The sequence below is a fragment of the Callithrix jacchus genome, chromosome 14, assembly GCF_049354715.1.
Source record: "Callithrix jacchus isolate 240 chromosome 14, calJac240_pri, whole genome shotgun sequence".
Classification (NCBI taxonomy): Eukaryota; Metazoa; Chordata; class Mammalia; order Primates; family Cebidae; genus Callithrix; species Callithrix jacchus.
The window spans coordinates 33,949,608-34,021,696 of record NC_133515.1 but is presented as its reverse complement, the minus strand read 5'-3'; the positions used below and the strand labels follow the sequence as shown (position 1 = coordinate 34,021,696).

General features: G+C 41.4%; 3 protein-coding genes and 1 pseudogene across 5 annotated transcripts in view; 3 read left to right on the top strand and 1 right to left on the bottom strand.

Moving 5' to 3' along the window:
• Positions 1 to 2,223, top strand: part of LOC100392124 (lithostathine-1-alpha) — a 3,517-nt gene extending 1,294 nt beyond the window's left edge. For all 3 annotated transcript variants that reach the window (XM_008980430.5, XM_002757574.5, XM_035272136.3), the window contains exons 3-6: positions 390 to 508; positions 814 to 951; positions 1,665 to 1,776; positions 1,971 to 2,223. In XM_008980430.5, the coding sequence (XP_008978678.1) occupies positions 390 to 508; positions 814 to 951; positions 1,665 to 1,776; positions 1,971 to 2,038 (437 nt within the window). In that variant the 3' untranslated portion in view covers positions 2,039 to 2,223. The remainder of the gene's footprint in view (positions 1 to 389; positions 509 to 813; positions 952 to 1,664; positions 1,777 to 1,970) is intronic.
• Positions 2,224 to 13,864: 11,641 nt separating this feature from the next.
• Positions 13,865 to 16,364, bottom strand: LOC144579380 (lithostathine-1-beta-like; annotated as a pseudogene).
• An 8,114-nt stretch (positions 16,365 to 24,478) lies between these two features.
• Positions 24,479 to 25,230, top strand: LOC100391398 (protein phosphatase 1 regulatory subunit 1A). Its single transcript, XM_003734710.5, has one exon. The coding sequence runs from the start codon at positions 24,591 to 24,593 to the stop codon at positions 25,089 to 25,091; it is 501 nt and encodes a 166-aa protein (XP_003734758.3). The 5' UTR covers positions 24,479 to 24,590; the 3' UTR covers positions 25,092 to 25,230.
• Positions 25,231 to 37,913: 12,683 nt separating this feature from the next.
• LOC128929597 (uncharacterized) lies at positions 37,914 to 50,890 on the top strand. Its single transcript, XM_054244772.2, has 2 exons — positions 37,914 to 38,373; positions 38,604 to 50,890. Exon 2 carries the CDS (start codon positions 38,647 to 38,649, stop codon positions 42,523 to 42,525), a length of 3,879 nt encoding a protein of 1,292 aa, XP_054100747.2. The 5' UTR covers positions 37,914 to 38,373; positions 38,604 to 38,646; the 3' UTR covers positions 42,526 to 50,890.
• Positions 50,891 to 72,089: the final 21,199 nt, after the last annotated feature.

The following is a 72,089-nucleotide window of genomic DNA, read 5'->3' as shown; positions in this document are numbered from 1 at the left end:
TTTTACCCTGATCAAAGAAACCAAAGAGAGAAGATATAGGATACAGGAACAAAAGTGAGCAGTCATCCCATAATAGACTATATTCTGTTCCTGTATATAGGAGCATCACACACTGGGGTCTATAGGGGGGAAATAGTGGAGGGACAGCAGGGAGTGGGGAGTTGGGGAGAGATAGCATGGGGAGAAATACCAATTATAGGTGATGGGAAGGAAGACAGCACATAACACTGCCATGTGTGTACATATGCAACAATCTTGCATGTTCTTCACATGTACCCTGAAGCCTAAAATGCAATTTAAATAAAAAGAGAAACCTCAGAATCTTCCACCTCACCTTCCAGCCTTTACCTTACCCTGAGACCCTCTTTTAATCATCTCTTCTTTTTCAGGCCAAGAGGCCCAGACAGGGTTGCCCCAGGCCCGGATCAGCTGCCCAGAAGGCACCAATGCCTATCGCTCCTACTGCTACTACTTTAATGAAGACCGTGAGACCTGGATTGATGCAGATGTGAGTCAGGAGGGCAGCGTGGGAAGGGAGGCTCATGAAGGGAGGGGAAGCTGCCACTCTTTCGTGTGTTCAGTGGCTGCAATGAGATAAAACTGAACCCCTCGCTACCCGATCATCAGCCCCAAACTTTCTAATCTACTTTATCCCATTATTCAGCACATTCCCAGCACAAAGATGCTGGTGGTTGATGACAGCATCATCAGGGACATTACTGTGTGTCCTTTTTCTGACATATCATCTTAAAGGACTCAGTATATCCTCACATATTCCTCCTCCACTGAGTGCTCCATTTTCTTCCCCAACAGCTCTACTGCCAGAACATGAATTCGGGCAACTTGGTGTCTGTGCTCACCCAGTCTGAGGGCACCTTTGTAGCCTCACTGATTAAGGAGAGTGGCACTGATGACTTCAATGTCTGGATTGGCCTCCATGACCCCAAAAAGGTAGGCTGCAGCCTTCTTTATCCCAGAATGATCAGGTTTGAGAAGTAAGAATGAGGTTCAAGCTCTGGTCTCTTAAGTACCAGTTTTTATCATTTTCCAGAAATCAGTCTGCTTACAGATCCTATAATGTTCTGTGTAGCAAGGTGCACTGCAGATGTTTGGAGATACAAGTGGAAGGCTGAATTTTCTAGGTGTCCTGGGCATCCATGAATAAACTCATTCTGTCTACAGTCAACAGAACATCCTTATGCACCAACTTCTTACCTATTTTGTTATTGTCAGCACAATAAGAGAGACTAGATTGCTGACTATATAGTGTTCACTCATGGTAAAGAATCTACTGCTGGCATTTGGGAACCTGGTATTATACTAAATAGCATAACAACAACTAATGGCCAGACAATGCTATGCTGGATATGAGGGTCGTGGGCCTCAAAGACAAAAATTCAAGAACCACTTTTTAAGTGAGCTACTGTGGATCTCTATGTCAAATTAGAAACATTTATTTCTCGGTGAAACAGGGGTAGTGATTTGGACAGTTCAGGAAAGAAGAAGTTGAGAGCAAAAGTAGAGGAAAGGAAACAATATTCAGCAAGACAACAAGGTTTATTCTTCTCATGTGTTTGGGCACGTTTCTGAGTGTACACACAGGCCCAGTGATTCTACTGATTTTTGAGTGACCACTGCCTCTGTTCTGGATCTTGCCCAACTAGAACCGCCGCTGGCACTGGAGCAGTGGGTCCCTGGTCTCCTACAAATCCTGGGACATTGGTGCCCCAAGCAACACTAATCCTGGCTACTGTGTGAGCCTGACCTCAAGCTCAGGTAAGAGGCAGAGAATCCATCCACCTGTTTCTGTTCTCTCCTGCTTAGCTCTAAGGATGGGACTGGTACTGGGATAGAGGAAAGGTAGCTCTTCATCCAGGAAATGGATGTTTGTTTTTTGTCCTGAGTCCTAAAGCCAGGAGGGTCACAATCTTTCTGGTCTCTGATCTCAAACTCTTCTCATTGACTTATAGGATTCAAGAGATGGAAGGATGTGCCTTGTGAAGACAAGTTCTCCTTTGTCTGCAAGTTCAAAAACTAGAGGCAGCTGGAAAATGTCTAGAACTGATCCAGCCATTACGACAGAGTCAAAAATTAAACCAGACCATCTCTCCAACTCAACCTGGACACACTCTTCTCTGCTGAGTTTGCCTTGTTAATGTTAGTACTTTTACTCACCCAAGTCTTTGGAACCCTACTAATGAAAATAAACACGTTTTCATCATAGTGCTATCTTATTGTGTCTGCTGTTCCCACAGCTGATGCCTGGGTGGTTGAGATGGGAGTGATTACAACAAAGCTTGCTCTGGCCTATCCACTTTTAAAAACTCTATCCACGTATCATGCATATTAGAAGTCAGTATTTAAGAACATACTTGGCCTTGCTTATGACAAAGTTGACAAGAGGGAGAGTTACCAAATCCCACATGCTGGCATATCTCAAAGATATTTTGCATTCAGTTCCAGTCCTCTTAAATAAGTCTAATATCACAGAAAAGCAAGTTACACAGGTTTTTTTCTTATATTTTGCTTCCCAATGTATATAAATGTTTTGTTTATACTATACTGTAGCCTATTATATGAGCAATAACATTATGTCTACAAATGAAATATACTTATTTAATAAAATAGTACTTTATTGCTAAAAAAAAATGCTAACAATCATCTGAGCCTTCAGCAAGCAATATTCTTTTGCTGGTGAATGGTCTTGCCTCAGTGTTGATGGCTGCTGCCTGATCAGGGCAGTGGTTGCTGAAGGTTAGGGTAGAAGTGGCAGTTTCTTAAAATAAGACTACAATGAAGTTGGCCACATTGATTTGATTCTTCCTTTCATGAGTGATTTCTCTATACTATGTAATATTGTTTGACAGCATTACTCCCACAGTAGAACTTCTTTTAAAATTGTAGTCACCCTTTCCAAACCCTGCTGCTTATTTATCAACTAAGTTTATGTGTTGTTCTAAACCCTATGTTGTCATTTTAACAAGGTTCACAGCACCTTTGTCAAGAGTAGATTCCATATCAGGACACCACTTTCTTTGCTGATCTATAAGAAACAACTCCTCATCCTTTCAACTTTTATCATTAGATTGCAGCAATTCAGTAACCTCTTCACGCTGCATTTCTAATTTGAGTTCTCTTGCTATTTGTACTGCATTTGCAGTTACTTTCTCCACCAAAGTCTTGATCCTTTCAAAGTTATCCTTGAAAGTTGGAATCAACTTCTTCCAAACTCCTGTGAATAATAATATATTGACCTCCTCCCTTAAATCAAAAACACATTCTTAATGGCATCTAAAATGGTGTACCCTTCTTTCCAGATGGGTTTCAATTTACTTTGCCCTGATCCATCAGAGGAATCACTATTATGGCAGCTATAGTTTTGTGATATTTATTTGTTAAATAACAAGAATTAAAAAGTGAAATTACTTTTTTATCCCTAGGCTACAAAACAGATTTTGTGTTAGAAGCAGGCATGAAAAAAATCATAAATCTTGCATATATCTGTATGCCTAGGTGACAAGGTGCATCATCAATGAGCAGTAATATTTTTGAAAAATCTTTTTTATGATATGTAGGTCTCAACAAATAGGATTAAAATATTCAACAAACAATGCTATAAACAGATGCTGTCATCCAGGTTTTAGTGTCATTACCTTTATTATCTGAGCTAGATCTTCCAGATAACTTTATAGCTTCATCAACACTTGCTGCCTTATCTTGAACTTTTATGTTATGCAGATGGCTTCTTTCCTGAAACCTCATAAATCAACCTCTGCTAGCTTCAGACTTTTCTTAGGCAGTTTCCTCAACTCTCTCAGCCTTCATAGAATGTTGCCGACTTTCTCAAAGTCAGCAATAAGAATGTGCTGAATCTGGAAAACATCATCCTCAGCAAACTGACACAAGAACAGAAAATGAAACACCGCATATTCTCACTCATAGGTGGGTGATGAAAAATGAGAACACATGGACACAGAAAGGGGAGTACTAAACACTGGGGTCTATTGGGGGGAAAAGGGGAGGGCCAGTGGGAGGGGGAGGTGGGGAGGGATAGCCTGGGGAGAAATGCCAAATGTGGGTGAAGGGGAGAAGAAAAGCAAAGCACACTGCCATGTGTGTACCTACACAACTGTCTTGCATGCTCTGCTCATGTACCCCAAAACCTATAATCCAATAAAAAATTAAAAAAAAAAAAAAAAAAAAAAGAATGTGCTTTTTAAATAATTTGTGTTGTGTTCACTGGAGTAACACTTTTAACATTCCTCAAGAACTTTTTCTTTTCACAATTTGTCTTTTTGGCACAAGGGGCCTCAATTTTAGCCCATCTTAGCTTTGGACATGCCTTTCTCACTAAGCTTAATCATTTCTATTTCTTAATTTAACTCAAAAGGCATGCAATTCTTCCTTTCATGAAAAGGTTATTAATTGGCCTAATTTCAATATTATTGTGCCTCTGGGAATAGGGAGGCCTGAGAAAAGGGAGATAGCTGGGGAAGTGGCCAATGAGTAGTCAGAACAAACTCATTTATTAATTATAATTTTATATGTTTCATTGAATCCCAAAATAATGATAAAAGTAACATCAAAGATCACTGATCACATATCACCACAACAGATATAATAATAACAAAGTTGTAAATATTGCAAAATTACCAAAATGTAACCCAAAGACTTGAAGTGAGCACACGATATTGGAAAACAGCACTGATAGACTTGTTCAATGTAGAGTTGCCACAAACTGTCTATTAAAAAAAAAAAAAAACGCAGTATCTATCAGGCACAATAGAATGAAGTATGCTTATATTCATGTAAACCCAGTTCAAGTTACATGTGATTGTTGTTGGTCTACAGATGGCTCCAGTATTTGATATTCATGAGATTTTTACATAGCTATGGTCTGAGGATGTCGCATCTTTGCTCTATATGCAAACGGAAGCCATGATGGAAATGGCAATTTAAGAAAAATTTTCAGATCTAGAGTGCTGAATGCATAGTGGAATGACCTAGAGACTTGGAATCCAGCAACAGTTATTACGTGGCCCTCCTTGAATACATGATCAACCAATAAATAGTTAAAATATCCAGGTCTACTTAGTTACCTCCTTGAAGACTACATCAACAGATATAGTCAAATTCTGAAGTTCTGAGTCTAAGGAGTTTAACAAATTAATTTTGTGAAGGCCCAGTTCAGACCACAATGCCATCCATATCAATAATACCATTAAATGTGATTTGATAAAACAATCCAATTTAAAAAACACGTTGTCCCATTAAAACAACCACCACAGTAGCAAAATCTAGATCCAATTATGTGGTATCTATAGGAGTTCTGGCTTAAATGTATAGAGTTACTGAATGTTTTCTTCCAAGTGTTTGATAGTTTTATCTCTTAAATATAAATCTATATTCCATTTGAATCAATCTCTATATACAGTGTGAGAAATAGAACCAGATGCATTCCTTAGCATATAGCTATCTAGTTGTTCCAACACTAGTTGCTGAAGAGTATTCTTCTCTCTTGAATTTCTGTAATACACTTGGCAACAAACAACTATCTACAAGGGTAAAACTTTATTTCTAGAGTCTGCATTCTATGCCACTGATAATGTATGTTTTTCAATATGACAACTCTACATAATCTTTTATTACTTTAGCTTTGTAATAAGTTTTAACATATGAAACTGTAACCATAAGAACTTGTGTTTTTTATCCAAAATGTTTGTCTATTCTTGACCAATATTGTTTTGGCTGTTCTGACATTCCGTATGAATATTAGGATCAACCTGACAGTTTCTGCAAGAGGCAGCTGGAACTTTGATGGGGACTGACGCAATCTCTTATCCATGAACACTATTTATTTTAGGTCTTCTCTTTCATTATTCTTTTTCATTCTTCTCTTTCATTCAATAATGCTTTATAATTTCTAGTGCACAAGATTTGCACTTTTCTTTAAAAATCTTCTTAAACTGTTATTCATTTTGATATTATTGTAATGAAAATGTTTTCTTGATATCATTTTAAAGTGTTCATTCCTACCACATGGTTTTTCCTAGAGAATATTTCTTGTCTACTCAAGAAGAATGTGTATTTTGCTGACATTAGGTGAAGCATTCATTCTACAGAAGTTAGTATGGTCTAGTGAATTTAGAATATTTTTTAAATGTTCTACTTTCTTGCTTATCTTCTAAGTTTTCTGTTCATTACTAAAAGTGCTGCATTGAAGGCTCCAACTACTGCTGTTCAATCATCTGTTTCTCCCTTCACTTCTTCCAGATTTTGCTTCATGAATTTTGGGACACTGTTTTTATTTGTATGGGTGTCTACAACTATGACATCTTTCTGAAAGACTAATCACTTTGTCTTTACAAAATGTTCCTCCTTTCCTCTAGTAACATTTTTTTTCTTTAATGTCGAGCATGTCTGTCATTAGAACAGGTACTTCAGTATTCTTGTGGTTGCTGTTTGTGTGACATATCTTTTCCCAATTTTTTACTTTCAAACTACTGTATCTATTTCATGAAAGGGCCATATATGCAAAGCAACTGGCAAATGAAGGAGTAGTTGAGAAGTGAAAGAGCAAGGCAAACAAATCTAGTTTGTTAATAAAGGGTAATTTAATAGAGAACTTACACACAGAAATGTGGTCTAGATGGCAGCAAGACAGGCAGATCTCTGAAGCATAACTTCCCAGGCTCAGTGCTCATATACCACAGGGAAAGGGGGTGCAAGCTTTCTAGGGACAATTAAAGGCAACCTTCCAGAACAAGGAAAATGCTGTATGTGTCACAGCCTGTAATTCATAGGAAAAATATTGTATGTGTCTTAGCCTGTAATTTGTATGATAGTATCAAGGTTGCTTTGATCTAAAGGCAAGATTTAGAGTGTATATTCTTATACCAAAGACAGTAAATAAACCAGGGGCAGTGGCTCACACCTGCAATCCCAGCTTTTTAAGAGGCCAAGGCAAGCAGATTGTTTTAGACAGGAGTTTGAGACAAGCTTGGGCAATATGGTGAAACCCTATCTCTACTAAGTACAAAAATTAGCCAGATGTGGTGACCTGAGGTGCACCTGTCATCCCAGCTACTGTGGAGTCTGAGGCAGGAGGATTACCTGAATCCAGGGAGGCAGAGACTGCAGTGGTCTGTGATCATGCCACTGCACTACAGCCTGGGTGATGGGAGTGAGACCCTGTCTCAAAAAAAAAGAAAAAAAAAAGACAGTAAATAAAGAATCACGAGGTATTCCTGGGACTGAGTTCAAGCAGAAGTGAATATAGCAGATTAGCATCCAAGATGGAGTCACTTTTGTTTCCACACTCCATGGCTCTAATCAGGATCTTATAATTTCACACATCCACTTGTTCCACAGTCATCCCTGAGCTGGGGACCTGGTGTAGGATGGGGGGCACAGCAGTCATTTTGATGGGTGGATAACATATTGCATCAATTTATTTTCTGCATGTAAGCAGAGGCTACAGCAGTAATATAAACAACTGGTGATTATACCTATGCTAAGTATAAGAAACACAATTAATAATGCCTTTTTCCATCATGCTCCTCAGGAGCTGAAAAAAATATAAAGGAGAGTCTTTGGGAGAAAGCATAGCATCAGAAAGAAAAGGCAGTTATTCATTTATGCATGTCCTATAGGACTGAAGTTATATTGCTATAATTATTAAGAATATATATAGAACATTCAGTCTTCATAATAGCACCAATCCCCCCCTTCTGCAGCCATTAAGACAGCTATTGCTGGAAAAGCAAATTTACATGCCTTCCATTTTATACTGCTAGGTAGAGAAAACATTCCCAGTCAGACATAATACCCATTTCATAAAACATTTAAGTAAAGCGGACACAACTGGAGCTTTTTTTCTCCATCCCCAGATCATTTTACATTTTTCTGTGGAAAAGGATTTGGGTTCAGGGACTTGAGCTCTTTAATGTTGGAGGGCTATGAGAGGCTCCCTTTGGTCCACTCAGCCTTCAATCGTGTTGTATTAAGATCTTTGTTTTAATCCCACTAATTTCCATTTTGTTCGTTCCTTTTTTTTTTTTTTTTTTTTTTTTTTTTTTTTTTGAGACGGTGTTTCGCTCTTGTTACCCAGGCTGGAGTGCAATGGCGCGATCCCGGCTCACGGCAACCTCCGCCTCCTGGGTTCAGGCAATTCTCCTGCCTCAATCTCCCGAGTAGCTGGGATTACAGGCACGTGCCACCATGCCCAGCTAATTTTTTGTATTTTTAGTAGAGACAGGGTTTCACCATGTTGAACAGGATGGTCTTGATCTCTTGACCTCGTGATCCACCCGCCTCGGCCTCCCAAAGTGCTGGGATCACAGGCTTGAGCCACCGCGCCCGGCCCTTGTTCCATTTTTTAATAAGCATCTAAAGATTTTCAACCTGCTGCATAAGTCTCATGTCTCTCCCATTTCTTTTTCTGCTCAGTTTCATCTTTATCGATGTTTTCTTCACTCACCTTGTTTCTTAATATTTGTTTAAAAGTTTCTACCTTTCTGAGATGAGTCCATTCACTCTCCCTCCTGCCTTTCCCCATTCTCTTGTTAATAAATAAACTTATTGTTTTTATTAACATCTGTGAGACCATGAGAGGAAGCTCAGACAGCAAATTTGATAAGGCTTTTTGAACTGACTTTTAGCTCTGCAGGAGCAAAGTCACATGTAGAAGGGGTCACCTTAACCACAGCATTTACCCTGACCTAAGTAATGGGGCATACTCGGTGGCGAATATCCCTGTCATCACAGGCCCATGCAGCTTTCATAGGAAGCATATAAGCTGCTTCATCTGAGGTGCTTTACTTGGCATTTATAAGGAGAGCTGGACAGTTCCTTTCCTCAGTATAAACAGAGCTTACAATGGCTTTCATCCAGTCCACCTGGCTGGCAGTTCCCTCAGGAAAGTCCTCTTGTGTGTCTGGATCATTTATCCCCATTTATAATTGTTCAATAGTGAGTTGTGCATCCTGCATCAACCCAAACATACTATTTCACTCTGCAGCATTTGAAACCAAAGATATTGCTACTAAATTGGTTATTCTCGGAATCCATTTATTTAAGTTTTCTCAAAAAGCTGATAATGGCAATCTGCAACATGAAACAATTCTTTCACACTATGTCCTCTTGATTCAATAGTTTCAATAGAAGGTTATTCCTTCTCCCATACTGACTACCTTTTTGGTAACCGCTGGTCTGAGGTACTTTCTTTTGTCCTGGAATAGTCTTCCCTTTCGTGGGTACTTTGAGTTTAGTAGCACGGCTCAGACAGGCCCACGTCAAAACTTGCCCCAGCCTTAAGTTCCAACCTAGCACTCTTTTTTACATTCATCTTAACTATTACATGTTACAATAACCAAATAATTGAATATTTTACTTCCTTATTAGCTTCATTTTCTTATGAAATCAGTGAATCAACTCCCTGGAAATTGCAAGGTATTAGAACGTGAGAGTTCTTGCGGTTGTGCCTTCCTTCAAAATGCCATTTTCCCTTTCTTTTTCTCTTTTTCTTTATTTATTTATTGTTGAGACTGTGTCTCGCTCTGTTGCCCAGGCTAGAGTGCAGTGGCCCGATCTCAGCTCACTGCAACCTCCGCCTCCCAGGTTCAAGCAATTCTTCTGCCTCAGCCTCCCAAATAGCTGGGACCACAGTCATGTGCCACCACTCCTGGCTAATTTTTGTAGGTTTTTGTTTTTTGTTTTTTGTTTTTTGTTTTTTTTTTAGTAGAGACGGAATTTCACCATGCTGGCCAGGATGATCTTGATCTCTTGAATTTGTGGTACACCCGCCTTGGCCTCCCAAAGTGTTGGGATTAAAGGCATGAGCCACCATGCCCAGCAGCCATTTTCCCTTTCAATCAACCCTGCTACTTGGGGATTATATAGCATGTGATATCTCCAGTCTATATCTTTTTCATGCATCCAATCTTGGCCATCATATCCAGTAAAATGCAGGCCTCCGTTGTTATCAATGCATGGAGGGTATCCATACATGACACTGAATTTTTCCAAGCCCTTAATGATGGCTGTTTGGTTTGCCATTTTTCTAGGGAAGGCCTGCAACAATCTCTTGGCAGTATCTACGCGTTAGTGCATGCTTTTGTTCCAAGATCCCGGGCAGGGTTCCAATGTAGTCTATCTGTCAGTCTCTTACAAGAGCAGCTGTCCTATGTGTGTGTTTGTATATTCACCTCATTTCTGTCCAGGTGTTTGTGGGATATGACAGGGGCAGTTGGTAACTGCCACCACTAAATCTGTGTAGTAGAGGGGCAATCTTGTTCACTTTCCTATTTGCCAGCACACTTCTGCACTGTGATGCCCACTGTGTTTATGTGCCAGTCAGCTAGTTCAGATAATTACAAGGGAGCTAAAGTTCTAATTTTTGCTAGAGTATCAGCTGCCATGTTTCCAGGAGGTGAATCTGACTGTTGTGGAAACATGATACACAGTTAAGCTTGCAATGAGTTCTTGCAGCCTTTCTACATAGCAGCTCCCCATAAGAGTTTCAAAGCACGTATCAGTCATCCGGGGCCCATTAGGCAAGCCAACTGTAAGACCTTTAAAAACTTCCCAATTATCTGTACATAGAAATATAGGCCATAGCTCATGGGTGGAAACCAACCATGCACCTTAGAGTTCTTACCATTGACTGCTTGGCTGCATTCCTAACTCAAACCAGATAGTATCTGCCCATGGTGGTACAGCTACTGCTATCCATATACAAGGGTTAGTTCTTTTCCATTGGAACACCAAGCATTTTTAGGAATGGAAACTGTGCCTTTGTGCACTATTGGAAGCATCTCTTGTTGGGGATGCACCTTAAGGGCAGCACTTGTTCCACAGATAGCACTGGCTCTAAGATACTACTGGCTCTAAGAGAGCATGCAGTTTGTTCCCATGGAACTCATGGAGAAGGCAGTATATTGTTGCAGGAATATATCATGCCCCTTTTGTAAAGTGGAGGCTTGGGCAATAGCTGATACAGGCCTAGGAAACAACTCTTCTACCCCACTGGTCCCCTCAGGGCTTGTGTTCGCATATAAAGACATTGGCACCTTGGGAAGGGGAGACCAAAGGCTTGTGCCTGAGCCACTAATATTTTAGCCTTCGCCAATATGTCTTCTTGTTCTTTATCCCAGCAACAACTAGATCCCTTCTTCACTAGTCAGTAGAGGGCATGAAAACATTGAGCTAAAAGTGGAATGAAAGCCTACTGATATTCCAAAAGGCCTAGGAAACTTTGTTACTGTTTAATTGCTTTAGACATGGAAAAGTGTATTTTGTCAATGACTGTGCCTGGATAAGGCATGTCTTACCCAACCAAGTGACTGCTAGGAACTTCGCAGCCAATCTTGGTCCTTGTATCTTTTCTGAGTTGATGGCCCATCCTCTGGATGGGAGGAGAGTACACAGTGCATGGAGGTGCTGCTGTAGCAATAGTGAGTCTTCAGAAGTTGGCAAAATATCATTGTTAGAATGAAACTGTTTAACAGCAGGTGCTGCCATAGCAATACTGAGTCTTCAGAAGTTGGCATAATATCATTGTTAGAATGAACCTGTTTAACAGCAGGTGGCAGTGAACACAAAGTTAAATCTCTAGCGATCATGTTTTTCATGATCTCTGTTTTCCATGACAAACAGTTGGGCTGTGGTAATAATGCTCGGGCAGCACTTGGAACGTCCACTGTTTGCTATTCCAAGAAAAAGCATATGGGTTCTGTAAGTCAGGGTGCAAAGCGCTACATTTTTATTATTTGCTCTATCACTTAGATTATATTAGGCATAGTAGTGAGGCATGTCTCTGGAACCATCTTATTTAGTTCCTGGTGGTCTACTCTCATGTTCTTAGTGCCATCAGGTATTCTTACTGGCTGTACAGGACTCTAGAAGGGACTCCGGAATGGCCACATAATATTAACTTTGGTCAGCTCCTGCATGATGCCTGTCTTTTTTTTATCCCACCCAGAAGTGGATATTGATTCACATGAATCATACACAGTGGAGGAGGAAGGTTTACCAGTTTCCATTTTGCTGCTCCTTTTAAAATAGCTTTTACCACCCAAACTCATGGGTTAATTCCCTCACAGACATTTGTAAAGTGCATTTAAAACGGACATTCATACTGAAGACGTTTTCTGGAATAAATGAGATAAAAACACATAATATGTGGGGGTTCTCTGCCCAATAAAAGGAGGAAGGGAATCTGTTTCACTCGGATTGCTCACCCCCGATAAACATCCACAGCTGCTCACTTACCCGGGTGTCTCTCTGGGTTTCCATGACTTACGGTGCACATTTCACCTATGTCCACTAAAGCTAAGGCTTTCTGCTTCTTTTTTGGACTCTAATACTGTGTGAGATCCACATGGGGCCTCTGTTTGCCTCCTACCACTGGCAGGTGGAGGCAACAGTCTCTAGACTGGAGAGTAGTCGCCCCTGAAATGCGGAGAGACTGGAGTTGTTTTATTTGAAGCTCCTTCTTTTTCTCCCTATTATGGTGGGGCTCTAGGAAGGAGTGCAACATGTTGATTGGGTGCCAGGTTTTTCTAAAGGCCCACTAATATGGCATTGTGTTTCTGATCGGTTTTTTCTTTGTCTTCTCCAGCTGAGATCGGATCATGCCATATCTGTCTCCTGGTAATCCTAACTAGGCTGTTCATTTCTCCTGTGTTTAGTCTGGCAGACTTGGCTTCTCCTTCTCTACTCCCATCTTTTTTTAGTAACCAGACAGACTTTTTCTCTTTCCTTTTTATTTTCTCCAAGATTAGCTATAGCTTTCTAATGTAATATATATCTTGTCCCACAAGAGGGCTTAAGAGGCATATGAAAGAACCATATCAATTCTATGGTTGGTGGAGACAGGACAGCTTGCAACAACTTTTTTCGTATGGTAAACACAACCTTATCTGGTCCTGTGAATTACTGGGCATAGCTGGCCTGAGTGTGCCCAACTCCTTTAAACTGGTCCTGGTTTCCTCCTGCATCCACCTTGCCAGCGTCTGACCTGGAAAGTCCCCTTCATTTGGCCAAGCTTCTGTCATAGCCAGGATAATCTGATCTGTAAGACTATACTTGACCTCAGGAGTTGCGGCACTATGCAACGCTGTCTTAAAGGAGATTGAGCTCATTTTATCAGCTTCACTTTCTGCTAAGGAAATACCTTCCACACTAGGGTGTCTTACCGGCATCATCCATGTAGCTCAGCTTTCTCTTGGCTAGTGTTTGAAAAGATTTTGCTAAGTTCAACAATTCTGCCAAGGTGTAATTTTGGACATTCAAACGTTCCTGTTTAAAGGCTGTCCATCACTGCCTGCAGGTTAGGCAGGTTAGGCTTTTGTTTTCCACTACGTGAGGGGTGCTGCTCTCAAAAGGGAAGGATAATTAGCCTCCTCCTCTTGAGGTATGGCTTCATCTCACTCAGTAATTGGTTCCTAAGGACAACAAGTTGTAACATTCCAGTCCGGTTTAGGAAGAACAGCTTGCATTTTTGGCCAACACAGCTCTATCCCACCTAACCATACAAAGCAACAAGCTGGGGGTTCCAGGCGAGTATCCTGAGTTTGGAGCTTATCTGCCAGAACACATGCAAACACGGAAGTGGAGTTCCTCATATCTTTTTCTAACTGTAGTTCTTCCAGTAGTGTTAGTACCTTCATCTCAGCTGCTAACTACACTTATGTGGCCATTCCCACAACCCATAACAGTGAGCCATAAGACTTGCTACTAACAAGCATTCTAGACCCTCTCGCATCTTCAGAGCATCCCTGTACTCACACAATGGTCCACGGGCATCTAACAAGTAGGCAACACCACCCCAGGCATTAGCTGGGGAAATAGCAGACACAGTCATGGGGGAAACATGTTTATTTTTATTCTTTAGGACCCCCACAACTGGGGTAGGTAAAGATACTACAGGTCAGTGGTGCAAATTCAGAAGAGAAGAGATGGTCTGGATTGATTTGGAGAGAGATGAGATGGTCCAGTTTAATTCTTTTACTCCATAGTAATTGGTAGACACATTCTAGACATTCACTTTACAGCTACCTCTAGTTTTTGAACTTGCAAACAAAGGAGAACATCTCCTTACAAGAATCATTCTTCCATTTATCGAATCCTATAAGCCAATGAGAAGATTCAAACTGAGGGGATCAGAACGTGTTGCCCTCTAGGCTGCAGGACTCAGGTAAAGTCAAGAGGAAACGCTCCTCTATTTCCTGAATGAGGAGCTCACCTTTCCTCTATTGCAGTCCCCAGGTCGATCCTGAGCAAATAGGATAGGATGGCAGTAAGTGTGAGGTTGCTGTACCTCTCACCTGAGCTTGAAGTCAGGCTTGCACAACAGGCAATACTGGCACAGCTTGGGGCTCCAGTGTCCCAGAATTTGCAGGAGACCAGGGACCCACTGCTCCAGTGCCAGTGGTGGTTCTAGATGGAGAAGGACCAGAGCAGGGGCGGACGAGACTCAGAAAGAGAAAGAAACACCTGATTGGTGTTTGACTTGTGTTTCTTGATTCAGAAACCAGTCAAGACATAAGGCAAGGATAAACCTTGCTTTATCTCTGAGTGTCACACATTTCCTCCACATTTTCTCTAAGCTTCTCCTTTCCTGGAATCTTCACCTACCTCTCTGTGTCCTGCCAAACAGTAAGTGTTCTAAATATGACACAGAGAACCATAAAACATCATTATTGAAACTGGTTCCTGATTTTTCTTTCCTGAGGCCCCGAAAGTTCATATCCAGCATAGCATTGGACGGCCATTAGTTGTTGATATATTATTTAGTATACCTTGAGTTTCCCAAATACAAGCAGCACATTCTCCTCCTCTATTACCTTTCTCTATATGGTTTACAAGATGGTAACACAATAGAGAAGAGGTGCATGACAGATATATAAAGATGCTACCCTAGAAGTAGACAAAATGAGTTTACTGTGAAATTTTAAGCTTATCTCTAAGGACCTATAGAGAAACTTAATATCCTGTACATTATAGGATTTATAGAGAGGTTGCTTTTATCATAGTATGGTAAAAACTGGTGTTTGTGGTGCCAGACATCACACCTCCTTCTTCCCTCTGGAACCTGATAATAAGGAGGTAGAAGATGCAGCAGACTGGCCCAGTGGGAGTCATGGAGGCCAATCCAGATATTGCAATCCTTGGTGCCACCCTCTTTAATCAGCAAATCCACGAAGGCACCCTTGGCCTCGGTGAGTGCAGACACCAGGTTACCCGAATTCGTATTCTGGCAGTAGAGCTGTTGGAGAGTAAAATGGAGCATTCAGTGAAGGAGGAAAGTGTGGGGGACATAGTGAGCCCTCCTAATGGATGTGATAGTAAAAGGACCGCACAGAAATGTTTCTGATGATGCTTTCACTGACCATCAGCATCTCTGTGCTGAATGACGGATTAAGTATACTGGAAAGTTTTGGGCTGATGATTGGATAGGGAAATGATTAGTCTCATCTTATATCAGCCACTGAACACACTGGAGAGAGGCAGCTGCCTCTGCCTTCATGAGCCTCCCTTCCCACACTGCTCTCCTCACCCACATCTGCATCAACCCAGGTCTCAGGGTCTTCATTAAAGTAGTAACAGTAGGATCCATAGGCATTGTTGCCTTCTGGGCAGCTGACCCGGGACTTGGCAACTCTGTCTGGCCATCCTATCCTGGGAAAAGAGAGACAATTAAGAAAGACTCTCAGGGCAAGGCAAAGGTGATGTAAGAGCTTCTGAGGATTCTTTATTGGAATAGATGGTTGCTGTACGTCATGAAGTGATTGGTCACTTCCATTCTCCTGCATCTTACTTATAGTCTCTCAATATGTCTTTGCTCCAGACAAAAGTACACAATAAATAGGCTAATGAAATGTGTTCCCATTGTCCCTTTTACTTCTGGGGCTCAGGCTTTTTCTGCCTTGAAGGACTCAGGCTTCTGCCTTTCTCAAGCCTGTCTGGTTTCTCTACTCACAAAGCTCCCCTCAATTCCCCATTCCACTAATGACTGTCTACATACAGGCATCCCCAAACCCCTGATTATTAATAGAGTTGATATGATAAACCAATGCCAATTGCCACAGTCACTGATAAAGGGTCATACCAAGTTTCATTTCTAATTACCTTATGAGGTGAAGATGTTTTTGAATGGGATGAAATCAGCAATAAATATCACTGAACAACGCAAAACAACCCCTGATGTTGACTCTGCTATTTTTCAAGTGAACCCATATGCATGAGGATGGAGGGAAGACTTCTGGGCTGGTATGAGAGGTGTGAGGGAAAATCTCACCTTAGCTCAGAGACAGGAACATCAGGCAGGAGATCAGCATGAAGAATGTGTTGGTCTGAACCATGCTGAACAGCAGTGAGTCTCTTGCTTAAGGAGAAAGTCAGAAACCTTCATAGGAGAATATAAGGAAGAGGGTTTGAGAGAATGAGAGCAGAGCACCTATTACCTTCCTTAGATCCTCCTCTGACTTCCTGAAAGCAGGAAGGTCCTCTGAGATGTCTACAGTCCCTAATATTTCTCTTGAGAATCTGGCACCTATTCAGACTCAGTAACCCAAAGTAACTTTGGCTCCCACTGAGGCTTCATTAGTGCTGACATCTCTTGGGCAGATATGCTGTATCTTCCCCAAGATTTTAGATTCCAGCCTTTGTCCTTCTCCTGTAAAGGTGTTCTCCTTCTGAATGCCCACCTACCTGTGGGCTGAATCTAAGGTAACTTTTCAGGCTAGATAGTGGTAGAGATTTATAACAGGGTCTGAAAGAAGAGCTACAGTGTTTAAGCAAGGGGTGGGGCAACGAGTGAGAGACAGCGGTCCTACAGAGAGCATTGACAGCAGGATATTCTTGCATCAAGAGGAGCTCTTCCTGGTATATCCTGGGAAAGGCCACAGATAAGTTCCCTTCCTCCAAACTGGAAAGCTTTCCAAGTTCAAGGCAGATCTTGCCCTTGCTTGGCAGAAACCAGATGTCCTATTTTGTAGGCTTGAAGATCCAGCAAGGAAAGAAAGTGGAGCTAAAACTCAATTCTTCTTTTCTTTCTCCTTTCTTCTTATTCTAATACACTGTTTTGTTTTTTGTTTGTTTGTTTTGTCTCTGAACACCCTCCACTTTCAGGTTCTGTCAGTCCATGTATGGTCAGTCCTTCTGTACTGTTCATTTCCTGGCAAGATCACTGCCTGCATCACCCTGATATAACTTCCCTGTACTTCTCAAACCATTCCTGCATTTCAATTTTGACTGTCCCACAAGTAGCTGAAAAGCCCATACTTTTCCTCCTCTATGAACACACTTAAAGACAATCAAGATCACTCTCTATCTTTTGCAAAAGGAGCTCTAGGTTCTTTCTGTGAATCTCCCTTATTGGATTTGCTGCCTTGCCTTCTGATCCTACCATCCAGTAGAATTTCCTATTGCTTATTTTCAATATTGGCATTTTCTCTATTTAGCTAATTAAAGAACACTACAGGGTCAGACCTAAGAATTCTCCCTCACAGTGTCTCCTTAGCATAGACTAAAATATCCTTAGAATATACCAGAAGATAGGTTAACATCTGCTCATTAAAATTTTAGTGGTACCAAATCTTTGATCTTTGGAGAAGGTAATTATAACTCACAAGAGGATTCCAGACTAATCCCCATATATGGTCTTTCTCTGTAAACTCAGTTTCTTAGTTTAACTTGGCTGTGTGACAAATTTCCACTTCCATTGAGGTTGACTGAATTCAGTTCCTTGTAGTTGTAGAGTTGTAGCAGTAAGGTCCCCATTGCCTTGCTGGCTCTCAGCTTAGGTGCCAGTCTTAGCTAAATTTCTTGCCACAAGAGCCCCTCCATCTTCTAAGCTAGCAAGGGGACCATGCATTTTTTTCAGCCTTTGAATTTCTTGACTTCCCCTTATGCTGCCAGTCAGAGAAAAGTCTCTGCTTTCAAATGTCTCATGTGATTAGACTGGGCCTCTCCAGGAATCTCCCAAAACCTCCTTTCTTTTTGAGACAAAGTCAATGAATTAGTGACCATCATTGTATCTTCAAGAATCCCTTTTGCCATATAATACAACGTAGTTGTGGTTTCTTGATCTCATTCTATTTACAGGTTCTGCTCACATTCATAGGGCACACATTATACAAGATCAAGATGGGGGCCATAATTCTGCACTGCACAGCACACCATGGCAAATAATTCAATCTCCCCTGAGATGAACCTCCCTCAAACTTGTATGGGGAGAAGAATTACTCTATTTCCCACATGAAAGAACCAAAACACTTGATGCCTAAGACATTTCCTCTGGACTTTCATGTTCATGACCTTTCAGCTAATCTCACTCTCACCCAACTACTCCCCATATGTATAATACTTCAGTCCCTAACAATTTATCTTCACATCTTTTGAGTAAATTCAAATTACTCAATTTATGGCTGCTGATCCTGAAGAACAGTCCCTCTATTCTTGATAGTGGCTGAAGTACCCTTGCAAAAGCCCCATAAAACATTTCACCGTCCTGATCCAGTCAGAATGGCCCTTGAGAATCTTCTTAGGCCAAGAACATTTTCAAATAGTCTTATCCTACTGATGTTTTGCTCAATTTTCCTCCAGTGTTTGGTAGGTAGTCATGTAGGTTTGTGTAAGTACAGTCTTTGATATTTGTATGAAAACGAAATCACCTAAGGATGCATTTTTCAGAACATATCCCCATTGTTAAACAAACTATAACCATATTCTGTGGAACCTTATACTCAAAATGTTCAAAGATTCCAACTGTTTAATGGACAGCCTTTTAAAAGTTGTTATGAAGATGGTTTTAGATATATAAACTCTTTTAAAAAAAGAAAAATTCTAAAATTTATTTTCCCAAGTATTGTTGAGGATAGGCTAATAAAAACATTGACTGTATAATCCCAAATTTTAATAGTACTCTGGTTTATTTTCTTCCACACTTAATTTTCTTACAAGATTCCCTAATCTGTGACCCTTGTGAACTTCATGGTATTTGATATTTGGAAGTAGTTTGGAAAGACATTCGTTTAACATTAAGGTTTCCTTTTGGAAGACTTTCTTAGAAAGCTGAGCTGTTTCTTAGGGAAGACCAATGGGACTGTCCTTAGTACTATGCAGGACTAGATACAGTGTTAGGGTGAAGTTCATAGCACTTTCAGATGCTATGAAGGAAAAGGAAAAGAGAGCCATTGTCAGACATGGCTAAGCATGGAGCAGATGGGTGACCAGAAGAACGGGCCAGGATAACATGGCTGGCAGATGTAGGTTAAAATGAACAAAAACAACAGCAAGAAAAACCCACCAAAAATCTGCATTTTTTTTCTAGAAGGAAAATGAAATGGAAACAGCAATAGAAATAAAGAGATGCAGCTCAATTCTTTTCAGTTAATATTCTTTTCTTCCAATGTGCTGCAAATGAAAATAATTTAATTTCATGTCAAGAATTATAAAGGCTCTGAGATTTTACCCTACTTGCAAGGTAAGGTAAACTTCCACAGTTTGATTGATACTGGCAAAAGACAAAGGACTTTGTATTACTCATGGTACCATAAGCAGCACAAGCAGAAACACACCCGCTCTAGGTTCCCTTACTCCAAGTTTCATAGAGGTGACATAGATGGGCAGACAGATGCCTTCACATTAACTGGGTTATGTTACAGGGGAGAAATATCCCCTGCAATTACATTATAAGAGCTTAGGAAATCTGAATCACTTGTAATGGGCAAAAGGCAAGCCTACCCTTTGCTTCAGAGGGGGACTGCTTTATTATACCTGGGAGTAAATATGTCTGTTTTCACTATGAATGGAAACTTTCAAAACTATAAGCAAACCTACTCTTTGCTCCGGAGGAAGATGCTGTCTCTATTTTTAAAGATTTTTTACTACATGAACATTCTTGAAAGATAGTCTAAAAACAAATGGCAGTAAGTGCCTCTGCTTGCAAGACATGAATAAACATGAGAGACACATAGATAATCGTCTCTCTTCTCTGAACATTACTTACTCTCTCCATAAAACAAGAGGGCTCTTTACACTTAAGGGAGACTAGGACTTTTAGAAAAAGATGATTTGTATGGATTTAATTGTCTGAAGAAAGATCTGTGGGAAATTGGCAGCAAAGAGACGATAAGCTTTTGAAAATCTTTAAAATGATGGAATTGAAGAAGGAATGCACCAAAAGCATTATACAACTGGAAAACTTTCTCATCCCTATGATAAATTCCAAGTAGCACCTAAGACATTAATGCACATTCTACAGGCAGCATATCTGACTAACATTTTCTTGAGAGAATACCTTTTGGCTTTTAAATACCTCAACTCCACACAATGTTTATGTTCCTCGGTGCAACATTTTTTCTGCCAAAGTTTATATAAGAACAGTGTAAATATTTTAAAGCAATTATAAGTGGGCTAAATCTCTAGTAACATTTCAAGCACAATGAATGAAGAAACAGAATCATGTGTACTTTGAAAAGGATACTGAGGGTCAATAAAGGGGTCCCGGTTATTGGTCATACAATGTTACTGGTGCAATAAGAGCCTCAGTGGACCATGACATTTCATACAAAAAATTGGTTTTTAGGAAACATATTAATCATCTACCAATCAAGGAGTTAACTTTTAAAGAATTTTTTATCTTAGCATGATATTTTGCCATTTATATATAGATGTTTATATGTTTGTTACAGCGTTGGTTGAGGGTTTGTGGTGAACACCTACTATATTAGATTTCTAAATACAAATAATGAGATACAAGCTTACAGGTATAATTTTTTTTTTTACTAAAGTCAGATTTTCAGAGAATAACTGGAGCTGGATTCATTTGGAGGAATGATTATTACTTTTATCATCCTCCTCTGCCACCATCATATTCTACATTGGCAAGTATTGGTCATTTTCATTAGTTTGGGACAAGGGGTAAAATCAAGAGATAAGATGGGCGGTCCAGAGGAGGAAGCCTCAGTCTACTCTTATCTACTGCTTTCTTCTTCTGTGAATCTCTCCTCAAATGTCCACATTATTCCCATGTAACCTTTTGCAGTCTTTCCTAGAAGATCTCTTGTTTCTCCCTCTGCCTCTCAGGGACATGGGAACTGGGCACCTGGGAGCACCCAGAGAACAGCAAACTCCACCTTTACCTGAAGGAAAGTCTGTTTTGACTATGGGAGGATACCGTATGTCCCACCTGCTGCCTGGAAGAGCATCTCACCATGCCAGAAATCTCTCTGAGCCCACTCACCTGCATCTCTTCTCAGTGTCCTGGGGCTGCTCTGCTCACTTGCTTGGCTCTGATTTCTGCTCCTCCCCACATCATGTGCTGTTAATAAAAGATCTTCCTCATCTACCCTGGCAAAACCATTCCAGCAGGAAATTGTATAAGAGGATGTAAAAAGAGTTCATTTATTGTCTCCACCTCTTCTTCCCCTATATTTGCCTTTTGTAATTTAACAAATATAAAAAATGTCTACAGTGTCATTTTTAATAGTTCAACCATATTCAGTTCAATAAATGTATCACAATTTATTAAATATATCCTGTGTGTTAGATGCCTACATCTCTAATTTCCATTTTATAATGATTGTTTGCAATGGTGTTTCTTGAGAGATTGAGAGAGAGAGAGAGAGAGAGAGAGAGATAGAGAGAGAGAGAGAGAGAAAATGTAAGCACTTGTTTCTGGGAAAATGTCTGTCAGGAAAGAACTGATTATAGAGTCCCTAAATTGTTAAGGAATTACTAAACAGTCACTTGGTTTGTAGACCTAGAATATGGTTGCCAAGTGGTCTTACTGGAGTTCTAGGTAAATTAATTATCATAATGTTGAACAGATCCTTGAGAAAGCAGTAATGTTCACTAGGAACCTGTATTTAGAAAGAAGAGTTTACAAAATATTTAATAAGCAACACTTACAATTTTTTTTGCATTCATTTAATTCCTTTTTTTCTCTGAGGAGGGGGCAGGACTTTGATTTTACCTTCATCAGATGACCCATCAGTTTGTCTAAAATATGAAATATCACCAGCCTTAGGCTTAAAAATCATGTTACCTAAACTCTTGGTATCAATGAGGCTGGTTACTTTCAGAGAGAGTCTTGAAATGACCATGGCTTTTTTTATACTACCATTTAAACAAAAGAAAACTGTAGCAGACTCTGCACAATGTAAATTGTCAAAAAAGTAACTGAAAAGGAACAACCAAAGACATAAGGAAAATTAAAAGAGTGATACTTCTTAGCTGTCAGGTGTCAACAGTAAACTGACAATAAGAAAGTGGTTGATTTCTAATTTAAGGACTGCCAAATTTGGGGTGTCTTCACTTTCTGTACATCTTTATAATTGGATTATCTGATGGCAGTAATGTGTTGTTTGGGGAATACTAAGTAACAAAGAAGACTTGTACAGTTTTCATGTTTCTTAATCTTAATGGATTATGATGTCAAGTCTTTCCCAATTCCAGTTATCTGCCTGAATGTGTGCACAGTGATATTCCCTGGGTACATATCTGGCTTCATTGCTTCATTTATACTTTATTTACATAGTATCCAGGTGTGTTGCTCTGTGAAAATCCAACCCCTTTATCCTCCTGACAGGGCATTTGATAATGATCACACCCCAAATCCTGAGCTGTTTATAACTTGTAAAATTCAACAAGCGTAGTGTATCCTCTTTCCTGTATTAATGATTCAATGATGTGCAATAATTTTTGCTTTAGTAACTAGGCCCTGGCCCTGGCCTTGGAAATTTTCTGTTTTGTCCAAAAAGAGAGATACTTAGGATTTTTAAAAAATACATTTAGAAAGTATTCTATGTTTCCCCTTCTAGAACTGATAAAGAATTGGTACCGCAGTTGCTGATAGCAACTATGTTGAGTTATAAAAGAAAACGTGTATAGAGGGGAAAAAAACATACAAAGGAAAGAGCACAGAAAAGGAAATCCTAGAGAAATGGCACTTGAGCTCTGATTGAAATGTATACAAAGACTACTGACTCCTAAATTCTTGGTGTTCATATATTCAAATAAACATCATTACATTTTTAATCCAAATTATATAAGGATCTTTCTTATTTGCAATTACAAGTATCTTATCTTTCACAAATGGGCTTTCCAACTGTAAGAACAGGATATGATTTCCACAGCTGTGATAACTCACCCATCATTAAAGGGAGAAGACAAAGATGAACTGGTTTTTATACCAGTATCATAGGTTTTGATTTCTACAGTTTTGCAATATAGTTTGAAACCAGGAAGCAATGCCTTAAGTTTTGTTCTTTCTTGATATTGCTTTGATTATTCAAGATATTTAGTGGTTTCATATCAATTTTAGAATTTTTTTCTATTTATGTGAAAAATGCCATTGAAATTTTGATATGCATTGCATCAATTCTGTAGATCATCTTGAGGAATATGGACATTTTAACAATATTAATTTTTCTAATACACGAATATGGAATACTTTCAATTTATCTGTGTCTTTTAAAATTTATTTCATCAATGTCTTATAGCATCAGTGGTAATAGATATGCTCATTAAATTGTGATATATATATATACACACATCAAATATATATATATATACAGTCTGTATTTGCCAATTAAATATTTTAAAAATAAGAGCTTGCACAAGTACAACTGGTGTCGAATTTTCTAATCCATTTTATTACTTTATCCAGGGCAGAAAATCTAGTCTTGCAACATCACCCAAAGACAAATTCATCGAGGAGCTTTTTTTTTTAAAAGATCAACAAAATAGACAGACTGCTAGCCAGATAAATAAAAAAAAGAAAGAAAGAAGAATCAAATAGATGCAATAAAAATGATAAAGGAGATATCACCACCAATTCCACAGAAATACAAACTACCATCAGAGATTACTACAAACAACTCTATGCACATAAACCAATAAACCTGAAAGAAATGGATAGATTTCTGGGCACTTAAGCTTACCCAAGCCTAAACCAGGAAGAAGATGAAAACCTGAATAGACCAATAACAAGGTCTGAAGTTGAGGCAGCAATTTTTAATAGCCCACTAACCAAAAAAAGCCCAGGTCCAGATGGGTTCACAGCTGAATTCTACCAGCTGGTGCCACTCCTCCTGAAACTATTCCAAACAATACAAAAGGAGGGAATCCTTCCCAAATCATTTTATGAGACCAACATCATCCTGATACCAAAACCCGGCAGACTCAACAAGAAAAGAAAACTTCAGGCTAATATCCATGATGAAAGTAGATGAAAAAATCTTCAATAAAATATTACAAACCAATTGCAACAGCACATCAAAAAGCTTATTCATCACAATCAAGTAGGCTTCATCCCCGGGATGCAAAACTAGTTCAACATACTCAAGTCTATAAATGTAATCTACCACATAAACAAAATCAAATACAAAAAACACATGATTATCTCAATAGATGCAGAGAAGGCCTTTGACAAAATGCAACAGCCCTTTATGCTAAAAACTCTCAATAAGGGCCGGGGCCGGGGCGGGAGCTGAGCGGAGAGGGAGCGCGCCCGCCCCAGCCCCGAGTCCCGCCGCCTTCCCTCCCGCCGCAGCGCGGGCCCAGCGGCCGCCGCCCTATCCATGGAGCAAGACAGCAGCCCCCGAAAGATCCAGTTCACTGTCCCGCTGCTGGAGCCGCACCTTGACCCCGAGGCGGCGGAGCAGATTCGGAGACGCCGCCCCACCCCTGCCACCCTCGTGCTAACCAGTGACCAGTCATCCCCAGAGATAGATGAAGACCGGATTCCCAACCCACATCTCAAGTCCACTGTGGCAATGTCTCCACGGCAACGGAAGAAGATGACAAGAATCACACCCACAATGAAAGAGCTCCAGATGATGGTTGAACATCACCTGGGGCAACAGGAGCAAGGAGAGGAGCCTGAGGGAGCCACTGAGAGCACAGGGACCCAGGAGTCCCACCCATCTGGGATCCCAGACACAGAAGTGGAGTCAAGGCTGGGCACCTCTGGGACAGCAAAAAAGCCTGCAGAATCCATCCCTAAAACTCAGGAGAGAGGCAGTAAGGAACCCAGCACAAAGGAACCCTCAACCCATATACCACAATTGGATTCCAAGTGAGCCAACTCGGTCTGAGAGAGGAGGAGGTGTCCTGGAATCAGGACTGCAGTCTGGGAATGCATGGATACCAGATTTGTTTCTTATTTCTTCACTTTCGGGGAAAATCTCTTGTTTTTAAAAAGTGATAAATTTGGTGTTAGGTCAAAAAAAAAAAAACAAAAAAACTCTCAATAAACTAGGTAACAATGGAACATATCTCAAAATAATAAAAGTTATTTATGACAAGCCCACAGCCAATATCATACTGAATGGGCAAAAACTTGAAGCATTCCCTTTGAAATTTGGCACTAGAAAAGGATGCCCTCTGTTACCACTACTATTCAATACATTATTGGATGTTCTAGCCAGAGCAATCAGGCAAGAAAAAGAAATAAAGGGTATTGGATTAGGAAAGGAGGAAGTCAAATTGTCTTTATTTGCAGATGACATGATTGTGTATTTAGAAGAACCCATCATCTGAGCCCAAAATTTTCTTAAACTGATGAGCAACTTTAGCAAAGTCTCAGAATATAAAATAAAATGTGCAAAAATCACAATTCTTATACATCAATAACAGAGAAACAGAGAGCCGAATCAAGAGTGAACTCCCATTTAAATTGCTACAAAGAGAATAAAATACCTAGGAATGCAACTAACAAAGAATGTAAAGGACCTCTTCAAGTAGAACTATGAACCACTGCTCAAGAATATAAGAGAGGACACAAATAGATGAAAAAACATTCCAGCTTCAAGGTTAGGAAGAATCAATATTGTGAAAATGGCCATACTGCCCCAGGTAATTTATATTTCAATGCTATCCCCATCAAGCTACCTATGAATGTCTCTACAGAACTGGAAAAAAAAAAAAAAACGCCTTAAACTTCATATGGAACCAAAAGAGAGCCCACATAGCCAAGAAAAACATAAGCAAAAAGAACAAAGCTGGAGGTATCATTCTACCTGACTTTGTTCCTTTCTTCCTCTTTTGCTGTCTTCTTTTTGACTAGGTAATTATCTCTTGTGCTATACTTAGGTTGCTTGCTTTTTATCTGTTATTTATCTATTACAGGTTGTTGCTTTGTGGTTACCATAAAGCTTACAAAAACCATATTTATAATAGACTATTTTAAAAAGATAACAACTTAATTTTGATCACACAAAAATATTTTACATTTTGCTCTTGTTCACACACTCTTGTTATTGATGTTACAATTTAAATGTTTTTTACCGCATTCTTAACAATTATTGTAGTTATTGTTTTTTAATAGGTTTATCTTTTATCCTGTATGCTAAAGACTTAAGTGATTTGCTAACCACTAATTACAGTGTTAGAGTATTCTAAATTTTACTATGTACTTAATGTAGTCTATTTATACTTTGTACTTTCATGTGTTTTTATGACATCAGCTAGCATTTTTATCATTTGTATTGAAGAAATTATTTTAGCCTTCTTCATAAAGAACGTCTAGTGTTAATGAACTCTCTCAACTTTTGTTTGTCTGGTAAAATTCCTCTCTTTTCATTGTCTGAAGGATAGAATTGTCAGGTAGAGTATTCTTTGTTTGCAGCGTTTTGTTTTGTTTTGTTTTTTCATTGAGTACATTGAATGATTTTATTGAGTACATTGAATATCCCACTCTCTCCTGCCCTGAAAGTAACTGCTGAAAAATCAGCTGATAATCTTACAGACATTTCCTTGCACATGACATATTATGTTTCTTTCACTACTTTCAAAATTATTTTTTGTCTCTGACTTTTGGAAATTTGATTATATTGTGTTTCCGTTAATGTCTTTATATTTAATCTATTTAGAGTTTTTTTGTACTTCATGGATCTAGATGTTTCTTTTTCTCACCACTTATGGGAAGTTTTTCATGATATTTTTTCTTTTTTAAAAAAAAAACTTTTATTTCAGGTTCACGTGAAGGTACATGTGCAGGTTTGTTACATAAGTAAATTATATGTCACAGTGGTTTGGTATATAGATTATTTTGTCATCCAGGTAATAAGCATAGCATCTGATATGTACTTTTTCATTATTTTCTTTCTTTTCACCCTTCAACCTCAAATAGTTTACAATGTCTCTTTTTTTCTTCTTTGTGCCCATATGTATTCAAAGTTCAGCTCTCACTTACAAGTGATAACATGCAGTATTTTACCATTTATTGGTTTTCTGTTCCTGTGTTAGTTTGCTTAGGATAATGACCTCCAGCTTTATACATGTTGCTGCAAGCAACATTATTTTATTGTTTTTATGGCCATGTAGTATTCCATTGTGTGTATGATCACATTTACTTCCACATTTACTTTATTTAGTCTACTGTTGATGGGCATTTAAGTTGATTCCACGTCTTTGCTGTGTGAATAGCACTGCAGTGGACATACATATGCATGAATCTTTATGGTAGAATGATTTATATTCCTTTTGGCATATGACCCATAATGGAGGTGCTGGGTCTAATAGTAGTTCTGTTTTAAGCCATTTGATAAATCTTCAAACTGCTTTCCACAGTGGCTGAACTAATTTGCATTCCTGCTAGCTGTGTAAACATAACCTTTTCTCTGCAACCTTGCTAGCATCTGTTATTTTTTGACTTTTTAATAACAGCCATTCTGACTGGTGTGAGATGGCTTCTCACTGTGGTTTTAATTTTCCTATATCTGATGATTAATGATTTTGAACGTTTTTATATGCTTCTTGGCTATGTGTGTGTCTTCTTTTGAAACATGTCCATTTACGTCCTTTGCATACTTTTTAATGCAGTTATTCAGGTTTTGCTTGCTAATTTAAGATTTCTGTAGATTCTGTATATCTGACCAAACTATGTCAGATGCATAATTAGCAAATGTTTTCTCCCATTCTGTATGTTTACTCTGTTGATAATTTCTTTTGTTTAATTAGATCCCATATCCAAATTTTTGTTTTTGTTGCTATTGCTTTTGGAATCTTCATCATGAAATCTTTGCAAGCTCCTATATCCAAGATAGCATTTCCTAGGTTATCTTTCAGTGTTTTTACATAGTTTTACATTTAACTCTTTAATCCATATTGAGTTTACTTTTTAAATTATTTAAAGAAGGGGTCCAGTTACAATCTTCCACATATGACTATCCAGTTATCCCAGCATCATTTATTGAATATAAAGTCCTTTTCTCACTGCTGGTTTTTTTCAACTTTGTTGAAGATCAGATGTTTGTAGGTATGTAGCATTATTTCTGGGATCTCTATTCTATTTCTTTGGTCTATCTGTCTAATTTTGTATTAGTATCATGTAGCTTTGGCTACTGTAGACTTGCAGTATAATTTGAAGTTGGGTAATGTGATGCCTTCAGCTTTGTTCTTTTTGCTTAGGATTGCCTTGGCTATTCAGGATTTTTGATTCCATATAAATTTTAAAATAGTTTTTCTAATTCTGTGAAGAATATTTTTGGTAGTTTCTGATGAACAACATTGAATCTATAAATTGCCTTGGGCAGTATGGATATTTTAACAATATTAATTTTTCCTATCCATGAACATGGAATGTTTTTTGTTTGTTTGTGTCATCTCTGAATTTTTTGAGCAGTGTTTGGTAATTACCCTTGTAGAGATCTTTCACCTCCTGGTTAGCTGTATTCTTAGGCATTTTGTTATTTTTATAACTATTGTGAATGGGATTGTCTTCTCCACTTGGCTGTCTGCTTGGACGTCGTTGGTTTATAGGAATGCTAGTGATTTTGTTCCTGAAACTTTGCCAAAATTGTCAGCTGAAGGAGCTTTGGGGCTGAGATAATGGGGTTTTCTAGATATAGAATTGAATCATATGCAAACAGGGATAGTTTGACTTTCTCTCATGCTATCTGGATGCCATTTATTTCCTTCTATTGCCTGATTGCTCTGGCCAGGACTTTCAGTAATAGAGAGAAGATTTACCTTGTTTTAATTTTCAAGGGGAATGCATCCAGATTTTGTCCATTCAGTACAATGTTGTCTATGGATTTTTCATAGAAGGCTGTTATGGTTGTAAAATATATTCCTTCAATGCCTAGTTTGTTTAGAGTTTAAACACAAAGAGATGTTTAATTTTTATCTAAAACCTTTTCTGCACATATTGATTTGATCATGTGGTTTTTAAATTCTGTTTATGGGATAAATCACATTTATTGATTTGGATATGTTGAACCAATCTTGCATCATAAAGCTTAGTTGATTGTGGCTTTTTGATGTGTTGCTGGATTTAGCTGGATACTATTTTGTTAAAGATTTTTGCATCAATGTTCATCCAAGATACTGGCCTGAGGTTTTATTTTTGTCATTGTTGTTGTGTCCTTACCAGATTTTCATACCAGGAGGATGTTGGCCTTATAGAATGAATGAGTAAGGGGTCCCTCCTTATCAAGTTTTTGGACTAGTATTAGTAGGAATGGTAACTGCTCTTCTTTATATATCTCATAGAATTTGACAGAAAATCTATCTGGCCCAGGGCTTTCTCTGATTGGTAGGTATTTTAATGATTTAGTTTCAGAACACATTATTGGTCTGTTCAGGGATACAATTTCTTCCTGATTCAATCGTGGGAGGTTGTATCCTTCAAAGAATTAAATCATTTCTTCTAAGTCCTCTTTGTCATTTTGGATTATGTTTATTTGGATCTTATCTCTTTTTTTCTGTATTAGTCAAGCCAGTGCTGTATCAATCGTATTTATTCTTTCAAATAACACATTAATAGATTTGTTGATTTTCTGTATGGTTTTCACATCTCAATTCCCTTTAGTCCAGAACTGATTTTGGTTATTTCTTGTATTCTGCTAGCTTTGAAGTTGGTTTTTTCTTACTTCTCTAATTTCTCTAGGTCTAATGTTAGGTTGTTAACTTGAGATCTGTCTAACTTCTTGATGTGGGTGTTCCGTGCAATAAACTTCCTGCTTAACACCATTTTAGCTGTGTGTGGGAGGTTCTGATATATTGCATCTTTGTTCTCATTCATTTCAAAGAATTTCTTTATGTCTACCATAATTTTGTTATTTACCCCAAATCATTCAGGAGCAGACTGTTTAATTTCCATGTAATTGTATGAGTTCAAGTGATTTTTTTAGTAAAGATTTCTATTGTTATTGTACTGTGGTTGCTCAAAGTGTGGTTGGTATCATTTCTGTTTTTGTTTTTTAATTTGCTGAGGGTTGTTTTATGCTCAATTCTGTGGTCAATTTTAGAGTATGTGCTATATGCCCCTGAGAAAAAATATATATTCTGTTGTTTGAGAGTGAAGAGTTCTGCAGATGTCTATTGGTCTATTTGGTCAAGTGTTGAGTTCAGGTACTGAATATCATCGTTAGGTTTCTGCCTCGATGATCTGTCTAATACTGTCAGTAGAGTACTGAAGTCTCCTAATCTTATTGTGTGGTTATCTATTTTTTTTTTGTAGGTCTCTAAGAACCTGCTTTATAAATCTGGGTGCTCCTGTATTGGGTATGTATATATTTAGGCTTGTTAGGCTTCAACTTCATGGAGCCCTTTACTACTATTTAATGCCCTTCTCTGTCTTTCAAAAATCTCTTTTGATTTAAAGTCTGTTTTATCTGAAAATGGTATAGCAATCCTGATTTTTTTCTGTTTGTTTGTTTGTTTACATGGTAGATTTTTCTCCAACCCTTTACTTTGAGTCTAGTAGTGTCATTGCATGTCAGATGGATCATTGCATATGAGAGGGGCATACCATTGGGTAATTCTTTTTCCAACTTGTCACTATGTACCTTTTAATTGGGGCATTTACCCCATTTACATTCAAGGTTAATATTGATATGTGCAGATTCGATCTCGTCATCATGTTGTTAGCTGGATACTATACAGACTTGTTTGTATGCTTGCTTTATAGTGTCACTGGTCTATGCACTTAAGTATGTATTTATAGTAGCCAGTAACGATCATTCCTATCTGTATTTAACACTCTGTTTAGGATCTCTTGTAAGACAGGTCTGGAGGTAATAAATTCCCTTAGCTTTAGATGATCTGAAAATGATCTTATTTCTCCTTCACTTATGAAGCTTAGTTTGCCTGGACATGAAATTCTTGTTTAGAATTTCTTTAAGAATGCTGTATATAGGGCCCCAATCTCTTCTGGTTTGTAGGATTTCTGCTGACAACACTGCTGTTAGCCTGATGAGGTTCCCTTTGTAAGTGATCTGCCTCTTCTCTCTAGCTGCCTTTAACATATTTTCCTTCATTTCAACCTTGGAGAGTCTGATGACTATGTGTCTTGGAGATGGTTATCTTGTGTAGTGTCTCACAGATGTTCTCCGCATTTCCTGAATTTAAAGTTGTCTTCTCTAGGGAGGTTGGGAAAATTTTCATGGATGATATGCTAAAATATGCCTTCCAAATTTCTTGCTTTCAATTAGTTATAAATTTGGTCTCTTTACATAATACCATATTTCTCAGAGGGTTTGTTTATTCTTCTTCAATTTTTTTTATTTTTAATATGTATCTGACTAAGTTATTTCAGAGAACCAGTCTTTGAGATCTGAGATTTTTTTCCTCAGCTTGGTCAGTTCTGCTGTTAATACTTGTGATTGTATTCTGAAATTTTTGAAATGAGTTTTTAGGCTCTATCATATCAGTTTGCTTCTTTCTTAAAATGGCCTTTTCATCTTTCATTTTTCTGTATCATTTTATTGTATAAAATCCTTGAAATGGGTTGTGACCTTTGCCTGAATCTCAATGATCTTGGTTTCTATCCATATTCTGAGATCTATTTCCGTCATTCAGATAACAATGGTTAAAAATCGTTAACAGTGATTAACAATGGTTAAGAACCATTGTTGGGTAACTAGTATAGTTGTTTGGAGGTAAGAATAGGTGCGGGCTTTTTAAGTTGCCAGAGTTCTTGCATTGGCTCTTTCTCATCTATGTGGGCTGGTGTTCCTTTAATCTTTGAAGTTGCTATTCTTTGAATGGATTGTGTGTGGGTATGTGGGTGTGTGTGTATGTTTATTTTTTCCATGGCGTTGGGGGTTTGATTGTGGTATAAGGAAGGTGTAGTTGATTGACTTCATTTCTGGAAGGTGTCAGGGTTCCAAGGTTCAGCTCAGCATTCCCCAGTTCTGGAATGCTAATATCAGGCCACTGGCTTTGTTCTTTCTGCCCTCAAGGTTAGAAATCTGCTGTGCTGGGGCACGTACGGTGTTCCTGGACTGCTGGCCACAACACTCCAGTAAGTGGCAGTGGCCACAATGTTCTGTCTGTGTGGTAGCAGTGGGATCTGTGCTCATTTGCACATGCTACAGCAGTGGCAGCAGGGCTGGGTGCATGCTCGTTGGCTGGAGTAATGCACTGACAGGCATGGGGTTGCCAAACCCCATGACCCATTATTTTGTATATGTGTTTTCTGTCCATTTTCTGTCTCTGCTCCTTCTAGAAAGCCTGTAATGTATATATTGGCTCAGTTGATTATGTACCAGTTTCCTTCAGCTTTATTTACTCTTTTAGTTTCTTTCTTCTTTTTGTTTCTCTAGATAACAAAAAGACTGGATAATTTCAAATGACTTGTCTCAAACATACTGACTTTTTCTTCTGCTTGATCAGGTCTGTAGTTGAAATGCTCCAAGCAGTTGTTCAGCTCAGCCACTATTTTTTAATTTAAAAAAAAATTCTTTCTTGACCTTCTAATTTTGTTCATATATTGTTATGATTTCATTTAGCTTTCTAACTGTATTCTCTTGTAGTTCACTGAATTTCTTTTAGACAATTGCCTTAAATTATGTGTTGAGCAGTTTGGAAAATCCTATTCCTTTATGGTCAGTTTCTGGTCCTCTACTTTGTTCTGTTGATGACGTCATGTTGTCCTGATTATTTATGATACTTGTGATCATGTGTCTTTGGTTGAACAAGTAGTCACTTATTTCAGTCTTTATAGACTGGCTTTAGCAGATAAAGCCCTTTGCCTGTCAGCTATTCAGAGATACTTGGCAGGCCATCTCACTTGGTCTTTGGCAGGCTTGCTGCTGGCATCCTCAGAAAGCCTGGGCCAATGAGGACCAACTTGGCATCAGGGTTCACTGCCTCTGGTTGACCTATTGACTTGGTATACCCAGGTAGGCAGTCACTTCATGAGAGCAGGTCTGAAGCCTGTAATCACAGAAGCCACACTAAAGCCTGGTCCCATGGAGACCAATTTGGCTGTAGGGAAGGTCTTGAACCCATGTCTTCGTGGGTTAGCCAGACACTAGGGTAGAGATGGTTTCTAGGTCTCTAGGACAGGTCTGGAGTTTGAGTCTGTGCATACTGGGCTGGTACCTGGAACTATAAGGGCTGGCATGCAGCCAGGGTTAGTGGGGGGGCTGGCCTGAAGCCTGGGACCATAAATGTCAACTTGCCTATGGGGTAGACCTGGAGACTGGATCCGTGGGGCTAAGGCTAGAGCCTGAGTCAGTGGGGGCTGGCCTGGTGCTAGGTCTACTGTAATGAGACTTGATCCTGGGTCTGCTGGATTATGGGGCCATATTAGTACTGCATCAACAGAGACTGGCCTGGAACTGGGAAAATCCAGAGCTTGGGTCTGTGGGGGCTGGCCTAGTGATAGAGGCCACAGAGGCCAGTCTAGCAAGAGGACTTTGTGACTGGACGAACATAAAGTCTTGAGGAGGGGCTGGGGTTTGACAGGACTAAATTCTGGGACTGTGAGTGCCAGTCTGGAGCTGGGGTCTGCAAGTGCTGGGCTGGAGTTGTGGCTATGGGAGTCATCCTGGAGCTGTGGTAGGTCTGAAGGATGGGTTCATGTGGGCAGGCTTGATGTCTAAGAATTCAGGGGCCACCTTGGAATCTGTGGCTGCAAGTGCTAGCTTGTCCTTGAGGTGGGCTTAGAGTCTTTGTCAGTAAGTGCTGGCTGATGGTCTGGAGCTATGGGGAAAAACATGAATCTGGGTTTGTCTGGAGCCTGTGTCTTCTGGGCAAGTCTGGAGGCTGCATTCATGGTGGCTGATCAGGAAGTTGGGGCCACAGAGCCTGGCCTGGCCTCAAGGCATGCTGGAATCCAAGTCCAAGGGTACCTGCCTGGAGTCAGAGGCCACTGGGTCTAATTGGGGCAAACCTAGTGTTGGAGTCCATGGAAAAATCAAGTGCTTACTTCACTCTCTTTCCCCAAGTTGAGAGAATGTCTCTACATGTTGTGCTTCCTGAGATTCAGGGAGGGATGATGTGAATCATGGAAAAGTGTTCTTTCTACCCTCTTCAATGCATCTTTTCTTATTTTATGCAACATGCAGATGCTTTAATCACTCACTTGGATTTATTAGCTCTTCTGAAGGTATTTCCATTTTAATGGATAGTAGTTCAAACGAATGTTTCTGAGAAGGTTTGAGAGCTGGAAAGTGCTATCTACCATCCTGCTGATGTCATTCTCTGAGAAGTTCTATTATAAACACCACCAGAGCCTCCTAAGCTTGTCATGTCACACTATCAGGTTTGGGCTATGGAAATGGGAGGGCAGTAGGTACATGGGGAAGAAATGTCCTCATCTCCCCACAACAAAAATCCTACATGAACAAGACCCACACCCTCATCATAACACACTGGTAAGAATGTACATTTCATCATTTTCCCTAGAGGCCTGTGTAAAATAGGGAAGAACCAAGACCCACAAAGTTTTCGCCCCCCTGAACACTTTGTCCTTCTCAGGACAAAGTGACATTGGCACATACAAGACAGCAAGTGCAGACTAAAAATTTTATTATTGCTCTCTAAAGCCTTAGGCCATATGACAAAATGAAGAGACTGAAATGAAAGTGAGAAGGAAGAAACAGAAGGAAGATAAGAATGACGTGGTCATATCTGGGGGGATTTAAGTGAATATTCTCTTCCAGGATGTCTTCACACTGGGTTCATGCTCATGATGAGTTCCACACCAAAGGCAGGCTGCTGACTTTGCTCCTGCCCTAGGTAGTGAACTCACAGACATAGGGTAACCTCACATTGCAGTTATAATCTTTCCACTTCAGAAATACTGGAGAGACAGAAGACATAAATGGAATGGGACTGAGTAAGCTGGGGAAACCAATGAAGAGGCATCCCAGGTTTAAGCCTAGAAGTTAAAGCCTCTCCCTCACCTTCATCAGTGTCCCAATCCAGGAGAAACATTCAAAGAAAGCAGAGAAGAGAGGAGATGAGAGAAGACACACTAGCATTGTATTTTCTAGCTCAGGAAGATTTCCTGAAAGCTGGACCCAGGAATGGGGGATGAGATGGAAAACACTGGGAAGAGGCCATTGCTCTGTTTCTTACCCATGCTTCTTGACAGGCTCGTACAGTGGCCGGGGTTTGAGACAGTGGAGGGATTTCTCTCCCATGCAAGGTAATTCATCACATCACTGCTACTCCACTCCCATCCATCTCCATTGGGCTCAGTGCCCTATAGAGTAGAGGAGGCAGCCAGGTGAAGGGAATGGCCACTGCAACTCTTCTTTCTCGGCCCCTCAGCTGCAACACCTGATTTGTGCCCCAGGATGAGGGAATTTGGTCTGCTATTCCAGATGTTGCTGGTGAGCTCTTCACTAGCAACCTCTTTCTTAAATCCTCATTGCTATTGGAAATTCCCAGCCAATAAACACAAGACCTTTGGAACCACTCAAAGTAATATGTTATTTGCAGAACAATAATTGATGTAGCATTTGTGATTAGCCTGTGAACCTCAAAGGTAATGACAATTCTGTATGGGGGCAAAAATGGATCCTATCTTCATTAAGGGTTCCTTGAGAATAGTAGGCAAAGACCCCATGAAGCTCAGATAATGGATTAGCCCAGCCTCATATGAGAATTAGGTCATACGCCTGAGGAGGCAGACTGATTTTATCCAAAAGATAGAGACCTACACAGATCTCAGATCTTCAGCTGTCTCACGAACTTTCTTTTTCCCCTGATGTTTCACCATGTTGACCAGGATGGTCTCGATCTCTTGACCTCATGACCCACCCGCCTCAGCCTCCCAAAGTGCTGGGATTATAGGCGTGAGCTCGGCCAGAATTTTTTTTTTTAAGTAGATTTCCTGAAGTTTCTTGTAAATTCTGGATATTAGCCTTTGTCAGATGGGTAGATTGCAAAAATGTTCTCCCATTCTGTGGGTTGCCTGTTCACTCTAATGAGAGTTTCTTTTGCTGTGCAGAAGAAGCTCTTTAGTTTAAGTAGATCCCATTTGTCAGTTTTGGGTGTTGTTGCAATTGCTTTTGGTGTTGTAGTCATGAAGTCTTTACCCATGCTTATGTCCTGAACAGTACTGCCTAGGTTTCCTTCTAGGGTTTATATGGTTTTAAATCTTATGTTTAAGTCTTTAATCCATCTTCAGTAAATTTTTGTATAATGTGAAAGGAAGGGGTCCAGTTTCAGTTTTCTGCATATGACTAGTCAGTGTTCCCAACACCATTTATTATAAAGAGAAAATCCTTTCCTTATTACTTCCTGTTGCCAGGAAACTCGTCATTCAAATCTGAGCGAGTGGGGCGAGTGCAAAGATGGGCGAGAGTGACAGACCGGCGCAGGAAGGGCAACCTTATGGGATCCCCGTGACAAAGTATGCGCGCCAGACACCCGCTGACAATACGGAGTCGGGGGCAAAATATGCACACGAGGCACCTGCGAGCAATGGCGGCGGGGGAGGGAGCGGGGTAGAAGGGGCGCCTGATAGGTACTGGAAGGAGAGGCGCGCGCACAAAGGACGCCAGACTTTAACGGTTTGGCCGGCAAGGTTGGCGCACAAGGCACCTGATGGCAATGGAAGGGGCGGCGCGCGCGCGCGCGGTGTACTGTAGGGAGAGGCGCGCGCACTAAGGACCTGGGACCTTAAGGGATCGGCGCGGCAAGGTACGCGCACAAGGCAGCTACTGACAACCGTGGGATTGGGGGCGGAGTAGGGAGCAGCGCGCGCTAGGTACTGGAGGGAGAGGCGAGCACAAAGGGCTCGGAATCTTAATGGATTGGCTTGGCAAGGCACGCGCACAAGGCACCTGCTGGCAAGGACGGGAAAGGGGGGTCCAGGGCCGGGCGCGCAAAATAGGTACTGGAGACAGAGGCGCGCTCACAAAGGACCCGGGACGTTAAGGGATTGGTGCGGCAAGGTATGTGCAAAAGGCACCTGCTGGCAATGGGAGTCGGGGGACAGCCGAGGTGGGAGGAGAGGGGCGCACAGTCGACCAGCTATCTCAGACTACAAGTGTGGGACACCACATCCGGCCAATGTTTTGTATTGTTGGCCTTGGCCCCAAGTGTGCCCAGGTGCTGATGGAGCGCCTGGGGTGTGTGAGCCCTGCCGCCAGGGCCTGGCTGGGGCTGCGCTAGGAGCTGTCCATGGTTCTGAAACGATGCCGGCAAAGGCGCCGGCTGTGAATGAGCGAGTGAGTGCTGTCCGTAGTGCTGCAGAGGTCTTGGGCCCCGGCAGTGGCGGCAGCGGTGCCTAGGAGGCCGGCAGCCGGAAGACCACCAGGAATGCTCCTTGGAGGAAGTAACCCTTGAGGTGGGGAGGGTTTTCCAGGAAGGGAGACGATAGCATGAGCAAAAGCTTAGAGATACTAATAATCGTAGACTGATAATCATGGCCTGGTGCGCGCGCCTTTTCACGCCAATCCATTAAGATTCCGAGCCCTTTGTGCTCGCCTCTCCCTCCAGTACCTAGCGCGCGCGCCGCTCCCTACCCCGCCCCCCATCCCACGGTTGTCAATAGCTGCCTTGTGCGCGAACCTTGCCGCGCCGATCCGTTAAGGTCCCAGGTCCTTAGTGCGCGCGCCTCTCCCTACAGTACACCGCGCGCGCGCGCACCGCCCCTTCCATTGCCATCAGGTGCCTTGTGCGCGAACTTGCCGGCCAAACCCTTAACGTCTGGCGTCCTTTGTGCGCGCGCCTCTCCTTCCAGTACCTATCAGGCGCCCCTTCTACCCGGCTCCATCCTATTGCTCGCAGGACGCTCAGAGTCCAGCTGTCAAGAGTTCAAGGATCCGAAAATAGCCACTGCGCCCAGCAGCGGTTACCTGGGCACACTGTGCCCTTTATCTCTGTCCCGGTCCCTTCCCGGGGCCAAGGACCCAGCAGTAGGACTCAGTTTCCTTGAGCCTGCTGCCCACATCCCTCACTTCATTGGCTTGCGGGATCTCTCCGTTGCTCCTGCCCCTGGACGGAGTGGCAAGCCTTCCTACCCAGACACTTGTAATCAGCCTGGTGTCGAAACAACTCCAAGGATTTATTCTTCAAGCCCTGTCTTCTGTATGGCGATCCTGCCTTCAATTTGAGGCACAGGTACCACAGCATGCCAGTGCCCTAAGGACTCTCAGAGAGGCCCTGGAGAAGGTAATCGCCTTTTTGTGGCCCAGAACACCCAGCTCTACCCTACACTCCCATCCAGAGATCATGTAGAGGGCCCTCATGGGGAGTGGAGCAGGGATTTCTAAGCAGGAAAAAAACCCCAGAGTCCAAGAAAAGCCCGATGATCAGAAAGGGGGCCCTGAGGGCACCAGGGATGCAGGGTCTGCCTTTAGACCCCTGCGGGACAGTGGAGGCCTCTCTCCCTTTGTACCCAGGCCCGGGCCCCTGCAGAGAGACCTCCATACCCAGAGGTCAAAAATGCCATCTGAAAAGAAATCCCAGCCCTCCGGGATGAGCTACTGCTGCAACTCCATCTCCAGCTCCTCCAGCTCCGCAGGAGGCTTCCCGTGGGTAAAGAGGGGGAAGGGGCCAGCCTCATCCGACTGCCAGCTGCCCCTCACTTCTTCAAAGGCAGTGACTGAGGTCAGCCCTCAGGCTGTCTCTCAGGGTCAGGCCCAGTGTGAAAAGGCAGCAGATTCAGCACCTGGGGAGAAACTGGCCCCCAGGAGTGGCTCCCCGACATCTCAGGCCTCTAGGCCTCATAGACGAAAGTACCCTCTGCTGCGACGCAGGCGAGGGAAGCCTCTGAGGCTGCCAACTCCCTTACAGCTGGGGTTCCAGGTAACTGCTGAAGACCTGGACCTGGAGCTAAAGGCCGAAATCATGTGCCTTAATTGTGCACTGCAGGGTGAGGAAAAGTCCCTCTGGGAGTGCAGAGCCTCACTGCTGTCCCATGCTTTGGGACTGGCAACAGGGACGTCTTCTCTGCCTGCTGTCTCTAAAGCATCCAGCACAGAGGCACAGCAGGAGAGACGCAAGTCCCAAGATGGCCTGGACCCCGTGGCCCTCCAAGCATCTGCTGCAGGGTCCCCCTCTAGACCTCCTGTGTCTGGGAGGAACTGCAGGTCAGCAGGTCCCCTGTTATCCTCCTCAGACACCCTTCCTGCCACCTCTGCACATTCCCAGGACTCAGCTCAGGCCTCATTGTCTGCTCCAGCACAGCCAGACCAGGGCACCACAACACACTTATCTGCAGGGGCTTCCTTATCCACCACTTCCACCTCGAGCCCCCGCACCAAAAGAAAGTCGACCTGGGCTTCAGACCTGGCTAGGAGCCTTCCTGACCCCTCTTCTGCGTCTCGCACCACCACCCTGGCCAGACAGAGGGTCAGTGATTTCACCATACTACAGAAACTTGATGCTATTGCTGCAGCCATTACCCAGCCTGTGGTCCCTCATGGACAGCAGCAAGGAATCTGCACCTTAAAGCGGTTTCATCCATATTTCTGTCCAGCTGCTTCAGGTGCAGCCCAGACCTCAACTTCTGCTCCAACACAGCCAGCGCAGGGAACCACAGCACCCTCAGCTGCAGGGGTTTCCTTACCCACCACTTCTACCTGGAGCCTGGCTGGGACACTTTCTAAGCCATCTTCTGCCTCTCACACCACCACCCTGGCCAGACAGAGGGTCAGTGATTTCACTGTACTACAGAAACTTGACGCTATCACTACAGCCATCACCCAGCCCAAACCTGTTGTCCTTCACGGACAGCAGCAGGGCACCCGCTCCTTGAAGCAGCCTCATCCATCTTCCCATCCAGCTGCTTCAGCTGCAGCCCAGGCCTCATCTTCTGTTCCAACACAGCCAGCCCAGGGCACCACAGCGCCCTCAGCTGCAGGGGTTTCCTTACCCACCACTTCCACCTGGAGCCTGGCTGGGACACTTTCTAACCCATCTTCTGCCTCTCTCATCACCACCCACGCCAGACTGAAGATCAGTGGCCCCACCTCATTACCAAAAGTTGCCGTGACCACTGCAGCCACCACCCAGCCCAAACCTGTTGTCCTTCACGGACAGCAGCATGGAACCAGCTCCTTGAAGCAGCCTCATCCATCTTCCCATCCAGCTGCTTCAGCTGCAGCCCAGGCCTCATCTTCTGCTCCAACACAGCCAGCCCAGGGCACCACGGCATCCTCAGCTGCAGGGGTTTCCTTACCCACCATTTCCACCTGGAGCCTGGCTGGGACACTTTCTAACCCATCTTCTGACTCTCTCATCACCGCCATGGCCAGACTAACGATCGGTGGTCCCACATCACTACCAAAAGTTGCCGTGACCGCTGCAGCCACCACCCAGCCAAAACCTGTGGTCCTTCATGGACAGCAGCAGGGAACCCGCTTCTTGAAGCAGCCTCATCCATTTTCCCATCCAGTTGCTTCAGCTACAGCCCTGGCCTCATCTTCTGCTCCAACACAGCCAGCCCAGGGCACCATGGCACCCTCAGCTGCAGGGGTTTCCTTACCCACCACTTCCACCTGGAGCCTGGCTGGGACACTTTCTAACCCATCTTCTGACTCTCTCATCACCGCCATGGCCAGACTAACGATCAGTGGTCCCACCTCACTACCTAAAGTTGCCGTGACCACTGCAGCCACCACCCAGCGCAAACCTGTGATACTTCGTGGACAGCAGCAGGGAACCCGCAGTTTGAAGCAGCCTCATCCATCTTCCCATCCAGCTGCTTCAGTTGCAGCCCTGGCCTCATCTTCTGCTCCAACACAGCCAGCCCAGGGCACCACAGTGCCCTCAGCTGCAGGGGTTTCCTTACCCACCACTTCCACCTGGAGCCTGGCTGGGACACTTTCTAACCCATCTTCTGACTCTCTCATAACCGCCATGGCCAGACTAACAATCACTGGTCCCACCTCACTACCTAAAGTTGCTATGATCACTGCAGCCACCACCCAGCCAAAACCTGTGGTCCTTCATGGACAGCAGCAGGGAACCCGCTCCTTGAAGCAGCCTCATCCATCTTCCCATCCAGCTGCTTCAGCTGCAGCCCTGGCCTCATCTTCTGCTCCAACACAGCCAGCCCAGGGCACCACAGTGCCCTCAGCTGCAGGGGTTTCCTTACCAACCACTTCCACCTCGAGCCTGGCTGGAACCCTTTCTAACCCATCTTCTGCCTCTCTCATCACCACCCAGGCCAGACTAATAATCAGTGGTCCCACCTCACTACTGAAAGTTGCCATGACCGCTGCAGCCACCAAGCAGCCCAAACCTCTGGTCCTTCATGGACAGCAGCAGGGAACCCGTGGCTTGAAGTGGGCTTGTCCGTATTCAGATCCAGCTGCTTTAGCCTTGAGCCCCCCCACCAAAAGAAAGTTGACCTGGGCTGCAGGCCTGGCTGGGACCCATTCTAAGCCATCTTTTGACTCTCTCATTACCGCCGTGGCCAGACTGACGATCAGTGGTCCCACCTCACTACCAAAAGTTGCCGTGACTGCTGCAGCCACCAAGCAGCCCAAACCTCTGGTCCTTCATGGACAGCAGCAGGGAACCCGCGGCTTGAAGCGGGCTCGTCCATATTCAGATCCAGCCGCTTTAGCCTTGAGCCCCCCCACAAAAAGAAAGTTGACCTGGGCTGCAGGCCTGGCTGGGACCCTTTCTAACACATCTTCTGCCTCTCTCATCAACGCCCTGGCCAGACCGAGGGTCAGTGGTCGCACCTCACTACGGAAACTTGCCGTTATGGCTGCAGCCATCACTCAGCACAAACCTGCGGTCCTTCATGGACAGCAGCAGGGAACCCGCGGCTTGAAGCGAGCTCATTCGTATTCAGATCCAGCTGCTTTAGCCTTGAGCCCCCCCACCAAAAGAAAGTTGGTGCCAGGCTATCCCAGGCAAATTCTAGGCCAGGCTATCCCAGGCAAGGCAAGGCAAGGCTATTCCAGGCAAGGGTATTCCAGGCAAGGCAATTCTAGGCAATGCCAGGCAAGGCAAGGCAAGGCAAGAGACAGCAATGCAATCCCAGGCAAGGCAATGCAATCCCAGGAAAGGCAATTTCAGACAAGGCAAGGCAAGACAAGGCAGGGAAAGGAAATTCAAGGCAAGGCAATTGTAGGTAAAACAAGGCAAGGTAATTCCAGGGAAGGTAACTCCAGGCAAGGCAAGGCAAGGCAATTCCAGGCAAAACAAGGCAAGGCTATTCCAGGCAAAGCAATTCCAGGTAATGCAAGTCAAAAAAAGGCAAAAAATTCCAGGCAAGGCAAGGCAAATCCAATCCAGGCAACTCAAGTCCAATCCAGGCAACTCAATTTCAGGCAAGGCAAGGCAATTCCAGGGAAGGCAATTTAAGGCAAGGCAAGGCAGCACAAGGCAAGACAATTCCAGGTGAGGAAAGTCAAGGCAAGGCAATTTGAAATGAGGCAATTTCAGTCATGGCAAGGCAAGACAAGGAAAGTCAAGGCATGTCAATTCCAGGCAAGGAAAAGCAAGGCAATACAAGGCAATTCCAGGCAAGCCAATTCCAGGTAAGGCAAGGCAAGGCAATTCCAGGCAAGTCAATTCAAGGCAAGGCAATTCTAGGCAATGCAAGGCAAGACAAGGCAATGCAAGGGAAGAGAAAGCAATGCCAGACAAGGCAAGGCAAGACAAGAGACAGCAATGCAATCCCAGGCAAGGCAATGCAATCCCAGGCAAGGCAATTTCAGGCAAGGCAAGGCAAGACAAAGCAGGGAAAGGAAATTTGACGCAAGGCAATTGCAGGTAAGGCAAGGCCAGGTAATTCCAGGGAAGGTAACTCCAGGCAAGGCAAGGCAAGGCAAGGCAATTTCAGGCAAGACAAGGCAAGGCTATTCCAGGCAAGGCAATTTCAGGCAATGCAAGGAAAGGAAAGGCTAAAATTTCCAGGCAAGGCAAGGCAGGGCAGGGCAGGGTAGGGTAAGGCAGGACAGGGCAGGGAAGGGAAGGGCAAGGAAAGGTAAGGCAAGGCAAGGCAAAAGGCAAAAGGCAAAAGGCAAAAAAAGGCAAAAGGCAAAAGGCGCAAAAGGCAAAAGGCAAAAAGGCAAAAGACAAAAGGCAAAAGGCAAGGCAAAAGGCAAAAGGCAAGGCAAGTCCAATCGAGGCAACTCAAATTCAGACAAAGCAAGACAATTCCAGGGAAGGCCATCCAAGGCAAGGCAAGGGAATGCAAGGCAAGGCAATTCCAGGTGAGGAAAGTCAAGGCAAGGCAATTTGAAATGAGGCCATTTCAGTCATGGCAAGGCAAAACAAGACAATTCCAGGCAAGGCTATTCCAGTAAAGTCAAGACAGGGCAATTCCAGGCAAGAAAAAGTGAGGCAATGCAAGGCAATTCCAGGCAAGCCAATTCCAGGTAAGGCAAAGCAAGGCAATTCCAGGCAAGTCAATTCGAGGCAAGGCAATTCTAGGCAATGCAAGGCAAGGCAAGAGAAGGCAATGCCAGGCAAGGCAAGGCAAAGCAAGGCAAGGCAATGCAATCCCAGGTGAGGCAATGCAATCCCAGGCAAGGCAATTACAGGAAAGGCAATCTCAGGCAAGGCAAGGCAAGACAAGGCAGGGAAAGAAAATTTGAGGCAAGGCAATTGAAGGTAAGGCAAGGCAAGGTAATTCAAGGGAAGGTAACTCCAAGCAAGGCAAGGTAAGGCAAGGCAATTCCAGGCAAGACAAGGCAAGGCTATTCCAGGCAAGGCAATCTCAGGCAATGGAAGGCAAGGCAAAGTAAGAAAAGGCAAGGCAAGGCAATGCAATCCCAGGCAAGGCAATCACAGGAAAGGCAATTTCCGGCAAGGCAAGGCAAGACAAGGCAGGCAAAAGAAATTTGAGGCAAGGCAATTGCAGGTAAGGCAAGGCAAGGTAATTTCAAGGAAGTTAATGCCAGGCAAGGCAAGGCAAGGCAAGGCGATTCCAGGCAAGGCAATTCCAGGCAAGACAAGGCAAGGAAAGGCAAAAAAAAATCCAGGCAAGGCAAAACAAAACAGAGCAGGGCAGGGCAGGGCAGGGCAAGGCAAGGCAAGGCGAGGCAAGGTAAGGAAAGGAAAGGCAAGGCAAAAGGCAAGGCAAGGCTATCCCAGGCAAGGCAAGGCAATCCAAGGCAAGGTAATCCCAGGCAAAACAATCCCAGGCAAGGCAATCCCAGGCAAGGCAAGGCAAGGCAGGGCAGGTCAGAGCAGGGCAGGGCAGGGTGGCGTGGGGCAAAGTGGGGTGGAACAGGGCGGGGCAGGGCAAGGCAAGGTGGCAAGGCAAAAGGCAGCAAGGCAAAAGGCGGCAAGGCAAAAGGTGGCAAGGCAAAAGGCATCAAGGCAAAAGGCAGCGAAAGGTGCCAAGGCAAACGGTGGCAAAGGGTGGCAAGGCAAAAGAAGAAGAAGAAGGCAGGCAAGGCAAAAGAAGAAGAAGGCAGGCAAGGCAAAAAAAGAAGGCAGGCAAGGCAAAAGAAAGAAGAAGAAGGCAGGCGAGACAAAAGAAGAAGGCAGGCAAGGCAAAAGAAAGAAGATGAAGGCAGGCAAGGCAAAAGAAAGAAGATGAAGGCAGGCAAGGCAAAAGAAAGAAGATGAAGGCAGGCAAGGCAAAATAAAGAAGATGAAGGCAGGCAAGGCAAAGGAAGGAAGAAGAAGGCAGGCAAGGCAAAAGAAAGAAGAAGAAGGCAGGCAAGGCAAAAGAAAGAAGAAGACAGGCAAGGCAAAAGAAAGAAGAAGAAGGCAGGCAAGGCAAAAGAAGAAGAAGGCAGCCAAGGAAAAAGAAAGAAAAAGAAAGCAGGCAAGGCAAAAGAAAGAAGAAGAAGACAGGCAAGCCAAAAGAAAGAAGAAGAAGGCAGGCAAGACAAAAGAAGAAGAAGGATGGCAAGGCAAAAGAAAGAAGAAGAAGGCAGGCAAGGCAAAAGAAAGAAGAAGAGGGAAGGCAAGGCAAAAGAAGAAGAAGAAAGGAAGGCAGGCAAGGCAAAAGAAGAAGAAGGCAGGCAAGGCAAAAGAAAAAGAAGGCAGGCAAGGCAAAAGAAAGAAGAAGAAGGCAGGCAAGGCAAAAGAAAGAAGAAGAATGCAGGCAAGGCCTGAGGTTTGAGAATAATTGTATTTGGCTCCAAGTCAAATCTTCTCTACACATTGGGATGAGGGTTGGGCCCCCTTGATTTTGCAGGGTGTATCCCAGGAAGTAGATATCACAGGCAAGAGTCTCTTGTATGCAGCCCTCTACAGGTGACATCTCACACTGCTGAATCTACATTAGCATTTTGGTAACAACCCATCCCCCAAAGTTCTACTAGAAATTGCCCTCATGGATAAACTCTGTGGTGACCCTTTCCTTGTGTCAATTCTATATGAGCCCTCAGCCTCTCTGAGGCATCTTTTGAAATCTGTAATAGGTAAGCCTACAAAATTAGCACCCAGTAGACACTGCCAAAGTTTATATTCTGAACCTTCTGGAGTGGTGGTTGGAGCCACATATGAGATCCTTTAAGCCACTTATGAAATGATAAGAATTGCTGCTCAGGAATGTAGGCATCAGGGACTTGAAGTAGCTCTAGGCATTGAGCATCAATGTGTCAAAGGCTTCCAGGGTCCAGCTTTCAGTGTAATTCTATCCCCTAGATATTGGCATTCTGGACCTGTGATGGGAGAAGCAGCACCCGTAATCTCCAAGGTGCCATTGGGCTCATTCTTTTATTGTCTTGATGAATTGTCTTGCTGAAGAAGCAGTTGGCCTCTTCTATACATACTAATCTCTTTATCAAATGGTTACTTGGCTATATTTTCAGTTTTCTCTTGTTGACTTGCCTTTTCTTTCTTAAAAACAAAGCAACTCAGATGTTTAACAATACTTACATTTTGTTTATCTTTTATAAATTATGTCTTCTTTTTTTCATCAACTATTATTTTAAGTTCCAGGGTACATGTGCAGGATATGCAGGTTTGTTATATAGGTAAACACGTGCCATTGTGATTTGTTGCACAGATCAACTCATCACCTAGGTATTAAGCCCAGCATCCATAAGCTTTAAGTTGCTTCTTTCTATTATTAGGTCAGAGGATCCATGCAGCATCCTCAACAACAAGTTACTGCTTAGATGTTTCTTTAACAAATACCCTAGTTCATGATTCTAAAATTCTGCCTTCACAAACTGCTGAAACATAAAGGCAATTCAGCCAAGTTCTTTACCACTTTATATAAAGGATGGCCCTTCCTCCATCGTGCAATACCATGCTCCTTGTTTCCGTCTAAGACCATACCAGAATTACTCCTAGTGTCTATGTTGCTAACAAGGTTATGTTTACATTTACTTAAGTAATCTCAGAGGTGATTTAGGCTTGGCTGTTAGCTCTCCTTCTTCTGAGCCCTCATCAGAAGAGCCCTTAGCTCTCCTTTAATGGCAGTGTAGACTTTTGTAGCCTCTTCTTTCAAACACACCCAGCCTCTGTTCATTACCCAGTTCCAAAGCGGACACACAGTTTTAGGTATTTGTTATGGTAAGAATACCACTTCTGGTACCCACTGATATCTTAGTCTTTATTGTGCTGCTAGAACAAAATACCTGAGATGGGGGAATTTGTAACTGACAGAAATTGATTTTCTCACAGCTGTAGAGAGTAAATTCAATATCTCGGCGCTTGCACTTTGCAATGGCCTTCTTACTGTGGCATCTCAAGGTGAAAGACTGAGTGACAAGAAAAGGAAAGGGAAATAAAGGGGGCCATTTTATAATGGCATTAATCCCCCCCATGAGAACAGAGGCCTCATAGCACAATTAATTCTTTAAGGTAACATGACTTAGTAGTATTGCAAGAGCAATCAAATTTCAACAAAAGTTTTGGAGGAAACACATAACTTTCTTTTGTTTTCCTTTTTGATTTATCTGGATTCTGGTTAATAGTCATCTCAATTAACATATTGGTATTTTTTTTTAAGGTTTATTCGGCTTCTATTTCTACATTTTTTCTAATTCCATAGCAAGACGTTTATTATGGGTTCAGTTTAGATTTGTGGATTTACTACATCTTTGAGGTAGGCCATTGTTCCTCTGAAGAAACAATCTTTTCACATGAGAGGGAATAAAATCTGAGCTCCAAACTCCACTTCTATTCTTTAACTCTCAGATTTTAGGGCAGTTCATATTTGTGCTAGTCCTGAAGCTAATTTCAATGTGTGTTTTAAAAGTCCAATGTTGTTCGACAGATGATGGCTCTGACCATGGCTATATGTTTAGCTTTTCGTGTTTTAGGGTTCAGGAATCCAATACTCCTCCCAAAGACAATTCACTCCGAAGTCGAGGATCAGAATTCTTGGAGCTTTCCCTAAACCAAATTTTGCCCTCCAGTCCATAGGCTTATAATAGAAAGTTGGTAGCAGTCCCTGACAGAGCAATTCCTCCTTAGAAGTCTCACAAAAATAAGTCAAACCCCGTCAGCATCCTCAGTTGATTAGTTAACTGGCCCAGAGACTAGGACGCAGAGACAAGGTATTCACAAAACTGAGTTTGACTCTGTTTCTCTGTGAAGTCCGCAATAAATGGAGGAAGTGGGATGGTGGTTAAGGAAACTGAGAGACTATAGACACTCAGAGGATGCGGTATAACTCCAGCTTTCATGTGGAGATGAGGTTGTGGATGGGAAGCTTTTACAAAATGACCACAAAGTAAAATAGCTGCTGGAGTCCGCAGGGAAAGGAGGGGCAAAGTGGAGGGTGGAAGCGCAGACTGGGAAGTGGACTGGAATTTCAGGATTTTGTTTGATCACTGTTGGATAGTGGTTCTCTTTAGAGAGGAGGGATCCAATTTTAGTGTCTAAACTAGACAATAAAATTATCTAAATACCTGTCTCCTTATGAGAGGGAGAGGAACAATATGTGATCCCATCTACCAAAAACTTTTCATTCTTACCAGTCAGTTGTGTCAGAATTTTAGAACTTCTGCAGAATGGGCAATAGAACAGAGAAATAAAGAGCACAGACCTTGGTGTCCGGTACATTGGGTCTGAATTCTGGCTATGCCTCATGTTGTGGCCAATGTGTGACCTTGGGCAAGTTATTCCAACTTTCTGTGGATAAGCTTTTTTTCTGACTAAGGTATCTCTCTTCTATGTAGGGATTTTTTTTTTCCTTGAGACAGAGTCTCGCTCTGTCGCCAGGCTGGAGTGCAGTGGCGTGATCTTGGCTCACTGCAACCTCTGTCCCAGGTTCAAGCGATTCTCCTGTTGCCTCCCTAGCAGCTGGAACTACAGGTGTGCACCACCATACCCAGCTAATTTTTGTATTTTGAGTAGAGATTAAGTTTTCGCCATGTTGGCCAGGATGGTCTTGATCTCTTGATCTTGTGATACACCCACCTCAGCCTCCCAATATGTAGAGATATTTTTTAAAAATTAACATATTTTACACATGTAAAAATATTTCTCAGAGCATAAAAATTGTAATATACATGTTTTTGCAAATGGAATAATATAACATAAATATTCTAAACTATTATATGAAAGGGTATATTTGAAGGTACATAGAGAATTCTAGGTTTTTGTTTTTTTTTTTTTTTGAGATGGAGTTTCACTCTTGTTACCCAGGCTGGAGTGCAATGGCACGATCTCGGTTCACTGCAACCTCTGCCTCCTGGGTTCATGCAATTCTCCTGCCTCAGCCTCCTGAGTAGCTGGGATTACAGGCATGCGCCACCATGCCCAGCTGATTTTTTGTATTTTTAGTAGAGACAGGGTTTCACCATGTTGACCAAGATGGTCTCGATCTCTTGACCTTGTGATCCACCTGCCTCGTCCTCCCAAAGCACTGGGATTACAGGCTTGAGCCACCGCACCCGGCAGACCCTATTTCTCAAAAAAAAAAAAAAAAAAAAAAAAAAGAGTTTAAAGCCTACGTTCATATACTCATGTGTCTTATTAAAAAGGTATCCCCAAAGGATAATTTTGTTACCTTGGAAACTTCAGGTAACAATTCTTCCCTTGACAAGTCTGTCCTTTTCATTTCCTTTCTTCCTTCCTATCTTTGGGTATAACCTAAGCCTTTCCTGATGTTATTTATGACCATAGAATCAGCTCATGTTAAGATTTTCATGGGATCCTTGTCCAGTCGATGTATATCAGTCCATCAAGTCTATGCTCAGTATTTTCTCTCTAAATTGTTCACTGCTGACCGCTTTAACAGGCACACTGTGTGTGTTCTAGTTTAAACATTATAAAGGGGAGTGAGGATGTCTTCTTACACCGGAAGATGATCTATAACTTATCAAGTGCTCACCATTGAAATTGTTATTTACTTCATGCCTCATTAGAGATTACATGAAAGATTTTGTTTAGCATCTATGGAATAGCAATAATTATATCCGCTTGAATATATCTCAGTTAGGGCTTGCCAAAAAAAAGAAGGCATTTAGCAGTGGAAAAATGCTCAAGAGCTACAATAGTTATAAACTAGATGTATCCTAGCCCTATTCTATTTTATTTGGCAGTTTATGCATGAGTTCATTTTATGATTTTCCACAATCTATTAGTGATAAGGAAATTATTAGACTGATTTTGAATTTCCAATTAGAGTTCTTTTCCTGCTGATGTGTATTCTCATTGGGCTTCTTATCTCACCAAAACTTCTTTCCATCATATCCAAATTCTGGCAGAGTTATGTTTGAACTATACTTACTCCTTAAATTCTAAGGCTGATTGTAATTTTTTTCATCATCTCTTTAATATGTAAGGCAAACCTTACTGACAGGTGAAGAATTATTTAAATTTAAATTTTTAAATTAGGAGTCGTCAGGGCAGCTGAGACCTGAATAAGCCAGTTTTTAAATGATTTTGAAAAAAACTATTTTCTCCTAGCAGACTCTGCCCTCCCCTGCCTGCACCCAGGGTACAGGGCTTAGTGAGTGGAGCACAGACAGGATGTCAGTGCCCCTGAGGCCCCTTTGGTAAAGGACGACTGCACAAACATGCCTAGCAGCTCTAGAAACAGTGTAGAAATGAACTTTGTTCACAAAGTTACTCATCTTTATTTACTAAGTTGATCTAAGCAGTTCAAACACATTTCTAAGACAAAACCTAGAAATCAGCATTCTGACCAGAATGTCAAAGTAAAGTCAAAGTTAGAAATGAATGAGGGGTATGGTAGAATCATGAGTTAGCCAAATTTATGAAGATAACTGAAAGAGTAATACCAAAATTAAATTACCTGCCTCTGGGATGGAAACCAATAGGGTATAAACATTTTGCTTATCTCTCATATAAGTTAATTTCATGGGACTTCTGGTTTTGACTATTTTCTTTAAAAAAATTGTATGGACATAAAAATTGATAAAGTCTTCTCACAGTGTGGTTTGGAAGCAATTCTTAGAAATCTGAATGGGCAAATCTTTGGCTCAGCAATTTTATTCTGAAAATATATTGGAAAGAAATACACCTATTAACAAAGAGTACAAGTGTGGTAACATTATTTCCAATAGCAAAAAATTGAAAACTGCAAAAACATTCATTAATAATGGGTTTATAAAACAAATCATTGTGAGCTCATATTGTGAATGTGATAATCATATGATTCTGTTTGAACTGACAAGGAATAAGACCAAAGAAAATATATTAATGAAGCAAAAAAGGCAAGTGGCAGAATAGTAGAAATCCCATTAACATAAAAAAAATGTGTGCTGTAAATGTGCAGATGTACGTAGGTATGTGTAAACATGTATAGAGGTATTTATGAGGACATAGTCCTAAGTGGTCATTGCTAAAAAAGAGTGTGAGATTTGAAGAGTTGGAATAGAGATGGAAGGGTAGAAAATTGGGAGAGGGGACTTTTAGTTTCTGCTCTATATGTCTCTGCAATTTTTTTAGCAATAAGCATGCATTACTTTTATAATTTAAAAGTAATTTTAAAGACAAAAAAAGTGAAAAGATTACTCATGATTGCATTACCCAAACAGAACAATTTTCATTCATATATGTTGCCTCCTAAGCTTTTAATACTGGTTTACGTATGGGGAAAACATAAAATTTCAAAATTACATAATAAGAATGTTGCTGTATGGTCATTACAACTTTGAATTTTATAGTTTTAATATAAATTAACTATCTACAGTATATGAATTACCATTTTGTTGCAAATAACTATCATCTGGTATTGATAAATATACATACGATTATTGTACCAGAATGTAATCCACCATTTTATAGGTAGATATGTTAGCTGCTTTGGACTTTATGCTCTTCTCATAAACAACGCAGAAAAAAAATAGTTTATAATGTGTTCTGTCTTTGGATTATATCTTTAAGGAAAATTATAAGCAGCAAAGTTATCAAATTAAACAAGAATTTAAACATCGCATAACTCTTTAATATACATTGCCAATTTTCTTTTCAAAAGTAGAGTTTTAACCTTATTGCCACAAAAAGTGTATTAGCTTTACTTCATTTTAATTAGCATTGGGTATTAATTTTCTAACTACTCTGGCCAAAATAGAATAATATATTTCTTGAGTAAATTATAAATTTGAACATGTGATAACCTAACTTGTACTAACCTAACTGACTCCATGTTAGCTGCAAACCTAACAAGTTTTCTCTAGCCTCTCCCTCCCTGCCTTGGCCCCCTCGGCTGTATTACTGGGTCATGCTGCACTCAAAGCTTTGAACCGTTAAGAGTGGTTCACACTGTTCATAGTACCTGCTTGGCAAGTCTACCTGCTATTGTGAATACCCTCCTTGGCGACTGATTGTGTGGCAAGTTCCCCCTGCTACCCCCTTGATGATTATATGGAAATACCCTTAGCAACCAACAATCCTGGGAACTTCCAGTCCCCTGGTTACCAGCTTCTTTATCTAACTTGCTTGTTCTGCTTCTGTAAAATCCCACTTCAGCTAAGCTCCTTCTCCCCTACCTAAATCAAGGTATAAAGGGAAATCAAGCCCCTTCCTTAGGACCAAGAGAATTTGGAGCATTAGTCATGTCTCAGTCACCAGCAAATAAAGGACTCTTAATTTGGAACTCAGAGAGTGCTGCTTTCCTTCTAACTCGCTCGTTTACAAAAAACATTTCACTTGTATTGCAATTTATTAACTGCAGTTGATGGTTCATGTCATTTTTTATTTATTTGTTTATTAATTTTTCTTTTACTAATAACAATATTAGGTAACTCCTACTGAACGTTTATCAAGTGCCAGGCACTGTTCTAAGTATTTTACATATATATCACATTTAAACCTCACAAAACCCCAAAAACTATTACTATTATAACCATTTTACAGATGGAGGAACTGGGGACCCAGATAAGCTCATATTATAGGAAGTCTACCATCAAAGCTGAGGCTCTTACTGTCACCTCAGTATACGGTACCTCAGTATACAGCCATATATGAATATATTAAATAATTAAGATGTCATCTCTTTACCTGTCATACTTATCAAAAGTGTTTTGTATTTTTATTGTTGTGTTTTTATATGCAGAACATATTGAAGTTATTATAATCAACTCAGATTTTCTTATTGTTGTAATTATGTTTATTGTTTTAAGCTTATAAATGTCTCTCTCTCTGCTCCAGAGACATGAGAATTTTTTAAATCTGTTTTCTTCCCATGTGTAGTATTACAAATATATGTATTGAATATACGTATGTATTTGTATGTGTGCAAATATACACATAAACACATATATACATACTCTTTTTAACTCATGCAGACATTGTCTTGCTGTACAATAATACAACGTATTTGGGGCTGCTTTTCTGACCCTGACACTGTTGCTGGGCTGAGAATTACTCTACTGTTTAGATGAGATACTGAGCCATCAGGATTTAAATCTTCAACTTATCTTTGCTCCAAGTGATATGATTAAGCTGAGATTACTTAATCCAAGCCCCAGTAAGTCATTCCAAACCCTTGAATTATTCTGACCAATCCATAAAGCTTCTGTTGAATTCATGCCTTGGAGAATTCTTTGCCTGGCTGGTTGAACACTGGATGACTGCAAGTCTTATGGTTTAGAGACAGGCACATGTCTGACCCAATGGGCACACCCATTGTATTTCTACAGAGAAGAAATATCTCTGGAGTTAAATTGGTAAGTCCCAAATGAATCAGTAGAGCAGCATATGTGGTATGCTATTACTTGTGAAAGAGAAACTGTACATTTTCTGTACCTAGAAAAAAGGATATAGATTAAGATATGCATATAGAGATATGATATAGCTATATGGGAGGGCAAGAACTGGCTGAGACTTTTCATTAACATTCCATAACTTTAAAAAATTTAATTTTTAATTTCAACTTTTATTTTAGATATGGGGATATATGTGCAGATATATTACGTGATACTGAGGTATGGAGAATCCTGTCACCCTGGTAGTGAGCATGGTACCTGATAGGTAGTTTTGTAACCTCACCATGGCCCTCTAGTAGTCTGCAGTCTCTCACTTATAAGTGAGAACATGAAGAATTTAGTTTTCTGTTCTTGCATTTATTTTCTTACAATTATAGCCTCCAGCTCCATCTGTGTTACTGCAAAGAACATGACTTTATTCTTTCTTATGGCTGCATAGTATTCCATGGTATATATATATATATACCACATTTTCTTTATCTAATCTACAATTGATGGGCACCTGGATTGATTCCATGTCTTTACTGTTATGAACAGAATAATGATGAACATATGAGTGGATGTATGTTTTTGGTAGAATGATTTACTTTCTTCTGGGTACATACCCAGTAATGGGTTTTCTGGGTTGGAAGGTAGCTCTGTTTTAAGATCTTTGAGAAATCCCCAGACTGCTTTTCACAGTGGCTGGACTAATTTACATTCCCACCAGCAGTGTATAAGCATTCCCTTTTCTCCACAACCTCTCCCACTTCTGCTGTTTTTTGACATTTTACTAACAGCCATTCTGATTGAGATGGTATTTCACTGTGGTTTTGATTTGCATTTCTTTGATGATTAGTGATGCTGAGCATTTCTTTCTGCTTGTTAGTGATGTGTATGCCCTGTTTTGAGAGTGTCTGTTTAGGTCCTTTGCCCATTTTTTACTGAAGTTATTTGTACATTGCCTGTTGTCTTAAGTTCCCCATAGATTCTGGATATTACATCTTTGTCAGATGTATACTTTGCAAATATCTTTTCACATTATACAGGTTGTCTGTTTGCTCTGTTGATGGTTTCTTTGCTGAGCAGAAGCTCTTAGGTTTAATTAGGTCTGACTTTTCTATTTCTGTTTTTGTTGAAACTACTTTTAGAAACTTAGCCAAAAATTCCTTGTCAAGGCTGTTATTGAGAAGGGTATTTCCTGCATTGTTTTCCAAGATTTTTATACTTTGAGGCCTTACATATAAACTTTAATCCATTTTGAGTTATTTTTGGATATAGTGACACTTCGGGGTCCCGTCTCAATCTTCTGCATATAGCTAGCCAGTTATCCCAGCACCAATTATTGAATAGGGAGTCCCTTCCCCAGTGTTTGTTTCTGTCAGCCTTGTTGAAGATCAGATGGTTGTAGGTGTGTGGCTTTATTTCTGAGTTTTCTATACTGTTCAATTGGTCTATGTGTCTGTTTTTGTACCAGTACCAAACTATTTGGTTACTGTGGCTTTATAAGAGGCATCCATGAAAAACTCACAGCCATCATTATGCTGAATGGGCAAAAGCTAGAACCATCCCCTTTGAGAACTAGAACAAGACAAGATTGTCCATTCTTACCAGTCCTATTCAACATATTACCAGAATTCTTAGAAATAGAAGTCAGGCAAGAGAAAGAAATAAAAGGCATCCAAATAGAGCAGGAGGAAGTCAAACTAACTCTCTTCACTGATGAAAGGATTCTATTCCTAGAAAATCCTAAGACTCCATGAAAGGCTTGTAGAATTGATGAATGGCTTTAGTAAAGTTCCAGGATACAAAATCAATACTGAGGTTTGGAGTACAAATCCTGTCACCCTGGTAGTGAGCATAGTACCTGATCAGTAGTTCTACAAATCAGTAGAATTAGTATACATCAGCAACATCCAGGCTGAGAGCTAAATCAAGAACACAATCTCACGCGCAATAGCCACAAAAAGAAACAAAATACCTAGGAATACAGCTAACCAAGGAAGTGAAAGAGTCCTACCAGGAGAGCTATAGCACACTGCTGAAAGAAATCAGAGATGACACAAATAAATGGAAAAGCATTCCACACTCATGGATTCGAAGAATCAGTATTGTAAAAAAAAAAAAAAATTGTAAAAACAATTTACAGATTCAATGCTGTTCCTATCAAAGTACTAATATCATTCTTCATAGAATTAGAAAAAAGTATTCCAAAAATCATAAAGAACTGAAAAAGAGTCCAAATAGCCAAACCAGTTCTAAGCAAAAACAAAACAAACAAAAGAAAAAGAAAGAAACAAACAAAGCTGCAAAGCTGGAGGCATTACATTTTCATTATTTTGAATTTTGTTTTATGTGCCTGCATTACCTATTCATTAAAATTTTCATATCAAAAATAATGAAGTTTAAGTTCATGAATTTCACTAATAAGACAGTAATATTTTCTAGTCACCTTATGACATTATTACAAGGTTGACCACATAGCGGCTAATAATTCCAAGGCACTTTGGCAACATTCTTCATTACACAAAACTTAAATTTGTTGTGCTATGCAGTCCACCTGCAGTTTGTTCTCATAGGAATCCAGTACTCTGCTTTGGCTGAAAGAAACTACATTTCCCAGGCTGCTCGGACCTCTGGTCCAGCTAGTTACAGCCAATGGAAGTCATGAACACTAGAATGAGGGGTAAAAGGAATAAAGAAGCTAGAGTATTTTTCTGTGTTCCCTGTAGTATTTCAAGCACCAGTAATGTCACCTCTGTGGTCTCAGCTCCAATGGAGCTCTCTACTAGGGTTCTAGTACACACTGAATGGCCCTGGGCTCTGATAATGTCATTTCCAGCTGTTCTTTTTCCAGTCTTAAAGTGACAAAGGGTGGGACTGGTGGGGGTGGCTCATGCCTGTAATCCCAGGACTTTATGAGGCAGAGGTGAATCACAAAGTCAAGAGATAGAGACCATCCTGGCCAACATGGTGAAAACCCATCTCTACTAAAAATACAAAAATTAGCTAGTCATGGTGCCATGTACCTGTAATCCCAGATACTCAAGAGGCTGAGGCAGGAGAATTTCTTGAACCCAGGAGGCAGAGGTTTCAGTGAGCCGAGATCATGCCACTGCACTCCAACCTGGGCAAAAGAGTGAGACTCCATCTCAAAAAAACAAAACAACAGCAATAACAATAAGAAATACTTACTAGACAATGATATTTTAACTATAGAAATTCTCCTCTGACAGAATTTAACAATACTAAGGTTATAATTCAAGAAAAGGATGCTACAAAAAAGGAATAACCCAAAATAAGAAAGACCTTTTAGAAATTAAAAATGTGGTAATTTAAGCAGAGTTTTAATAAATGGATTGAAAGATAAAATCAAGGAAATCTCCAAGAAAGTAAAAAATAGGAGTATATCAAAAATGTGAAAGAAAGGCTAAATCGTAATGTACAAATCCAGGAGGCTAATGTCCAGTGAATAGAAGCTCTAAAAAGTACAAATAAAATGAGAAAATATACATGGACTCAGGGAGAGGAGCATTACACATGGGGGCATTTGGGGAGATGGCCAGGGGAGAGACTGCAGGGTGTGGGGAGGGATAACATGGGGAGAAATACGGGATATAGTCAAAGGAGGAATAGAGTCAGCAAACCACCTGGTTATGTATGCACCTATGCAACAACCCTGCATGACCTGCACATGTACAGAACCTGAAGTAAAATAAATAAATAAATAAAAAGTAAATAAATTTTTTAAAAAGTATCTGGAAAAAAATTGAGAGAATACAAACCAGTTTTTAAAAGGGTATTTATCAGAGCTGAAAGACAAGAGTCTCTAGATTGAAGAAAGAAAAGAGAAAAGAAAGTGGAATACTAGACAAAATGAATGAAAAGTAGCCCATATTCAGTCACAGAATGGTAAAATTTAAGAATATTAAAGATTTTTCCAAGGCAACAAAAAAAAAAGAAAAAAAATGCCTCTGTTTCCAAAAACTCAGATCGTCATCTAATTTCTCAGGAATAATGGATGATAAAAGACAATGAAACATTGCCTTTAAAGTTCTGAGGAAAAATAATTTTAAATGAAAAAGGCAATATTCAATCAAATTATCAATATAATTAGAGAGTAGAATAAAGTTATTCTAAATCATGGAAGGACTCAGTAAATTTACTTTCTTATAGAAGTGATTCAAGGATACGTTCCCACAAAACAAGAGAGTAAATAATAAAAAAAAAATATGGAGTTGAAGAACAAAAAAGAGAATAATGGAAGGAAGACATGGCTTATTTGTCTCTTATATTTTAACTTTTCAATAAATCTCGAGAAAAAAAGTCCAGTTTGAAGCTGGTGGGACAAGAGATTTGAAAGGCAGGAGTCTCCAAAAAAAGTATATGAACTGAAGTGATCCACATATTTGATGCTATCTTTAAAAAACTGAAATATCAAGTTGTACAAAAAGTCACATAATAGAAAAGATGGGAATGGAGAGGAGGAAATAATTAGAAATGTCAAGAAAATTCCAAAGTTATGTAAAAAAAAAAGATATAAAATCATAGTATCTTATGCAGCTAAGTGTTGAACAATCTTTACATAGTCATAATGTTATCATCACTGCTGATCGATTTTCAACTCTTAGAATCATCCCATGGAATCAGCCTAAAATGCAAGACTTAGGGGTAGTTGCAGAATGAGGTTCATGCTTTTTGTTTTCTTTTTTCTTGACATCATAAGCTAAAATGAAGCATTTGCTTGCAATCAGGAGGAATCAATAAATGAAGAAAGGTGTTGGGGCTTTCATACTTTCACCTCACAAAGCAAAGAATTAAGAGGTACTGTCAAATGGTTGATGGAATTAGAAGTAAGGATGGGAATATATTTTTTGTTATTACAAAGGTAACTGTTAATAGTGGGAAGTGGAGAAAAGAAAGGCCAGATTTGAAAGATAAAGATAAGTGAGTTAAATCCATAGCTACCATTGTAGAAATCAGCAGATAATGTCTAAACTTGTTGACTAAAGAAATAGGAAACTAATAAAAATGTATTGAAGAGTTTATAATAAGGAAAAGCAAAATGTATGCCAAACATAGCACAAAAATATGGGAGGGAAAAATAGGTATATTAGGGGTTCATACACTACACATGAAGTGGCATTGAATCACTCAAAGGGAGATTATGATTAGCTAGAGAAGTATGTGATAATTTCACTTCTAGTTGAATGGAGTAAGAAGGATAAGATTTATCATGCCTGAAACAACTAAAATACCGGATAAAATATATGAAACAATGCACTCAAGACATTGAACAACTCATGATAAAGAACAATGATTGCTGAGAAAAGAAAGAAAAAAACATAAATGTATACAAACACTTCTGTAAAAATGTTCATAGCAACTTTATTTGTGATAGTCCTGTGCTTGAAACAACCCAAATATCTACCAAAAGATGAATGCATAAATAAATCATGCTACATCTATTCAATGAGATGTATTACTTAGTAACAAAAAAGAATGAATTAGTTACATGTAACTATGTGACTGAATCTCAAATTAATTATGCTGAGTGAGAGAAGGCAGAAAAATAGTAGCACATACTATATGGTTTCATTTATTTAAAATTCTAGAAAAATGAAAACTAAGCTTGAGTGACAGAAAGCAGATCAGCGAGTGTGGAGAAAAGTGGTAGCGTCACTAAAAGGAGCATGAGGAAACTTTCAGAGATGATGGATATGCACACCCCTGACAGTTTCCTCTTGACCCTAATAAAAGCTTGATTGTGGTATAAATGTCAAAATTCATCAGACAGCCCACATTAAATATAAGCAGTTTACTGTGTGTCCGTTACACTTCAATGGTTAAAAAAGAAAAGAAAGACATGGCATAAACATATTATTAAAAATATATATATATTACATATATTCATATATAAAACAAATAAATAAATAATAAACATGTCATAAACTTATTGTTTTAGGAATATTAAAGTAACTGCCAAAGAGCTGTAAGGGGAACTGTTGAAAGTGTTTCCTCATGTGAGGAAATGCAGGGAAGGAGAGAATGAGGGGAGGAACTGTTTCTTCTTCATAGAAGCTCTTCTGGATTTGCTCATTTTTAACAGTGAGTATGTATGTCAGTTCAGATGCTCAGAGAAGAGATGCTTAGATAAGACTTGATGTTTACTTACTTGATGTTTAATGCTTAGCCTGTGAAGAATAAAGGGAGGAGGAAGGAGGAGTAGACAGGAAGAGAGCAGGGATTGAAATCAGGTCTGCCAACTGTGAAGAGAGGAGCCAAGGAAAGGCTGGAGAGCAAGAGCCTCAGAACTCAAAACAGTTCTGAGAAAGATTTAATGGGCTGATAGGGAGTGTCTAAGCAAAAGTTGCCCATTAGCAGAGTCCTGTGTCTGGCAGGATGGGCCAGCACTCATCCTAGCACTTCTGTAGTGTTCAGTCACTGGCTGGGAACAGGAGGCTGTGGCTCAGCATGAATGCCACGGTAAATCCAAAGATGTGGCAGCTGGGGGCTGTCATGTCATTCTGCTCTGTGCCTTACAGCAGGTTTTCTTCTTCTTTTTTTTTTTTTTTTCGGAGTTCAGTGGCACAATCTCGACTCAGTGCAACCTCCACCTCCCGGGTTCAAGCAATTCTCCTGCCTCAGCCTCCCAAGTAGCTGGGATTACAGGCGCGCATCACCACACCCAGATAATTTTTGTATTTTTTAGTAGAGACGGGGTTTCATCACGTTGGCCAGGATGGTCTCGATCTCTTGACCTCATGATCCTCCTGCCTCAGCCTCCCACAGTGCTGGGATTATAGGTGTGAGCCACCATGCCCCGGCCACAGCAGGGCTTTGTAAAGGGCCATCTTCCTGGTTACTACAGCAGGCATTGATTTGATTTTAAAATTTCAAACTTTTTTTAAAAGAAGAATACATTCCTCTGATGAACAAGTACAATGAGGCCCCACAGTGGCTCACACCTATAATCCCAGCACTTTGAGAGGCTGAGGCGGGGGGATCACTTGAGGTCAGGAGTTCCAGACCAACCTGACCAACATGGTGAAACCCTGGCTCTACTAAAAAAATTAAAAATCAGCTGTATGTTGGTGGCACACACCTGTAATCTCAGCTACTCAGGAGGCTGAGGCAGGAGAATTGCTTGAGCCCAGGAGATGGAAGTTGCAGTGGGCCAAGATCGTGCCATTGTACTCCAGCCTGGGCAACAAGAGTGAAACTCTGTCTCAAAAAAAAAAAATGTAAAATGAATAAACATTCAGAGTCTAGCAGTTTTACACCTCATTGGTGCTACATATTCTGCATTTTTTGTTCAAAGGTGTCAAATTGAGAAGGCTAAATCTATTTAGTTCTTTCCTAGTTGAAGGATCACAGTGGACAACCAAAGAGGCAGTTATTTTCTGCAAAAACTATCTATAGAGTCAATAAGCAGGGTTCTGTGAGCACAAGGAGGAGTGCCTCTTGAGAACCTATGCATTCTGATGAAACAGCCCTGGGAATCACATAAAACCACTTAGGACACATTGAGCTCATTAGAAATCCTCTCTGTAACACTCATGGCTCTGAAATTTCCTTTGAACTAACAAATAACAAACATCAGCAAACAACAAATCAATTATGTTTACAGTACATAGCAATTGAAAAAGCTGTTAAAATATGTATATATATAAAAATAAACACATATATATTTATATTTAAAAATATATTACATACGTATTTGCATCAGAGACAAAGAGGTATATTCAGGTTTTTAGATACTGGAATTTACACAATTTTTCAGGCTCTGTTAGAGAAGATATTATAACGATAAAATGCCCTCACATGACCACTCGCCACCACCCTGGATAAATAAAAGTATGTGTGTGTTAGGGTGGGGGGTGGGGCAGAGAGAAAAGATGTATCCATCTTAACCAATTGTGATTCGATTTTTTTAATTTTATTAAATTTTGAAAAAATGTATGACCATCTGAACATTTTGTAGAACTTTCTCAGGGCCTTGGAGAAGGTCCTGATGCCTCCACATTGCCAGGATCGCAGCCCTATCTGAAGAGCAGAGAATAAAGGGGTACTGATTCCCTTAAGCAATTTTGGATATAAATATAAGTTATCGGGGACAGAAGTTGCCCCTTCAAACACATGTTAGTACTGAAAATAAAAAGGATATGCACAGAGGGAGCTGCCTGTTGATGTAAATCATCTTCCATGTGTCTGGCAGCCCCAGCACTGGTCACTCCCTGCAGGGCCTGGCTCCAACCACATGACACTCTCACAAGCCTTCTGCATGCTCAGGACATAGTTGCATCTGATTTCTCTGAGAACCTGTCACTCAGAGCAGGGAGAATGACAACGAAGAGCAAGGCACATTATTTTTGTTATTAAAGGAAATGAATATGACTTAGTGAAAATATAGTTATACAGCACATGATCACAACTACTTTTTTAAACACCCTGAAAGAAACTATAGGAAAGTACACTCAAGTGTGCTAACTACAGATGCCTTTGTGTGTTAGAACTGTGGGTAATTTTTTTGAACTTCCCCCTCATATTTTCTTTAACAACCATATGTCTTTAAAATGGAAAATGAATTTCAAAAAATGTTTAGAAAAAATGCATTAACTTCACATATATATGATAGACACAGGTATGTGTATTAATTAATGTGCAGGAATGTGCAAGCAATGTGCAGGAATCTAGAGAGATTTAAAACTTCCTAAGGCTTCCAGTTAGAATGTTTCACATGGCAGCTTTTACCAGTGTGGTATGAGAATCAGAGAATCAATTAATCCTGCTTTTGAAAGGGACTTTGTACCAGTTATCTATTGCCGCATCACAAATTATGCCAAACTTTAGCAGCTTAAAACAATAAACATTTATTATTTCACACAGTTTCTGAAGGTTAGGAACCTAGAAGTGACTTAGCTGAGTGTCTCAGGCTCAGGGTCTCTGATGGGATTACAGTCAAGCTATGAGCAGTCATCTGAGGTTTATCCAGGGCTGGAGCATCTACTTCCAAGCTGGCCATCCATATAGCTATTGGCAGAAGTCCTCAGTGCCTTGCCATGTAGGCCTCTCCATGGGGCTCCCTGACTGTCCTCACATCACAGCATCTGGCTTCCACTGGATGGAATGATGTGTATATGTATGAGAAAGAGAAAGAGCCACAATGCCTTTTGTCATCTAACCTAGAAAAAGTCATAGCATCATTTCTGTCATATTCACAGACCAATCCTGTGGTGTGGGAGAGGACTAAACATATCCATGGCGGTAATCATTAGAGGCCCTTCAACACCATCGTGTCCAATCCTCATGAGAGCCTAGAGAAACTAGTATTTTTCCATAAAGCAAGAAATATTGAGATTGTTAGTCAAAGTCACTTTAACCTATCAAGAAAATAAGTATTGGAATCCTATTTTATATTCTGACTCAGCAGAAATATCTTTTCTGAAAACAATGTTTTAAAGATTATGAGTGTAATGTGACTTTAAAATGTTAATTGGTTTTTACTTCTTGGAAAGTTACACAATTTTATTTCGTGTTGCCCAGGCTAGAGTGCAATGGTGTGATCTCAGCTCACTGCAACCATTACCTCCCAGGTTCAAGTGATTCTCCTGCCTCAGCCTCCCGAGTAGCTGATATTACAGGTGTGGGCCACCACATCCAGCTAATTTTTGTATTTTTAGTAAAGATGGGGTTTCACCATATTGGCCAGGCTGCTCTCGAACTCCTGACCTCATGATCCTCCCGCTTTGGCTTCCCAGGTGCTGGGATTACAGGTGTGCCACCGTGCCCAGCCTGATGTTCTTTAAATAGTCAGCATTCCTCTATTTATTTTAACATTTCAACTAATAAATTAAAAATTGAGAATTTATAAAATTAGATATGCCCACTCTTTTAAATATTCACTTCTTAAAGTTTCATTATATCCAAACTTAAACTGTCAGATGGTAATAAATGCTTTAAACATTTTAAGAAACAGAAGAGATACCCAGAATGTCACAATCATTATCCCAAACCAGTTATAAAAATGTTAACTGCACCAGGCATGGTGGCTCAAGCCTGTAATCGCAGCACTTTGGGAGGTCAAGGCTGGCATATCAGTAGGTCAGGAGACCGAGACAATCCTGGCTAACACCGTGAAAACCCGCCTGTATTAAAAATACAAAAAACTAAATGGGCATGGTGGCATCCAGCTACTCGGGAGGCTGAGGCAAGAGAACTGCTTGGATCTGGGAGATGGAAGTTGCAGTTAGCCTAGATCGCACCACTGCACTCTAGCCTGGGCAACAGAGTGAGACTTCATCTCAAAAAAAGAAAAAGTAAACTGCAGGGATTTAATTTTTTTCTTATACTTATTTGAAAACTTTCCCTGAATTTCAATTTTCCATATGTTTCTAGGTTTATGTCATTCCTTTTTTTTTTTTTTTTTTTTTTGAGATGGAGTTTCGCTCTTGTTACCCAGGCTGGAGTGCAATGGTGCGATCTCGGCTCTCCACAACCTCCGCCTCCTGGGTTCAGGCAATTCTCCTGCCTCAGCCTCCTGAGTAGCTGGAATTACAGGCACACACCACCATGCCCAGCTAATTTTTTGTATTTTTAGTAGAGACGGGGTTTCACCATGTTGACCAGGATGGTTTCAATCTCTAGACCTCGTGATCCACCCGCCTCAGCCTCCCAAAGTGCTGGGATTACAGGCGTGAGCCACCGCGCCCGGCCCCCCCACCCCCCCGCCTTTTTTTTTTTTGAGATGGAGTTTCGCTCTTGTTACCCAGGCTGGAGTGCGATGGCACAATCTCGGCTCACCGCAACCTCCACCTCCTGGGTTCAGGCAATTCTCCTGCCTCAGCCTCCTGAGTAGCTGGGATTATAGGCAGGCACCACCATGTCCAGCTAATTATATTTTCAGTAGAGATGGGGTTTCACCATGTGGACCAGGCTGGTCTCAAACTCCGGACCTCAAGTGATCTCCCTACCTCAGCCTCCCAACGTGCTGGGATTACAGGTGTAAGTCACTGTGCCTGGCTGGATTTATGTTATTCTACCATGTATTCTTTTTTTTTTTTTCTTTTTTTTTATTTGAGATGGAGTCACTCTCTCACCAAGCTGGAGTGCAGTGGTGGGATCTCAGCTTACTACAACCTCTGACCCCCTGATTCAAGAGAGCCTCCTGCCTCAGCCTCCTAAGTAGCTGGGACTACAGGCACCAGCCAGCTAATTTTTGTACTTTTAGTAGAGTTGGGGTTTCATCATGTTGGCCAGGTTGATCTCGATCTCCTGACCTCATGATATGTCCACCTCAGCCATCCAAAGTGCTGGGATTACAGGCAGGAGCCACTGCATCTGGCCTTAAAGTTTTAAGTTTTGAATGATTTTAATGATTTACATCTTCAAAAACTACGATTAAAAGGATAGGGTTTTTTCTATCCTCAAATACAAAATTATATACAAACAGATATAAATGAATCTAATTGTGTAGAATACTGATATAACCATACCGAAGAAAAAAAGAATACAAGAAGTGTTTAACACAGTGCTCCAGGGACACATCGTACACTCCAGGGACAGAAAGAACCATAGAACACAATCTCATGCATCACTTAGACAGTTTGTTTTTAGTTGGGATATTGTTACCACATTCCAAAAGCATTTAGTGTATACTGTAGGATTTAGCATTCATCATTGATGTTGCTGGGGTAGCGACCAGAGTTCTAACTCTGGAAGAAAGGAGATAAAAATACAGAGCTGGTGAAGAAAAAGAAGGAACCCACTGGTGTTTAAAAGTAGGGTGTGTGTGTGTGTGTGTCTGTGTGTCCGTGTGTGTGTATGTGTGTGTGTCTGTGTGTGTTTCAATAGAGCTTTGTTGCTAAGTACTACTTCCCACTGAAACTTTTCCTTTGAGAAACTTCTGATCCAATGACTGGGGCAGGGAAAGTATTAATAAACCTGGACTAGCAGGGAGCAGTGGCTCATGCCTGTAATCCCCAGAAGTGGGTGGATCACTTGAGGCCAGGAGTTCAAGACCAGCCTGGACAACATGGTGAAATCCCATCTCTACTAAAAATACAAAAATTAGCTGGGTGTGGTGCTAGGCATCTGTAGTCCCAGCTACTATGGAGGCTGAGGCAGGAGAATCCCTTGAACCTGGGAAGCAGAAGTTGCCATGAGCCGAGACCTCACCATTGCATTCCAGGCTGGGTGACAGAGTGAGACCTTGTCTCAAAAAAAGAAAAAAAAAAAAAAAAGACACTTTTAGGCAAGGCAAAGTGGCTCATGCCTGTAATTCCAGCACTCTGGAAGCCTGAGGTGGTTGGATCACTTGAGGCCAGGAGTTCAAGACCAACCTGGGCAGCATGTTGAAACCCCATCTCTTGTAAAAATATAAAAATTAGCTGGGCATGGTGGCACATGCCTCTAATCTCAGCTACTTGGGAGGCTGAGGTAAGAGAATTGCGTGAACCTAGAGGGCAGAGGATGCAGTGAGCCAAGATTATGCCACTGCACTCCAGCCTGGGTAACAGAGAGAAACCCTGGAAAGAAAGAAAGGAAGAGAGAGAGAGGAGAGAGAGAGAGAGAGAGAGAGAGAGAGAGAGAGAGAGAGAGAGAGGACAGAGGAGAGAGGAGAGAGGAGAGAGGAGAGAGGAGAGAGAGGGAGAGAGGGAGAGAGGGAGAGAGAGAGAAAGAGAGAGGGAGAGAGAGAGGAGAAGAAGAAGAAGAGGAGGAGAAAGAAGGAAGGAAAAAAGAAAGGAGGAGAGAAAGAAGAAAAGGGAGAGAGAGGAGAAAGGAAGGAAGAAGAAAGGTGAGGGAGGAGAAAGAAAAAGAAAGGAAAAAATAAAGAAAAAAGAAAGGAAGAAGAAAGGTGAGAGAGGAGAAAGAAAAAGAACGGAAAAAATAAAGAGAGAGGGAAAGGAACTTGGATCATATGTTTGTGCCAGAAAGTAAGGAAGAAAAGAAAGAGGCAAGAGAGAAAGAAGAAAAGAGAGAAAGAAAAACAGAAGAGAAAAAAGAGAGAAGAGAAAGGGAGGAACTTAGATCATACCTTTGTGCCAGAAAGTAAGGAAATGCACGGAAACTGATGGATACAAGAGAAGAGGATGGAAACTGATGGATACAAGAGAACAGGATGGAAACTGATGGATACAAGAGAACAGGATGGAAACTGATGGATGCAAGAGAACAGGATGTAAGCTTCAGCATTAAGAGGCTCCCACTGGCCAATTTTAGAACAATGTTTCTTTTCTTTATCCCAAATTCAGTAGTAGAATTTGAGAACAATTTGAACTCAAAATGGGTAACAGGACTAAAAGGTTATATTTAAAATTCCTAAAGTTAATACGGATAACAAAAATGGTTAAATTTTTTAAAGGTGTGAGTGCAACATCCTGAATAGCTCAGAAACATTATACTGAAGGAAGGAAATCAGACTTAATAGATACTGCATGATTCCATTTATAGGAAGCTCTAGCATAGGCAATATTGGCGAATGGTGGTAGAAATTAGACCAGTGGCTGCTTCTGTAGAAGATGGGTTGACCAGGAAGGAGCAAGAGAGAACTTTAGAACTTACCTTCACATGGGGTCTGAATCACACGTATGTATGCATTCACCAAAAACTGATTAGACAAACAATATATGGACCAGGTGCAGTGGCTCACACCTGTAATCCCAGCACACTGGAGGCCAAGGCCAGGGATTGCTTGAGCCCAGGAGTTCAAGACCAGCCAGGACAACAGAGGGAGACCCTGTCTCTACTAAAATAAAAAAAAAATGATATAGGCATGGTGGTGAATGACTGTAGTCCTAGCTACTCAGGAGGCTGAGGTAGGAGGATTGCTAAAGTCCAGGAGGTCAAGGCTACATTGAGCTATGATCACACCACTGCACTCCAGCCTCTGTGACAGAGCATGATCCAGTCACAGAAAAGAGAGAGAGAGAGAGAGAGCCAGGCATGATGGTTCATGCCTGTAATCCCAGCACTTTTGGACGCCGAGGTAGGTGGATTTCTTGAGCCTAAGTTCAAGATCAGTCTGGGCAACATAATAAAGCCCCATCTCTACAAAAAATACAAAAATTAGCTCGGCATGAGGGTGCATGTCTGTAGTCCCAGATGCTTAGGTGGCTGAGCTGGAAAGATTCCTTAAGCCCAGGAGGAGGTTGCAGTGAGCTAATATCAAGCCCTGGGTGACAGATCAAGACCCTGTACTAAAAAAAAAAAGTATGCATCTAAAAAATTTATTTATTTATTGGGGACTTAGACTCACTCTGTTGCCAAGGCTGGAGTGCAGTGGTACAATCTCAGCTCACAGCAACCTCTGCCTCCTGGTTCAATTGATTCTTCTGCCTCAGCCTCCCAAATAGCTGGGGTTACAGGCAGATATGCCCAGCTAATTTTTGTATTTTTAGTAGAGATGTGGTTTCACCATGTTGGCCACGCTCACTTGTCTTCAATTCCTGACCTCAGGCAATCCGCCCAGCTTGGCCTCTCAAATGCTGGGATTACAGGTGTGAACCTCCATGCCTGGCCTATATATGCATTTGATATCACAATTTTTTTTTTCTGAGATGGAGTCTGACTCTTTTGCCCAAGCTGGAGGGCAGGGGCATGATCTCAGCTCACCACAACTTCCAACTCTCTGGTTCAAGCAGTTCTCCTGCCTCATCCTCCCAAGTAGCTGAGATTACCAGCATGTGCCATCACGCCTGGCTGATTTTTATATTTTTAGTAGAAACGGGGCTTCACCATGTTGGCCAGGCCGGTTTCGAACTCCTGACCTCTAGTGATCCACCTGCCTTGGCCTCACAAACTCAATTAAATTTTTTAATGATATGTAGGGAAAACAGAAAGCTACTTTTTACAAAAGAATGCCAACTGAAAATGTAATAGTGTGGAAAATGACCTATATGTGATGGTTTATTTTCAATTCTAAGTGCCTTAGTTTTAAGCCAGCTACAGGGAAATAAAGAGATAAGAAGCAGAATGTACTGAGTTACTTCGCCCTCTTTTCTGCCTTCCCTTTCACCCAGCAGCCAGGCACCTATCGGTAAGGGTCCCCTCGAATACCCACTCCTCACTCATCCCAGGAAGAATTCAGTTTAGGCTAGCTTGCAACATAGATAATTGTACCCTTTCTTTTTTTCTTTTTTTTGGAGATGGAGTCTTGCTCCATCATCCAGGCTGGAGTGCAATGGTGTGGTCTTGGCTCACTGCAACCTCCACCTCCCGAGTTCAAGCACACCATTGCACTCCAGCCTGGGCAACAGAGCAAAAACTTCATTAAAAAAAAATAGGCCAGGCATTGTGACTCTCACCTGTAATCCCAGCATTTTGGGGGGCCAAGGCTGGTGGATCACTTGAGATCAGGAGTTCAAGACCAACCTGGCCAAAATTGACCGAACCCTGTCTCTACTAAAAATACAAAATTAGTCAGGCATCTTGGCTACTGCTTGTAATCTCAGCTACTCGGGAGGCTGAGACAGGAAAATTGCCTGAACCTGTAAGGTGGAGGTTGTGGTGATCCAGGATCACATCACTGCCCTCCAGCCTGGGTGACAGAGTGAGACTCCATTTCAAATAAATAAATATATAAATAAATAAATAAATAAATAATAATAATAATAATAATATCTGCCAACGAGTACCAAAATGTTTCCAGATAGATCTCAACTTCCCAGTTTCCTAAGGAAGACAGGTATATGTTGGGTCCTTGTGTGTTACTTTTATATTCAGGATCAGATAATTAGATGAACACCTACATTACATAATTCTAACATTTCAGCTAGAAGAAAAGTGAAAGTGAAACTTTATAAAGTTTTTTGAGACGGGGTCTCACTCTGTCACCCAGGCTGGAGTACAGTGGCATGAACATGGCTCACTGCAGCCTCAGTCTTCTGGGTTCAGATCCTCCCACCTCAGCCTCCTGAGTAGCTGGAACTACAGGCCTGTGCCACCACTAACCCTGGATAATTTTGGTATTTTTGTTGTTGCCGAAACAGAGTCTCACTGTGTTGCCCAAACTGGAGTGCAATGGCACAATCTTGGCTCACTGCAACTTCCACTTCCTGGTTCAAGAGATTCTCCTGCCTCAGTCTCCTGAGTAGCTGGGATTACAGTCACCTGCCACTGTGCCCAGCTAATTTTTGCATTTTTTTTCTATTTCAGTAGAGATAGGGTCTCACTGTGTTGGCCAGACTGGTCTCAAACTGCTGGTCTCAGATAATCTGCCCACCTCAGCCTCCCCAAGTGCTAGGATTACAGATGTCAGACATCATGCCCAGCCTGATATATATATATATGCGTGTGTGTGTGTGTATATATATATATGCGTGTGTGTGTGTATATATATATTTATGTTTTACCATCTTGCCCAGGTTGGTATGGAACTCCTCAGCTCAAACATTCTACTCACATCACCCTCCCAAAGTAAAGCTAAACATTTTAATACAAAAGGGAACAAAATTCATTTTTCTTTCCCATGGAATCTAACTCTGTACCCCAGGCTAAAGTGCACTGGTGTGACCTCAGCTCCCTGCAAACTTCACCTCCCAGGTTCAAGTGAATCTTCTGCCTCAGCCTCCCGAGTAGCTGGGTTTACAGGGCTCACCACCGTGCTCAGCCAATTTTGTATTTTTAGTAGAGTCAAGTTTGGCCAATGTTGGCCAAGTTGGTCTCAAACTCCTGACCTCAGGTGATCCACATGCCTTGGCCTCCCAAGGTGCTGGGATTACAGGTATAAGCCACCGCACTCGGCCTAAAATTTTTTATTCAAAGACACCATCCATGAAAAATGAAACAGCCAGGCACAGTGTAATCTCAGCATTTTGGGAATCTGAGGCAGTTGGACTTCTTAAGGCCAGGAGTTCAAGACCATCCTGACCAACATGGTGATATCCTGTTTCTACTAAAAATGCAAAAATTAGTTGGACGTGATAGTCCACACCTGTAATCCAAGCTACTAAAAAAAAAGTAATAAAAAATAAATTTATAAAAATACTTTCAGAATGAAATAATTAGAGAATACAATAGAGAATAGAGGAGACACAATGATTTAAAAGACAGAAGGGAGAAAGGAGGCAGGAAAGGAAGGTAAGATAGACATTTCTCTGCACTGGCCAGTCACAGTGGCTCATGCCTGCAATCCAAGCACTCTGGGAGGCCACGACAGGCAGGTCACTTGAACTTGAGTTCGAGATCAGCCTGGAGAACATAGTGAGACCCTGTCTCCACAAAATAATGAAAAAATTGGCCAGGCATGGTGGTACGCCTGTGGTCCCAGCTACTCAGGAGGCTGGGGTAGGAGGATCACTTGAGTCCAGGAGGTCAAGTTGCAAGAAGCCATGATCACACCACCACTGTGCTCCAGCCTGGGCAACTTACCCTATATCATTAAAAAAGGCAAGGCACAGTGACTCACACTTGTAATCCCAGGACTTTGGGATGCCAAGGCAGGCAAATCGCCTGAGGTCAGAAGTTCAAGATCAGCCTAGCCAACATGGTGAAACCCTGTCTCTACTAAAAACACAAAAATTTGCCAGACATGGTGGTGTATGCCTGTAGTCAAAGCTACTCAGGAGGCTGAAGCATGAGAATCACTTGAACCCAGGAGACTGAGGTTGCCATGAACCGAGATGGTGTGATCGCACTCCAGCCTGTGTGACAGAGTGAGACTCCATCTCAAAAGAAAAATAAAAGAAAGAATGTGTGACCACTTCTCACACTTCTAAATTTGAGCTGGAAAAAGAGGAAAGAAAACAATTCTTTTCCCCTTAAACTTGCCCAAATGGACCCATATGACTTGCCAAGCCAGACCTCAGACTGTTAAATATTTGCAAACATAACATATCACATTTTGTGGTCCAGGTTTTATCAAAGTTTAAATAATTGGCTGGGCATGGTGGCTAACACCTGCCCAGATAAGAAGCAGAATGTACTGAGTTACTTCCCCCTCTTTTCTGCCTTCCCTTTCACTCAGCAGCCAGGCACCTATCGGTAAGGGTCCCCTCAAATACCCACTCCTCACTCACCCCAGGAAGAATTCAGTTTAGGCTAGCTTGCAACATAGATAATTTTACCCTTTCTTTTTTTTTGGAGATGGAGTCTTGCTCCATCACCCAGGCTGGAGTGCAATGGTGTGGTCTTGGCTCACTGCAACCTCCGCCTCCCGAGTTCAAGCACACCATCGCACTTTGGGAGGCTGAGGCAGGTGGGTCACCTGAGGTCAGGAGTTTGAGACCAGCCTGACCAACATGTTGGAACCCTGTCTCTACAAAAAATACAAAATTAGCCAGATGTGATGGTGCATGCCTGTAATCCCAGCTACTTGGGAGGCTGAGGCAGGAGAATCGCTTGAATCTAGGAGACGGAGGTAATCTAAGATTACAACATTGCACTCCAGCCTGGGCGATAGAGTGAGACTCCATCTCAAAAAAGAATGTATTAATAAACTAAGAATCCAAAGATGTAATTGGATTGCTATGTCTTGGGATTTTAAAATCCCATCTCTTTTGGCCAGGCACAGTGGCTCATGCCTGTAATCCCAGCAATTTGGGAGGCTGAGGCAAGAGAATCACCTGAGATCAGGAGTTTGAGACCAGCCTGACCAACATGGTGAAACCCTGTCTCTACAAAACATACAAAAATTAGCCAGGCTTGATGGCACACCCCTGTAATCCCAGCTATGAGAATTGTTTAAACCCAGGAGACAGAGGTTGCAGTCAGGAGAGATCCACCACTGCATTCCAGTCTGGGTGACAGAAAGATGCTGTGCCTGCAAAAATAGAAATAAAATAAAATCCCATCTCTCAGAGAGTAGTGAGGGGAAGGCAGCAAGGGGGTTTCTGGGCTGCTGGAAATGTT

What these genes read in the sequence shown, in the direction of transcription:
- LOC128929597 (XM_054244772.2), top strand. Translation starts at nt 38,647, where the DNA reads ATGCCATCTGAAAAGAAATCCCAGCCCTCCGGGATGAGCTACTGCTGC.
- LOC100391398 (XM_003734710.5), top strand. Translation starts at nt 24,591, where the DNA reads ATGGAGCAAGACAGCAGCCCCCGAAAGATCCAGTTCACTGTCCCGCTG.